General features: G+C 50.1%; 4 protein-coding genes and 1 non-coding gene across 5 annotated transcripts; 2 read left to right on the top strand and 3 right to left on the bottom strand.

Moving 5' to 3' along the window:
• Positions 1 to 2,006: 2,006 nt before the first annotated feature.
• TRNAA-GGC (transfer RNA alanine (anticodon GGC)) lies at positions 2,007 to 2,078 on the bottom strand. Its single transcript has one exon. It is a non-coding gene; the product is annotated as a tRNA-Ala (tRNA).
• A 15,046-nt stretch (positions 2,079 to 17,124) lies between these two features.
• On the top strand, positions 17,125 to 20,219 carry ANTKMT (adenine nucleotide translocase lysine methyltransferase). Its single transcript, XM_056866575.1, has 5 exons — positions 17,125 to 17,286; positions 18,231 to 18,335; positions 19,241 to 19,381; positions 19,739 to 19,789; positions 20,031 to 20,219. Exons 1-5 carry the CDS (start codon positions 17,125 to 17,127, stop codon positions 20,217 to 20,219), a joined length of 648 nt encoding a protein of 215 aa, XP_056722553.1.
• A 1,515-nt stretch (positions 20,220 to 21,734) lies between these two features.
• On the bottom strand, positions 21,735 to 34,418 carry CCDC78 (coiled-coil domain containing 78). Its single transcript, XM_056866419.1, has 15 exons — positions 34,341 to 34,418; positions 33,562 to 33,693; positions 32,941 to 33,027; positions 31,903 to 32,082; positions 31,501 to 31,674; positions 31,089 to 31,139; positions 30,644 to 30,732; positions 30,262 to 30,340; positions 29,210 to 29,335; positions 28,748 to 28,959; positions 28,372 to 28,546; positions 28,030 to 28,070; positions 24,268 to 24,334; positions 23,235 to 23,335; positions 21,735 to 21,861 (listed from the first exon to the last, which is right to left on the bottom strand). The coding sequence occupies exons 1-15, from the start codon at positions 34,416 to 34,418 to the stop codon at positions 21,735 to 21,737; spliced, it is 1,719 nt and encodes a 572-aa protein (XP_056722397.1).
• A 5,563-nt stretch (positions 34,419 to 39,981) lies between these two features.
• Positions 39,982 to 40,833, bottom strand: PERCC1 (proline and glutamate rich with coiled coil 1). Its single transcript, XM_056866483.1, has one exon. The coding sequence runs from the start codon at positions 40,831 to 40,833 to the stop codon at positions 39,982 to 39,984; it is 852 nt and encodes a 283-aa protein (XP_056722461.1).
• Positions 40,834 to 55,122: 14,289 nt separating this feature from the next.
• On the top strand, positions 55,123 to 67,188 carry LUC7L (LUC7 like). Its single transcript, XM_056866197.1, has 10 exons — positions 55,123 to 55,191; positions 58,629 to 58,723; positions 59,476 to 59,574; positions 60,993 to 61,103; positions 61,262 to 61,405; positions 61,915 to 62,091; positions 63,608 to 63,696; positions 64,693 to 64,722; positions 65,885 to 66,043; positions 67,032 to 67,188. The coding sequence occupies exons 1-10, from the start codon at positions 55,131 to 55,133 to the stop codon at positions 67,171 to 67,173; spliced, it is 1,107 nt and encodes a 368-aa protein (XP_056722175.1). The 5' UTR covers positions 55,123 to 55,130; the 3' UTR covers positions 67,174 to 67,188.
• The last annotated feature ends 2,178 nt before the right edge of the window (positions 67,189 to 69,366 follow it).

Below are 69,366 nucleotides of genomic sequence, written 5' to 3'. Positions count from 1 at the left end.
CAGTACTGCAGCTGACCACTCTGCGCCATGGGGCTCCTAACCTCCAGGTAGCAGTAGAAGATCTCCTACTATTACAACTGATTTCCAGCTGATAGAGATCAGTTCACTTGGAGAAAATGGCCACCCTTGGCCATTGGACTCTATGGCATTGAAGTCCCTCCCCTCCCCAAACCCCGCCCTCCTCAGGCTCTGCCCCAAAAACCTCCCACTGGTGGTGATGGACCTGGCAACCCTACTCCCAGGTGGAGACCAGGCCTCAGCAGGGCCCCGCTGATTGAACTAGGAAGGGCCAGAGGCCTCTGGACAGGCTTGAAAGGACTCTATGGACCGGAAGTCCCATCCCGTCCCTTATTCCTGTCCTCCTCAGGCTCCGCCCTCAAAATCTCCAGGTATTTCCCACCCCGGAGTTGGCAACCCTATATGATGCCATAGAGTCCACCTTCCAAAACTGCCATTTTCTCCAGGTGGATTTGATCCCTTTCACCTAGAAATCGGCTGCCATCGCAGGAGATCAGGCCACCGCCTGGAGGTTGGCAACCCTAGCCTGGAGACATCCCAGAATTACAACTGATCTCCAGACTACAGAGATCGGTTCCCCTGGAGAAAATGGCAGCCTGGAGGAGGGTGGGATCTGTGGCATCGCATTAAAATAAACCAGGTTTAACATTGTGTCTGAACGGGAGCTGCAGAAACCAAGTCATATTTATTCTGAAGTTATCGCTGTGGGACAAAGCGGACCATACAGCGGCTACAGCCGTATTGAGTGGCAGTGATGTTGTAAACTTTATTCTTTTCAAACTTGCGGGACACAAAACCCACCGCAAAAACCCACACAAGACTGCGCTGTCGTTTGGGTACTTTTCGGGGAACCAGATCCTCGCCGTGCCTTCGTCCTAGCTTTTCCCTGCCCCCAAACCCTCCTACCCCTCTCCGCCTCATGCATCTGTTTGGGCCCCCACAGCGTTCCCGGGGCAGGCTGAGCCCCCCGACAGCTGGAGGAGACTGAACTTATCCGTGCATAGCGACAAATTCTTTGCATTCACGGCTACTTTGCAGCCTCTGAGAAAAGGACCTGAGATTGGAGAGGAGGGGGGAGCCGGAGCGAAGCGCTCTTCATTGAAAGCTTATTATTAAAACTCTCTCATTAGCACAGGGCCCTTGCCGGCTTCTAATCCCACCTGCTTTGCTAAATGATGCACTCCAATTCTGGGGGCCCCTTAGGGTTGCCAAGTCCCCCCCCCCCCGGCCACTGGCAGGGGGACAGGAGGCGGGTAGGGTTGCCAGATCAAGGTTGGGAAAGTTCTGGAGATTGGGGGACGGAGCCTGGGGAGGGCAGGGACCCCAGTGGGACCTCAATCCCATACAGCCCGCCTTCCAAAGCATCCGTTTTCATCAGGGAAACTGACCTCTGTGGTCTGGAGATAAGCCGCAGGGTTTAGGGAGGGGAGTAGGGTTGCCAGGTCTCTCTTTGCCACCGGCGGGAGGTTTTTGGGGTGGAGCCTGAGGAGGGCAGGGTTTGGGGAGGGACTTCAATGCCATAGAGTCCAATTGCCAAAGCAGCCATTTTCTCCAGGGGAACTGATCTCTATCGGCTGGAGATCAGTTGTGATAGCAGGAGATCTCCAGCTAGTACCTGGCAGTTGGCAATCCCAGAGGGAAGGGAATTCAGTGGGGTACAGTGCCATAGAGTCTGCCTTCCAAAGTGGCTATCTTCTCCTGGTGAACTGAAAAAGCACTCCTGAATAATTCAGTTTTGCATAGTCTGTGGAAAGCCAGAAGGGTGGGGGAGCCTTCCTAACCATCCCAGGTAGCCCATTCCATAAGGTGGGGGCCACTACAGAGGAAGCGTGCATACCGTGCCCACTAGCAGGCGGGCACCTGCAGGAGGTGTACTGAATCAGACCCTCGGTCCATCAAAGTCAGTACTGTCTACTCAGACCAGCAGCAGCTCTCCAGGGTCTCAGGCAGGGGTCTTTCACACCACCTACTTGCCTGGTCCCTTTAACTGGAGATGCCGGGGATTGAACCCGGGACCTTCTGCATGCCAAGCAGATGCTCTACCACTGAGCCACAGCCCCTCCCCATTAGTTGCTGTTGAACAGGCAGGAGAATGCTGCTGCAGTCGTGTTGTTTGCGGGCTTCCTAGAGGCACTGTGGGAACAGACTGCTGGACCTGATGGGCCCTGGTCTGATCCAGCAGGGCTTTTCTTGTGTTCTTATGGGTATCGGAGAAACGGCAGTCCTAGAGTGACACCATATTCCCCAGTGAGCTTCCTCTCCTCCCCAAAATTTGCCCTCCCCCAGTACCGCTCCCCATTCTCCAGGAATTTCCCAAGATGCAGCTGGCAACCCTATTTGTATGTGGTGACCAATGTCTTGGATTGAGCCCAGTGCCTGATGGAGTGACTGCAGAATGGGAGTGATACGTCTGCTCCGCCAGCCCTGTTTTCTCTCTTTCTATGCCTCTGTTCTCTGCTTTTCCTCCTTCTCCCTTCTCCTCCCTCTTTACTCTGAGTTTCCTCCTGCTCCCCCCCCCCCATTTTCTCCTTGCTATTAAACTAATTGGCTGCACCTGCCAGCGAGAACCATAAAATTGGAGAAGTCGCCATGGCTGGCTGAATTGGATATGATTTGGATATGCCCAGCCTCCAGATTGTTTAGATTAGTGTAACCCTTTGTCACGGGTTCTCACATGTTCTCGGCCTGGTATGTCGCTGAATCAGAGGCGATCTTTACACTCAGACCTGGGTTTTTTTAAATCAAAACTGAAGGGGTTTAGTTGGTTTTTATAGATGTCTGAGACCAATAATTGCTTTTTAAGGGTCCTTCAAAGGGCCGGTTCACACACACCCCAACAAAATATCACTGCTCTAACCTAGATGGCGTACATTTTCTCTTCGGTGTGGAAAGCCCACTCCACACTTTCCTAAGGGGCCTCGTAAATTTTTCAGACTTGGTGATCTCTTCCTGCATGTTATCCTCACATCTAGAAGAAGAGAAGAGATGGTTTTTTATATGCCAACTTTCTCTACCACATTAGGGAGAATCAAACCGGCTTACAACCACCTTCCCTTCCTCTCCCTACAACAGACACCCTTTGATGTAGGTGGGTCTGAGAGAGCTCTAAGAGAGCTGTGACTAGCCCAAGGTCACCCAGCTGGCTTAGTGTGTAGGAGTGGGGGAACCAACCTGGCTCATCAGCTTAGCGTCCGCCGCTCATGTGGAAGAGTGGGGAATCAAACCCGGTTCTCCAGATCAGAGTCCACCACTCCAAACCACTACACCATGCTGGCTCTCTACCTTTTGAGGTGGGCTAGGATGAGCTATAGTAACTGGCCTGAGGTTACACTACCTCCCCCTTAGTAAAGTGACCACTGAATTGAGAGCTGCTCACCAGCTGGTACTTCCCTGGGTGGCCATGGACCCTGGGATTTAATCTCCTCCCCCCCAAAGAATCTATGACAAGATTTACATAGGATCTCCCTCTCCTTCTGCCTATTTTATCAAGTCTTCCTTCCCCGGCTTTCAGATGTCATCCACACAGCAGAACAACAGAATTTACAAATAACCCGTCTCTCGTAGATCTTAGATACACACAGGGGCCAGGATGAGATGAGCCATATGTTTCTTTATAGGTTTTTTTTTTTTTGCAAACTGATGTTCCCTATAACCTCCCCTCTCTCTCGAAAATAACATCATAACCGCTAGGGGCCTGAAAACCCGTCTTGATAGCGGTGACTGATTTGTGTGCATGCTTGTGCATGTGTGAGTGTGTGCGAAACTCGGTCCGATTCCAAGGAAGAACCAAATATTTGGTTCCCACGCCATAAGCAAAGGACTAGAAAAGAAACAGACGCTTCGTTTTGGCAGTTGTCTTCTTTTGGGCTCGGGGCTTTTTGGGGAAGCTTCTGGAATCTTTTCATTGGGGCATTTCTTCCCAGGTTTTGGATTTATGAATGGCCTCGACTCCCCCCGCCCCCAGCCCCAAGTGGAATCCTTCAGGGCAGTTCACAAAAACTATAGCTCAAGCCCACTGGCCACCCCAACACCCCACACCGCAGTGGTGCTACCAAGGAGATGGGAAAGAAAACGCTCCTTCCTCCCCTGGCATCTTTAAACACAGGGCGGCAACCTAGGCATGCCCCATAGCGCTTCTCAGGTTCTCGTGGAGGCCAACACAAACAGGGGAAACCGATTTCGTTCACACAGGCCTGCTTAACTATCCCACGGTGGGCCACGGGGGTACACCTAGGGCCGCCGACCCTACAGGTGGTGGCCGGAGATCTCTCATAATTACAGGTGGTCTCCAGAGGACAGAGATCAGTTCCCCCTGGTTCTTTCCTTTATTCCATTCTCCATGCTTGAGGACCGACTGGTCACAAGCAAAACAAATTCAGTACATTCCATAATAAATAGTCCCCCCTGGTTAAAATGGACTGCCAAAAAAACAAATCAGTGGGTTCTAGATCAAATCAAGCCTGAGATGACCCTAGAAGCTAAAATGACTAAACTGAGGCTATCGTATTTTGGTCACTTCATGACACGACAAGAGTCACTGGAAAAGACAGTCATGCTAGGAAAAGTTGAGGGCAGCAGGAAAAGAGGAAGACCCAACAAGAGATGGATTGACTCAATAAAGGAAGCCACAGCCTTCAATTTGCAAAATCTGAGCAAGGCTGTCAAAGACAGGACATTTTGGAGGACTTTCATTCATAGGGTCGCCATGAGTCGGAAGCAACTTGACGGCACTTAACACACACACTGGTTAAAATGGCTGCTTTGGAATTTGGACTCTGCCACATTATACCCTGCGGAGGTCCTTCCCCTCCCCAAACCACACCCTCCCCAGGCTCCACCCCCCCAAAATCTCCAGGAATTTCCCAACCCAGAGCTGGCCACCAGTTCTCCCAGAATGGCAAACCATCTCTGGATTACAGAGATGAGTTCCCCTGGAGCAAATGGCAGCTTCCGATGGGTGTAGGGCTGGCAGCTCCTCGTTGGTCAAATTCTTGGCAATCTGGGTGTGAAGCCCATTTCCTCCAAGGGAACTGCTCTCTGTAGTCTGGGGGCAGTTGTGATTCCGAGAGATCTCCGTACCCCACTTGGAGATTGGCAAACCCTCAACGGTTGACTCTGGGGCTTCTAGTTCCTGCTGAGCGCCTTCCCCTCCCTAAACACCATTCTCCACAGGCTCCGCCCCCCCCCCCAAATTTTCAGGTATCTCCCAACCTGGAGCTGGCAAGCCTAGCCTGGAGGTTGGCAACATGACTTCTTTTGAACTGGGCCTTCCCAGTTCAACCAGCGGGGCCCTGTTGAGGCTAGGTCTCCACCTGGGACCCTGCTTAGCGTCTGAGATTTGAACGACGGGGACTAAGGGGACAAAATGATGGTAGCCCTGGAGATCTACAGAGCTTGGCAAGTCATGGGCTTTGTTTCTATATGATTTTTGGAGTGAGTTAGGCTGGTACCAGGGGAACACCCCCCCCCCAAGGGAGTCTTTGTCCCGGGGTTCGTGCTGGCTCTCTGCTGCTCTGTTGGTGGCCATTAAGGCCAATTATGATCATCATTATTAGAGTCAGACTTGCTGACTTTAAATTGCTCCATCGAGCCAGGAACACGTGGTCGTGTTGAGAGAAACGAAGAGGAGCGATATCCTCCTGGCAAGATCTGTTGGCACGTCATTTTCCCCCCAAAGAGGAAGCGTCTAATGTCCGCCCCTCTGTCCCCAAAATGACAATTTCCGCAACGGACCTTTAGCTGACCCTTTCAGATTTTGCGCAGCTTCCTCTGGGACTTACAGCAGCTCGCGGTAATCCTGTTGCTCCAATTTCCTCAACCTCAGCAGAGCGAGCTCATCTCCCAAAGGGACAGGTCAACTCTAGAAAAGCCACGTGCATATTAAAAACCTTTGGCTGATCGTAGAATTGGCCATTTCCATTATAGCTTTATCAGTCACCCTGCCCTAACTGATGGTTCAGTGTACGGGATCAGGAGGAAAGCTCCGAGTACCAGCCGCACATACAACGCTGGTGAACTTGTTTTCCTAAGGGACTGTGTCAGGCCAGATTGAGAAGACCACTGAATGAGTGATTGGCTCCTTGTCTCTTTAAAGACTGACATTGGCTTCCAGTAAAAGGAGCCATCAGGGACTTCTTGACAGGTCTATATTGTTACTGGGCCCACAAACTTTGCCTGAATGGCCCAAGGCCAGCCAAATCTCATCAGATCTCAGAAGCTAAGCAAGGTTGGTCCTGGTTAGTACCTGGATGGGGGACTGCTGAGGAAATCCAAGGTTGCTATGCAGAAAACAGGCAATGGCAAACCACCTCTGTTCATCTCTGCCTGGCAACTCTATGGAAAAGTGTGTGGCAAAAACATCGGGATGTGACGTCACCCCATGGGTCAGTAATGATCCGGCGCTTGCACAGGGGACTGTGTGTGTGTGTTAAGTGCCGTCAAGTCGCTTCTGACTCATGGCGACCCTATGAATGAAAGTCCTCCAAAACGTCCTTTCATTAACAGCCTTGCTCAGATCTTGCAAACTGAGGGCCGTGGCTTCCTTTATAGAGTCAATCTATCTCTTGTTGGGTCTTCCTCTTTTCCTGCTGCCCTCAACTTTTCCTAGCATGACTGTCTTTTCCAGTGACTCTTGTCGTCTCATGATGTGACCAAAATACGATAGCCTCAGTTTAGTCATTTTAGCTTCTAGGATCAGTTCAGGCTTGATTTGATCTAAAACCCACTGATTTGTTTTTTTGGCGGTCCATGGTATCCGTAACACTCTCCCCCAACACCACATTTCAAAGGAATCTATTTTCTTCCTATCAGCTTTCTTCAATGTCCAGCTTTCACACCCATACATAGTAATAGGAAACACGATGGCATGAATTAACCTGATCTTGGTGGCCAGTGACACATCCTTACACTTCAGAATCTTTTCTAGCTCCTTCATGGCCGCCCTTCCCAGTCTCAATCTCCTCCTGATTTCTTGGCTGCAGTCTCCCTTTCGGTTGATGGTGGAGCCAAGGAATAGAAAGTCTTGAACAATTTCAATTGCACAGGGGACTACCTTTACCTTTAATGTCTCCATCAAGCATGTGGTTTTCACTGGCGTGGCACAACTGTGACCAGGCCAGCGGCCTCCAACCTTTTTGGTCCTGCAAGGACCTTTGCGATTCTGACACAACACGGTGGGCGCAGCCACAAAACGGCTGCTGCAGGAGGTGGAGCCAGCCATAAAATGATGGCCACAGCCTAACTTTAGTATTACACCTAATAGCAGATATGCATACGGTTGTCAATCTCCAGGTGGTGGCTGGAGGTCTCCTGCTATTACAACTGATCTCCAGCCGATAGAGATCAGTTCCCCTGGAGAAAATGGCCCCTTTGGCCATTGGACTCTGTGGCACTGAAGTCCCTCCCCAAACCCCGCCCTCCTCAGGCTCTGCCCCCCAAAATCTCTCGCCGGTGGCGAAGAGGGGCCTGGCAACCCTAGCTATGCAACTGAGCCCGGATTTGAACCCAGATTCCTCCTGGGCCCAATCTGACCTCACCCAACACCATTGGCAAGAAGTCCCTCCCTGCCTGCCTGGCTTTCAGATCATTCATAGCAGCTCTTGTCAGCTTTGGCGCATGTCCTGGGTGCAAAACTTTCCCCCAGCTTTTTGGATCATTTCCTTCCTCCCTCGGCTTGTGACGAAGAGTGATTCACTGCCCCCCCCACTGCTGCTGCACCCCCCCAATCCCTCACTCATCCCACTTGTGTTGATCTCCGTGTGTGTTTGTTTCTTTCTCTCCGCTGACGCTGAAAACCCCACCACCTGTTGCGGGCTCTCCGCACCGTGTTACATTCTCATACACCCCAGCTTAGTTTCCCCTGTTAATGAAAACAGGCTTGGGAAGCCAGAGTAAATCTGTGGGAAAGTTACAGCGTGTGGGAAGACAGTGGGGAGCCGGGGGAAGGGGGGGGAGAGATGGAAGCTGGCTCCCCCCCTGGCCCGCTCTGTATCCCCCCCTCATTTAGGAGACAGAATGCCCACCCACAATAAAGGGGTGGGGGAGAGGAGAGGACAACAATGAGTCAATTAGAGAAGGGAAAGTACATAAAAGATGGCCTTCTTCGTGGCTTTCCTGTGACAGCTCCTGACATATCATATCTGTCTCTGCTGATGCAGCCCTTCTCTTCTCCCGCCTCCCCACATTCCAACGGCAGTGGCTGCGAAATCTGGGCCCCCTGGGGCTTTCCCCATGGGAACCCTTGCCCGGGGGTGGGAGCCGGGAGAGTCATCAGAATTAAAAGGGGCTTCGAGGGTCATCACCTCTGAGAAACTCATAAAACTGGGAGATGGGCAATCTTTTAAACAATAAAATAAAACTCGATGGTGTAGTGCAAGGGTCCCCCAACGTTTTTAAGCCTGTGGGCATCCAAGGAATTCTGGTCCAGTGCATGGGCACAGTCACAAAACGGCTGCTGCACAATGGCTGCTGCAGGAGGCGGAGCCAGGCACGCCATGGCTGCTGCAGGAGGTGGAGCCAGGCAAGCCATGGCTGCTGCAGGAGGCGGAGCCAGGCACGCAAGGGCTGTGGCAACTTACCTTCACTCACGCAGTGAAGGTCCTTGTGCTGTGCTATCCGCCGAACCAACGTTAAAAAAAAAATCTGTACACCCAATCACATGGCCAATAGCCAATCAGAAGCCTTGGTGGGCAAAAGCCCCCTCCCGAGCACTGCCCACTTTCTATAAACACTTGGTGGTCACCAGTGAAAGTGTCAGTGGGGGCCTGGGTGCCCATGGGTACCACGTTGGGGACTGCTTGTGTAGCGATTAGCATGTTGGACAAGAAGAAGAAAAAGAGGAGGAGGAGTTGGTTTTTATATGCTGACTTTCTCTACCACTTAAAGAAGATTCAAACCGGCTTACAATTACCTTCCCTTCCCCTCCCCACAACAGACACCCTGGGAGGTAGGTGGGGCTGAGAGAGCTGTGACTAGCCTGAGGTCACCCAGCTGGCTTCATGCGTAGGAGTGGGGGAACAAATCCAGTTCACCAGATTAGCCTCTGCCGCTCATGTGGAGGAGTGGGGAATCAAACCCGGTTCCCCAGATCAGAGCCCGCTGCTCCAAACCACCGCCCTTATCCACCAACCACGCCCTTATCCACCAACCCTTAACCACGCTGAAGGTGTGAGCCCTCATTCAGTGGCTGGCCTTGAGCCAAGCCTCATCTATCACTGTACCTTACAGGGTTGTTGTGAGGACAATGAGGGGGGAAAGGATTGTGTCTACTACGCTGAGTTCCTTGGAGGAAGGCAACACTGTCACGTTATTAAACTGCTTTGAACACATGTCCCCGTTTACCAAGGACTGTCCCTGTTTTCTGGCCCATGTCAAGGACTGCTATGTTTTTTTTCTGCTGTCTTTGCCAAAATCGCCTTCTTCGTTTTTAAATCGGCGGAGGCGTGATGATTGTGGAGTAATCCGATATAGCCGTGTGGGCTAGAGCCTTTGGTGATGAGTAACAGGGGAGGAATACAGAGAAGCGGACAGGCAGACAGGAGACTTCTGTGTCCAAGACTTATTCGTTTAGAGCAGCGGTTTTCAACCCCTGACTTGGGATCCTCAGGCGGATCCCTGCTGGGTCATGAGCCCCTAGAGAGCTGCCATTTTCTTTTTTAGCTACCTTTTGGAAAGACCTCCTAGGCACAGCCTAGCGTACCTTATGTCCTGCCTCTCTTGGCATGCAGGCTGCAAAGAGCAGCAGGACAGTAAGGCGAGGTACTGTGTGTGGAGTTAGGGTTGCCAGGTCCCTCTTCGACACCGGCGGGAGGTTTTTTGGGGCGGAGCCTGAGGAGGGCGGGGTTTGGGGAGGGACTTCAATGCCATAGAGTCCAATTGCCAAAGTGGCCATTTTCTCCAGGGGAACTGATCTCTGTCGGCTGGAGTTGTTATAGCAGATCTCCAGCTATTACCTGGAGGTTATAAAAAATAGACACTTATGTGCAACAAGAAGCTAAACCCAAAAGTACACAGAAAACCATAAAAGCATATTTCAATCAATCTCTAATGCACCAATGAACATAGAAACATACAAATTACCATATACAATATCAATCACAACAGCAATAAATAACATAATTCCAAAGTACATAATAAGGTAAGTCAGGTAAGTACAACCATAGCAATATATCTAACAGTGTCTTTTCTGTTCCCAGCTTGGGTTAAAAAAGGTTTGAAGCCTCAGATAAGGCACGAACCTTCAAACCTTTTTTAATCCAAGCTGGGAACAGAAAAGACACTGTTAGATATATTGCTATGGTTGTACTTACCTGACTTACCTTATTATGTACATTGGAATGATGTTATTTATTGCTACTGTGATTGATACTGTTTATGGTAATTTGTTTGTTTCTATGCTCATTGGTGCATTAGAGATTGATTGAAATATGCTTATATGGTTTTCTGTGTGCTTTTGGGATTACCGGGAGGTTGGCAACCCTGTCCTCAGGACAGCATAGCTCCCTGGCGCTTGGACTGCCCTTCCTGCCCCTGGCTTTTCAGGCCTGTGGCCCACTGTCTTGGCCGTCACACCGGTGAGGTCATAGCTCAGGTCCCCCTTCTTCCTGTTGCATTACCTCAACGTCATGCGGCTTCCTGTCACGTGTTCGCAGTTCAGCCATGACACCACACCATCAAATTATGCGATTTTCTGTCGGCCAATGATATGACCAATGGACAGGCGGGGGGGTGCACGATGAGAAGGGGTCACCGTGTGGGGTAAGCGACACTACTGTTTATGAGGCAGAAAGGGAGAACTGGATGCAGGGATGCCATTTTCTGCGGCAGCCCTGTGTCTTGCGTCTCACACACGCACATTTTTGCAGGAAGGGCCTGTGAGGAGAAACGGGGGGAAAGCCTAGTCTCCATCCTTTGCTCACAACCCTTCCTCCTTGGAAAAACACCCCCTCACACACACGCACAATTCCACTGGTTTAACATGTACTAGAGAGACCGTGGAAAACGTTAGATCAGAATTGGCCCCAAACATCCTCTCTAATGAGAAATGCCCTCGCTCTCACTAGCTAGGATAACCACAAGAGAGCAGAACGCTCTTCTTCCCGAAGGAGAAAGTGACATTTCAAAGCCTCCTCAGCCCCTTTTCGGAATCTGTTTCGAATAAAAGAGTCAAGCTAGTCTGCCAGTCTAGAGGAGTTTTTTTTTTAAAAAAAAATATATATATATACAGTGGAAAACTGGGGGAGCAAAGTGTTTCATGTGCTTCAAAGCCCAATCTGCTTCCTTTGGAGGAATTGGGCTGGGGGCCAGGGGGGGTGACATTCGGGCCTAGGGGTGGGAGGTGGGGCGACTCTCACATAAAAATAATTAAAAGAGCGGAGGAGCAGCAGCAGCAGCTGAGGAATGTTAATGCCGTGCAGCCTCCATTTCCACAGTCCCGGCTGAAAAATGCACCCCGTGGCAGCGTACCAATGGATTTGCCTGTCAGCTACGCATTCCTGATGGATGCAGAGGCATGAAACCCTCCACTGGTCTGGATGGATCGACTGCGAAAACCGGCGGACAGCAGACTTTCTATAATGGCCAGCTTCCCCCCCCCCCCAAAAAAAAGATTGCAATCTATAGAGCTGATCTACTTGGTTATCTCTCAGTCAAATAAAGCCAACGACCCCATGCCAATCCTGAAGACAGGCTATGCCCAGCAGAAGATTTCAGCATATACCTGTAGAGGCCAGAGTATGCCTCTGTAATTTTAATTCAGTTGAGACAATTATACATATTTTATTACACTGTGGATTGTATCGGGAGGTTACAAATAAGCTGATTCTACCTGTGTTGACCAGAAATTGTAGGAATGTTAGCCACTCAAATTATTTTATTGTGAAGATTTTATTAGAATATGCTTTTATTTCTTATTCAGTGGCAAAGTTCTGTGACGTTGCCAGTATGATACGGAAATCCTCAGCTGGGGTTTTAAAATTGTAATTTTGCACTGATATTTGCTGGTCGAATGGCTGTAAATAAACTGAACTGAATCCTGAAGGCACAGGGTTGCCAAGCTCTGGGTGGCATCCTCCCAAAGATCAGTTCCCCTGGAGAAAATGGCTGCTTTGGAGCACGGACTCTACGCTGCTGAAGTCCCTGCCCTTCCCAAACCTGCCTTCCTAGGCTTTGTCTCCCAACATTTCCCAACCTGGAGTTGGCAGTGCTATTATGGGGCCACCTGCCGACATGGTGGAGGTGGGGATGCCAGCCCCTGGAATTACAGCTCATCTCTAGACTATGGAGATCAGTGCCCCCAGGAGAAAATGGCTGCTTTGGAAAGTGGACTCCATGGCATTTTACTCTACTGAGGTCCTTGTCCTCCCCAGGCTCCACCCCCCAGATCCCTGGGGCGGGGGGGTCCCCATGCCAGCTGCCCTGCATTAGCCCCAATGGATCAGGGCAAGGGGGCTGGTGGCGAAAACTTGGAAGGAAAAACGGAGTCATTGTAAAAAACGAGGCAGATTGGGAACAGATTGCCATGGTCTGGGCTGTTCACAATATCCATAACAATTCTGTGATAGACTCCAGCTGCTCTCTCTTTCCCTGTTTCCCACTCCTACCTTCTTGGCAGGGAGTGCCTCCTTCTAGCTGCCTTCACCGGAAATAGGATGGCTTCTCTTGCTCTGTATATTCAGCCCCGCGGCTTTGTGTGTACTGCAACGACAGATTAAAGAATTATTATTATTACTATTATTATTATTATTTATTGAACATACCCCGCCCGCCCTGGCATAGCCAGGCTCAGGGCAGCTTCCAATCAGATAAATACGATAAGTCATATGAATACGTATCGATATAAGTATAACACATTAAAACACACCAAAAAAAGCTTATAATTAAATCTAGTAACGATAGGGCATCCTGACTACCAACTTGCTCTTATAAAATATCCTCGCCAAGGAGGTTGGCCAAAGATGGAATCATGACGCCCAAACCTCTGAAAGGCCCGCTGGCGCAAATTCCGCAGTAAGATAAGGTGGACTCTGAGATCTCACCGAGCGTTGCTCACGTGTTTGAAAACACATCTTGGCTATCACTGAGAATAACTTTCTCTTTAAAAAAAAAGGAAGGAAGAGGGTAGAGGGAGGGAGATAAGGAGGCAGGTTTTCTGGTGACAAATCTGAAAGGAACTGACAATATGCCAATTATTTTCGCTTTTGCTGAGGCAGGCGGTCACGTTAGAATTGAGAATATAGAGCGATCTGAAGTGCCGTGTGGACCCTATAAAGCCTGAGGTATGAACTGCTGTCAAGTCAGCTCCATCTTTCCCATTCCCTTCAATGCAGGGATAACAATACAGGCCTACCCCTCAGGGCTGTTGTGCAAATGTATATGAACCAGCAATTAGCTGGGGAAATGTTGTGAATTGTTGATCAGCTAGAAATATGCTGCTCATGACGAAGGTGATGGAGAGTTGTGGGGGGAGGGAGGGAGATGATTGCATCCCGCATTAATTCCCAGGAACCTTTTTTTTGGCACAGCCATGTTGCAAACACACACTTCCACACACAAACACCTTGTGTGGGATCCCTGACAGTTAGGGCCCTGGAAGCCAATCTTACCACACGTGGTCTCAGTATCTGGAGGCAGAATCTTCAAGCAGATGCTCTACCACTGAGCCACAGCCCCTCCTCCTAACTCCGACAATCCTTCCCTCCCTCCCACTGTTTATTTGTTGCTGTGTGGGTCTCCAGGGCTGTTTGTTTAAGGAGATGAAGGACAGGGCTCACACTGAGTCAATTTGTTTAGTGGCAGGGAGCATGATGGATGTCCTGCCCTCCCCTCTGCGGTTTCCCTGTCCAGAAGGATCATGTTGCTCTCTGCCTTGCACTCCCTGACACCCAAAGCCACAAGTCCAGTTGCGGCCTGCATTTAGACACACATGAACACATGAAGCTGCCTTCTACTGAGTCAGACCCTTGGTCCATCAAAGTCACTATTGTCTACTCAAACTGGCAGCGGCTCTCCTGGGTCTCAGGCAGGGGTCTTTCCCATCACCTACTTGCCTAGTCCCCTTAACTGGAGATGCCGGGGATTGAACCTGGGACTTTCTGCATGCCAAGCAGATGCTCTACCACTGAGCCACGGCCCCTCCACACTTCCTGTTCCCTTCGGAGACTCCTGTCTTTCTGCCAGTTTTTGCAAGATAGATGGTAAAACGTGGCAATATAGGGGGTTACCGCACTTGTATTCCCAGCGATGTATTAAGAGTTTGAAAACGTTATAAAAAATACTGTTCGCACTTTCTATGTATTCCCACCGATGTATTAAGAGTTTGAAAACATAAAAAATACTGTTCACACTTTGTTTGGCCCCTTTAGCTGTGAAGACGTCTTCCAACCATTTACAAGCCGTGGTATCCAAAAACCCTTTTAAAGCTTCAAACTCTTAATACATCGCTGGGAATACAAAGTGCGGCAACCCCCATAGACTCTGATGTCGTCAGGGCCCCCAGAAAGGATTCTCTGGTGTGAAAAAGGAGGGATTTGTAGGTGCCAGGATTTCCAATGGACAGATCTTTGTGACTCTCTCCCCCGCGTTCACGACATCACAGAGCTGTCTGACATCAGAAACCACAATATTCAAAAACCAGTGGGAGAACATTTCAACCTTCCAGGACATTCTGTTGCAGATTTAAGAGTAGCAGTTCTCTTACAAAGAATTTCAAAGGGAGATTGGAAAGAGAAACTGCTGCATTACAGTTGATATTCAAACTAAAGTCAATGCATTTACCTGGGCTGAATAAAGACCTTGCATTCATGGCTCATTACCAATGCTGATTTCTCCACACCCATCTCTCCCCCGGACATCACAAACTCTTCTGCATACCACACCTAATCCCATCACGCCTGCGATTCACTTTTACATACTGTTAACATTGACATACTAATGCTTGTCTGAATTCACTCTCCTCTACTTAAAGACCGACGGATTCACCTTCTAGCTGTATCTGAAGAAGTGAGCTGTGGCTCACGAAAGCTCAGACCCTACCAGAAAATATTTTTGTTAGTCTTTAAGGTGCTACTGGACTCTGGCCCTTTTCGACTACTGCAGACAGACTAACACGGCTACCCGCTGTGAATTACATTACAGAGGTTTGTTTCCCCTTTTTGCACAGCGGCACTCCAGGAGGGGAGGGCCAGTTTCCACACGGAGCTGAATAAAGGACGGACCGCTGGAGCAGGGAAAGGACCCGAGCTTCCGGGATAGGTAAAGGGGCATTTCTCATGCATTTATTTATTAGCTGCCTCCCGGCAAGGCGTAGCAGCTCAGTGTGGGGTCCCAAGATATAAATAAGCGAGCCCCTTCTGAATGCTGATCTGGGAGCCTCACATTCCCGACCATTAACCCTTCACTTACTTTCTCACCGCCCCCCTATTAAATAGAATCAGAAAACTGGCTTATGGACGTTTATGAATGGGAGGTTTTGCATTGGATTTGCTCTATAAATGCACGTTTCCCCCCCCCCCTCCATCCGAAATCTCAGAACTTTTTATGGGGGCTTGTTTTTGGATTTTAAGAATTTGGATGGGGAAATTGCGCATCCAGAGAGCAGCAAATCCAAGGCAAAACCTCCCATGCATAAATGGTCTATTAAGTGGGGTTTTCTTCTTCTTCTTGCGAATGGGTTGTTGAGACGTAGGCCATTTATGCCTGGGAGGTTTTGCCTTGGATTTGCCGCTTTCTAGATGCACATTTCCCCCATCCAAATTCCCAAAACTCCACAATAAGCCCCCATTCACAGTTTCGAGAATTTGGATGGGGGAGATGTGCATCTAGAGAGCGGCAAATCCAAGGCAAAACCTCCCAGGCATAAATGGCCGTAAACAGGAGTCCTCTGAACCATCTGGGCTCGGACAGGGTTGCCTGCCACGTCTCTATCCCCCTCTCCCATTTTATTCTTACAACAAGCTCTTGAGTCAGATTACACGGGGGGTGGGGGGTGGGATATTGACTAAGAACAGCTCATTTATGCATGGGAAGTTTTGCCTTGGATTTGCTGCTCTTTAGACGCACATTTCCCCATCTGAATTCTCAAAACTCTGCACGGGGTCCTATTGTTGAGTTTGGAGAATTTGGATGGGGGAAATGTGCACCTGGAGAGTGGCAAATCCAAGGCAAAACCTCCCGTGCATAGTTGGCCAGTTAGCTTCTGTTCAGTTGGGATTTTAACCTGCGCCTCCCAGCCCTAGGCCAGCGCTTTGCTGGTGAGATCCTATGCAGCATTACTCTAGTGTAACCTAGGGTTGCCAGCTCTGGGTTAGGAAATTCCTGAAGATTTGGTGGGGGAGGCTGGGGAGAGGCGGGACCTCCCTGGCTCAGTTGTTCCACCAGGCTGATAGTTGATAGGGTTGCCAGCTCCAGATAGGGAAATATCTGGAGATTTTGGGGGCAGAGCCTGAGGAGGGTGGGGTTGTGGGAGGGGAAGGACTTCAATGCCACAGAGTCCAATTGGCGAAGCGGCCCTTTTCTCCAGGTGAACTGATCTCTATCGGCTGGAGATCAGTTGTAATAACAGATCTCCTGCTAGTACCTGGAGGTTGGCAACCCTAGTTTTAGCTGAGGAGGTATGTTTGATCTCCGATTCTAAATGCCATCACTATATTTGTTGTTAGATACGTTTGAATTGTGTTTTTTTTTTTAATCTATTTGAAGTGTGATTGTGTATTTTGCTGTTAGCACTGCTATGCAGGGGGAGGGCAGGATATAAGTGTAAAAAACACACACAAAATAATAAAGTCATTTTGAAAAAACCTTTTTGTAGTTCTGAGCTTGTAGCAAGCTTGTAGCAAGCTCAGACCTTTCTGCGCTTTGGGAAGGGCTTTCGCCGGTGCCTTCTGATACTCTTGCTTCCTCTTGACAGTTATGGTCAACGTTCAAAACAAAAATGAAAGCCCCAGCACCACGCAAAACAGGATTTGGCGAGGAAACGGCAGGCTTTTGACAGCCCTTCCCTGTTAATTCGGCCGCTCTCTGAGACAAGCAGTGAGGCTGGGCAGGTCTCAGCCCTGTCATTTGGGATGCAAGGGCGGCCTTTGACGTGCAGATCCTTTTGCTTTTGCAGACATGGACCCCGAGGATGCGGAAAGGCTGGCGGCTGAGATGCACGGGAAGCCTGTCAAAGGCTGGGACCTTTTGCAGATCGCTACAGGCACTGGTTTGGCCGCCTATGTTGTGTGGGCGGGAATTCTCATGCCTGGATTCCGCAAAGTGCCTTTAAAATTACAGGTAAAGCCACAGGTGGTTTGGCGGAACTTTTTAAAGCGTGGATCGAAAAGTGAATTTGACCGTTGGGAATTTCTGCAGATTGGCGCAGCCAAATACAATGTATACGCCGTACCTAGGATCTAGGGCAGCCAGCCTCCAGGTGGCACCTGGAGATCTTCTTGAATTACAACTGATCTTATAAGAAAGACCATCTTAGATCTTCCTATTTGGTTAACTTCACATCTCAGAACCTTAGGGGGGCTTTCACCTCCCTAAGATTTCAGACCATGCCTTCAGCCTTTCTGACAGGGCGGTATAATAAAATCCCAAAGGAACATCGCACATGTATCTGTGGATCTTTATCACTGGAAGGCATTATTCATTATGTGCTATCATGTCCGTTATATAGTGAGCCTAGAGCCAAATTCTTGGATAGAATTCTGAAAGGAGTAAATTTTTGTTCTGAAATTGATAGTTTTTTTTTAACTCTGATTCGCACGTCACCTTCAGAATGTCTCAATTCGCTATAGCGGCCAGGAAGATTAGAGCTCTTGAAGCTATTAAGAAAAATTTTGTATAGGAAAGCAAATGAGTGCGATCTTTGTTTTAATAGAGATTTTATATGAAATAGTTTTTATCCAGGCAATGTATATTGATGTAATTTTATCCCTTTTTTGGCTTTTTGTACATATGTAAGGATATTTTGGAACGGCCTATGGCTAAACAAATAAATGAATTCTCTCTCTACAACTGATCTCCAGAGGACAGATAGTTTCCCTGGCAAAAATGGCTGCTTTGTGGATGGTGGACTCTATGGCATCAAAACCCTGCTGAGCCCCTCCCCAAACCCCACCCTCTCCAGGCACCACTCCCAAATCTCCAGGAATTTCCAAACTTGGAGTTGGCAACCCTAGCAGGACCTCTTCCAATTCAGCTCTTGCCTCTTTCTCTCTCCTCCAAACCAGGTGCCATACTTCCCAGCAAGTGCCAAACAAGTGGAGAATGTGATGTTGCTGCTGGAAGGCCGCACTGGAAAGATGGTGGATTTAGGGTCAGGAGATGGCAGAATTGTAAGAATCCTTGAACATGATACTTTGTGAGGCTTGCTACAGACCCAGGAGAAGGGTTCTAGAGGTCAGCCTCCCTGAAATGCTAGTTTTCTATATGGAGGATATTTTTTAAAGGAGAGTGTATTTTGTCATGTGGGAAGGCAGTATGGTATACGCTGATACGCTTATCGGATCTCGGAAGCTAAGCAGGGCCAGTACGTGGAAGGGAGACCTCCAAGGAAAAGGAAGGCAATGGCAAACCGCCTCTGCTTCTCACTCACCTTGAAAGCCCCTCGGGCTGGGGGTTGCCTTCAGTGGGCTGCGACTTGACGGCCCTTGACACACACGTTCTGTCATGTGAGCCCACACCTGTGGTCTGAAGTGGTTCAGCCCAGCTACAGGTATACCACTTCAGCAAGGGCCATGCTTAAGGTTGGGTAGACTTGCAGTGCCTTACAAACTGTCTCCCTCCCTGCTAGGGCGCCCAACCCTCCTAGATAGACCAGGAATCTACCAGAATCAGCATCGATCTTCCGGTTGCTGTGAAAAGCAATTCAGGAGATTTTAATAGTATGTTTTAAGAAAATCTGTCCCCCGGCCCAGCTTCTCACTCAGCATTCTTCCTTCATTCCCAGGTGTCCTTAAAGACAGCACAGTAAACACGCATGCGAGTTGGGCCTGCGCAACTTATTGTACTGTCTGGGAATGAGGCGCGGTGGATCCTGGGGTAGGGCAGGGCCGGTGGGACTGGATGGCATGAGGGAGGACTCTTCCAGACAGACTTCAGAGTCGGCCAGCCAGGGTCTCCCAGGGCGCCCTGGAAAATAGCAACGCTGCAGCTAAGGGGTGGCCTCTCTCTCATGGGTCCTGCTACCCCGGGCACTTCGGACAGTCCCCGTGGTGTGACACTCTGGCTGTGCTTCCAGGTCCTGGAGGCCTACAGACAAGGCTTCAGGCCCACTGTCGGATACGAACTTAATCCGTGGCTTCTGCGGCTGTCCGGCTATCACGCCTGGAAGGCCGGGTGCTACGGCAAGGTCTCCTACCTCCGGGAGGATCTGTGGAAGGTAAGAGGCTCCCAGGAAGCCGCACGGAGGATAGGTGCATCGCGACAGGGCGCGAAGTGTGTCGGCTTCAAGGCGGTGACCTTCCCCGGTCAGTCAACATGTAGTGTTTATTTCCTTGATGTATCAAGATATATCAAGACCCATTGGATACAGTCGGCAGAACCAAGTGATAAAAGCTTGGGGGTGGGTGGGAGAGACAGTACCAATTCAGGCTGCAGTAGGGGGAGGGACCGCTTGCATAAATACGATATCTACATGGCAGGGAGAGGGGTTCGGCTTAGCCCAAAGGATTCAAAGGATTCAATCGAGCTTGGCTGTGGGTCATGCTAACTGTTTGTTCTGGCTGTTTCTCTTAAGGTGGATCTGTCAGACTGTACTAATGTAACTGTGTTCTTGGCACCTAGTGTGGTAAGTACAATGTTTCTCCCCGGGACTGGTTTAGGGAGAACCAGGTATTCCTTCATTCCAGACAGATCTCTAGAGGCATGAGGTGGAACTGATTAGTATAGTAGGACATGCTTGAGCAGCAGCAAAAATCCAGGCTTGTAAATAACCGCTCGCCTAGTCACCCTTGGTGAGGAAGAGTGATCCCTAGGTGACCAGAGAGGGAAGCTTTACTGAGCTTGGTTCTGTTTTTTTCCCCCCCCAGCTGCAGCTTCTGGAAAGGAAGCTGCTCACGGAACTTCCGGATGAGGCCCGAGTGATAGCCGGGCGCTTCCCACTTCCCAGCTGGACGCCCACAAGCATGGCTGGGGACGGACTGAACCGAGCCTGGGCCTATGATCTCAAGGCTGTACGGCAACCCAAGCAGGACAATCCAGAAGGAAGACGGGCATGAGAGATGAAGACCAAAGCTGATGGGTGCTGCTTTGCCTATTAAAAAAGACAGGGCCCCCTTTTTCAGCCTAAAACACCATGAAGTGCCAATTGCAAAGGGTACAGAGAGGAATAGCAATGATGGTTTGGCAGGCAAAAATCACATGATCCTGAGCTTCCCTCAATCTGAATCCTGACTAGCTGACGATGCCGATTCTGGAAATTCCCTTGAGCCTCTGCCAAAAAATGGGGCAGGCTGATTGACTGATTTTAATATATGTATTTTGTTTAAATTTCTTTGTTTTGAGCTCTCCCAGAACAGGAGGTATCTTGGGAAGTTTCATTTATCACTGAAGTGGTATCTCTCTGTGTGGCCTGTCCCATTTCAGACTGTGGCAAGTGGGTGGCTCACTTGATCCTTTGTACAAAAAGATCATCCCTGCATCCAGAAAGCAAGCACGTCAGGGATATGGCTAGAACCCTTCTAGCCTGAGAAGCTAGTTTTCTAGGTGCGAGGAGTGTGTGGGTAGAGGCATTCCCAATTGTTCATTCAATCTGATGGGTGGGCTGCCTCTGTTGTCATGGCAGTGGGCCCGTTTTATCACCCTTCCTTGTTTCACTTACCTCCCATTTCTTGGATTGGGGCCCACCTGAGCCCCTCCCCAGGCAATTTTGCTGCATATCCTTTGCAGTGTGCATTTACCAAGCTGAGAATGAGCTTAGGTGGATCAAGTCAGACGCCTCTGTTTTTTTTAAAACCAGATTCTTCTATATGCATTCACTGCGCGCGTCTCATGACATGCGAGCGATTCTGTCAGAGAATTACTGGGCCAGAAATTCATTTTTAAAGGAACAGAAAAGGTTGTTATTCCTGGGATGCTGAGCGGTCCAGCAAAATACTGATTTACTACACTTGAGTAATACACTGTGCAATCCTAAAGAGAGTTACTCCAGTCTAAGCCCATTCATTTCAATGGGCTTAGACTGGAGTAACTCTCCTTAGGTTGCTGAAGCCACACATGTTACCTGCAGGATTGTTTTCAACAGCTACCCTACAAATACCCAACACTTCTTCCGAATCTGCTGCAAGGGCCTAAACTTCAGCAGTAAACGACAGTCATTTGGAGTAAGTTGTGGGGAGGAGGAGATGCAAATAGCATGTGAGAAAACTGCTTGAATGTGGAACTCAAGAGCTGAGGTGGGCTAACATATAGGACGTGATTCTTATACCAGGAAGACCCTGGTTCAAACCCTTACTCACCCTTGGCGCTTACCGGGTGATCTTGGTCCAATCATGGTTTCTCCACCTAACCTCCCTTACAGGGCTGTTGTGAAGATTAAATGGGTGGCGGTGGTGGTTGAACAGCATCCTGAGCTCCTTGGAGGAATGTTTTTGTGTTTTTTAAAATTTAAATCAGTTTCCTTGAGCAACTTTGGCGTCCAAGACCGAAGAGCTGCAGCATCTGGCAGGCTAAGCTGCCCGTCCTCTTGACGGATCCTCTCGGCTGCCCCTTCCCGTAGCTTTGTGTTGCAGACGCTACATTTCGTCGCTCAGATTCCTTTTGGGTTTCAAAATTGGCGGAGAATCGGCAGCTCCGGCACTCAGGGCTCGGGGGCCGTCTGTCCCCAGGAGTTTCCTCAGCCTCACAATTTCTTGTTTGTATCTGCAGCAAAGTGATTTTATTCATTAGCCGAAATAAATTTTACTGTACGACTGAAATGTTGCATTTTCTGTGGCTGAATTGCTGCACGTGTTGGAAGCTGCCCTGAGCCCAGTGAATAAAATAAATAATAAAACCTTTGTGTCAAGGCAGTTAGGCTCACAACCTAGCAGGCTCTGACTTTCACGAGCCCCCCAGACAAATGCAGAGGGGGCACGTCACTAGAGCAGAGGGAGAAACCAGTGAGCAGAAAATCAGTCTGGTGGCACACCTGGGGATTCTCACAGATACGCCGTGCCCGGGTTGAGGGGCATACAATGAAGTTGAACACAGGCGCATTGGACCGAAGAAGAAGAATTGGTTTTTATATGCCGACTTTCTCTCCCACTTAAGGGAGACTCAAACCGGCTTACAATCACCTTCCCGTCCCCTCCCCTCAACAGACACCCTGTGAGGTAGGTGGGGCTGAAAGAGTGGGACTAGCCCAAGGTCACCCAGCTGGTTTCATGTGTAGGAGTGAGGAAACCAACCTGGCTCACCAGATTAGCGTCCGCCGCTCATGTGGAACAGTGGGGAATCAAACCCGGTTCTCCAGATCAGACTCCCCCGCTCCAAACCACCGCTCTTAACCACTACACCATGCTGGTACATCCAAAAGCAAAAAAAAGGGGGGTTGCATGGCTTTTGTTTTTGGAGTGCCCTTCAACCAGCGGTTTAACCCAGGCTCAATTTAAACCTGATGCAGGCGTGGGATAGGGGAGGCTGAGCATCTGGCCATCACACACCCAGCGCTTCGCTTAAAAAGCTTTCAGATGCTACACGTACAACATTGCAATGCCCGCCTGAGCTCTGGATCTCTGCTGTGCTAGCGCGGCGCATTTAGTGGCCAAGGCCTCGCTTTGGATGATGTTGGATGTATGAACATAAGAACATAAGAAAAGCCCTGCTGGATCAGACCAAGGCCCATCAAGTCCAGCAGTCTGCTCACACAGTGGCCAACCAGGTGCTAGGAAGCCCACAAACAAGCCGACTGCAGAAGCATTATCCTGCCTGCGTTCCACAGCACCTAATAGAATAGGCCTGCTCCTCTGATCCTGGAGAGAATAGGTGTGCATCATGACTAGTATCCATTTTGACTAGTAGCCATGAATACCACTTTCCTCCATGCTGCGTCACTCAGATAGGTTCTTGCCTGACAGTGCCAGCGTCACATTTAAAGCGGACCCTCGGAGGCACGAGAGGCAGGGAATTGGTGCCTGGCCCCTTTCAGGCACCTAACAGAGCCTGCTTCCCGAAGCGACAGGAGATGAAGCCAGCAAGGTGGGCAGGCAAGCCTTTGCAGAAGTCTTCAGTGGGGCAGGAAAGAGGGGCCTCACCTCACGAGGTGCTTGTCCACGTAGTCGTGCAGTTCAGCGACCTGCTCTTCTGCTACCATTGCCCGCGCCAGCAGCTGGCTCCTCTCCTTCTCCAGATCTTCCTGTGCAAAGGTAAGCAGGGAGGCAGGAAGAAAAGAAGATTATCGACTCAGTGGGAATCTAGGCCAGTCCATGTTGCACGGAGCAGCCTTGTGGAACGGCTGTAGGACCTGCTGCGTCTGCGCATGGATGGGCTGAGTTGGTAAATGTGTACTAGGCCATATAGGAAAAGATGCCAGCATGAGATTGACAACCTCCAGGTGGGGCCTGGGGATCTCCTGGAATTATGACTGAGCTCAAGACGACATAGACCAGTTCCTCTGAAGAAAATGGCTTCTTTGGGGGGAGGGGGTGGACTCATGGCACTGTACCATGCTGAGGTCCCTCCTCTCCCAAAGCCGCACCCTCCCCAGGCTCCACCCCCAAATTTCCAAGCATTTCCCAATCCGGAGCTGGCAACCCTGTGCAGGCTTCAAAAAGATTCCTCCCCCCTTTTCAAATATCGATCGTTTTCCGCTTCATAATCAGGGGCTAGAATGCGAAACTACATAGGTGGACCCTTGCCGAGTAAAGCTGCTGTGGTCAGACCTCTTCACGGTAAGAGGAGTGGGTGCAACTGCTATTGGCTGGTAGTACGCCGCCTCTGGATTGGGCAGGCCTGGAATAAATATTAGGAGCCCGGCTGTCTGCTTTTTGCCTGGTCAGCAGAGCAGGGGAGTTTGCATATTGGAATCTAGCTCAGCCTCCAGGTCTTCTCGTTTCCAGCCTGGCCACCAACATGTTTGTATATTTTTCAAAGGGATGCTTGAAAAGTGTGCCTTGCATTCACTGACGTGGTCCGTGTGTAATCTGTACGTCAGTAATCTGCAGTTTATCCTTAGTCAAGCCCTTAAATTTGGATGTGCATCTGTGAGCCACACCTGTTTTTTTTTTAAAAAAGAGGTGCGTGCAAAACCGAAACCTCGCGATGACACTCTCAGTCCGAGCGGTTTACCTGTACGGTGTGTGTGAATTCTCGAAGCTGCTTCCTGAGCTCAGCCCAGCCTTCCTCGTTCAGCATGCTAGGGGGGAAAAAAGGAGCCTGGGTTGAGTGAAACCTGGCCTCGGTAATCCCCTCCATCCATCAGCCCCCAAGATGCTTCTGATGAAGAGGCCTTTCAGGCCACAAAAGATTCTGCTGTTGGTTTAAGGTGACCCCAAATCCCTGTTTGCCTTTGGTATTGAATTTCCTTCCGTGCAAGGGACAGGCCCTCTGCATCCCAACTTAACAGCTTTCCTGAGATACGTCAGCCTTTGGAAGGATAGGACTTTGCCATTCCAGAAGAAGGGAGATAACCTTTCCCTTTCTCGCCGTTGCCCCTGTTGGACACATGAAGCCGCCTTCTACTGAATCAGACCCTTGGTCCATCAAAGTCAGTATTGTCTGCTCAGACTGGCAGCGGCTCTCCAGGGTCTCAGGCAGGGGTCTTTCCCATCACTTACTTGCCTAATTTCTTTAACTGGAGATGCCGGAGATTGAACCTGGGACCTTCTGCATGCCAAGCAGATGCTCTACCACTGAGCCACAGCCCCTTTGTTATTCAGAACTCTGTATGTCCCTTATCCTAATTTTCCCACCCATGCACACAGCAGCCCTCCCAAGTTTCCTGCGACCTTTCCTAAATCTTTGGAGCAAAGCAAGTTTGAGAAGTACCGGAGAAAAGCTGGGGAAACCCTGGAGGTGCCCGGATGTACCACGATGCTGTGGGGAAGCAGTGGGGAAAAACCCCACTTCCCAAAAGCACTTCCCAAAAACTTGGGGGCAGATAACCCATGCGGAAATGGCCAAAGTTGCCCTTAAGGAGGGAAAGAGTTGGCCCTCGGTGTATTGTGAAAGCAAATTTTTTGGCATGTATACAAAAGCTTCCTTCTAAGACTCGAGCGGAGTCCAGGCAGCCCACGTGAGTATGTTAACCTGGGGCTGGCATACAACCTAGTGAGATCATTACAGAGGAATGCAAACATTTCAACATCGATCCTACTTTCCTTGGCTTGATAATGGAGGTTTGGTTAATCAGTATGGAGATGGAAACTCCACGCTTAGCGGGGTGGGGAGCCTAGGTGTCCCTCCTGGGAGCTCAAAAGTGAACTGGGACGTTACACAGGCCCATCCCTATGTTCTCAGACACCTTCCTGCTGTGCCACTTCAAGATTTCTGCCGGAGATACGGGGACTGTGCCTGCGTGGCTCGTCTGACAAGAGAGTGGCCATCAGCAAGTGGTCTGTGGGCTTCCCCCAGCCCTGGACTGGCTTTGCAGGCGCAAGCGGCTGTCCTATACTGAGCCATGTCGTTGGGTTGTCACGGTCAATACTGTCTCCTTCCGGGTCTCGGCGACAGGTCTTTCACATCTCCTGCTCCCTTAGGCAGATCATGAGAGGGAGGGCATCTTGGTCATCTTCTGGGCACGGAGTAGGGGTCACTGGGGGTGTGTGGGGGTTAGGTAGTTGTGAATTTCCTGCCTTGTGCAGGGGGTTGGACTAGATGACCCTGGTGATCCCTTCCAACTCTATGATTCTATTCTATGATTCTACCTGATCCTTTTTAACTGGAGATGCTGGGGATGAAATCTGGGCAGGTGCTCTGCCGCTGAGCCACGGCCCAACCTCTGTGATGTCTCTGATCCGTGGGAGCATGCCCCGACCTCCGACCTCATTGCAAACTTAACCGTGAGCATAGGCTTCCGGCAGTCTAGAACTTCGCCTGTCCCTGGGCCGGAGAGGCTGAGAATACTCCACTCAATTTAGTTATTCCCATCTGATGCACCCGGCAAAGAGTTCTTTGCATGGGGCTGCTTTGGCCAGTGAGAAGCGGAGGGAAGCTTTGCCAGAATGTCAACTTTGGCCTTAAAAAAAAAAGGAGAAGATAAAAACCCTTTTCCTTAAAAAAAAAAAAAAGAAGAAGAAGAAGATAAAAACCCTTTTCTGTGCTTCTGGGCAAATCCACTCATTTGCACCGCAGTGTCTCGAACAGTGCGGATAGGTGATTTAATTGCAAGGAAATACGTGCGGCAGCCGTGGGAAAGTTCTTCCTGGTCCGCCTGGGGACTTCTAACGCAAAATATAGGTCACTTCTGAGGTTTGGGGGAATTCTGGCTGTATAGAACGGATGGTATGAATTGAGGAATGCATTGTGCTGTAGCTCGACCTCTGTGGGATGCAGAGGGTGCATTGAGGCTGCAAGGGTGCCCTCTAGGGGTGCATGAGAGCCATGAAACCCTGGAGAAAGGGAGATGTATGCTTCTTAGCTGTGTGTGCGCATGCGGTCAAGTCACAGCCGACTTATGGCGACCCCTTAGGCTTCCAAGGCAAGAGAAGTTGTGGAGGGGCTGTAGCTCAGTGGTAGAGCCTCTGCTTGGCATGCAGAAGGTCCCAGGTTCAATCCCCAGCATCTCCAGTTAAAGGGACCAGGTGAGTAGGTGATGGGAAAGACCCCTGCCTGAGACCCTGGAGAGCCGCTGCTGGCCTGAGTAGACAATACTGACTTTGATGGACCAAGGCAGCTTCATGTGAGGTTCAGAGGTGGTTTGCCATTGCCTGCCTCCATGTGGGCTGAGAGAGTTCCGAGAGAACTGTGATTGGCCCAAGGTCACCCAGCCGGCTTTGTGTGGAGGAGCGGGGCATCGAACCCGGTTCTCCAGATTAGAGTCCGGTGCTGTTAACCACTAAAGCAAGCTGGCTCTCCAGTTTTCTTGTCTACTTAAGGTTTTTCCCCTTTGCTGTCAAGTCGCAGCCAACTTATTGTGACCACGTGGGGTTTTCAAGGCAAGAGACATCCAGAGGTAGCTTGCCATTGCCTGCCTCTACGTCACAACCCTGGACTTCCTTGGAGGTCTCCCTTCCAAATACTGACCAGGGGTGACCCTCCTTAGCTTCCAAAAGCTGACAAGATCAAGCCAGCCTGGGCTTGAGACTACCTGAGGGCTACTGTAAGTAGGGAAATGCGACCTGCCCCATCCACATCTATATATTTTATCCTACTCTTCCGCCAAGGAGTTCAGGGTAATGTACATTGTACATCCCCGCCTCCATTTTATCCCCACAACACCCTTGTGTGGTAGGCTATGCTTGGGGTTGCCAACTTCCAGGTGGGCCTGGAGATCTCCCGGAATGATAACTGATCTCCAGACGATAAAGAGCAGTTCCCCTGTTTGGAGGATGGACTCTATGATGTGATACCCCATGGAGGAGGAGGAAGAGGAAGAAGAAGAGAGTTCGCTTTTATATGCTGACTTCCTCTACCACTTAAGGAAGAATCAAACCAGCTTACAATCAGCTTCCCTTTCCCTCCCCACACCCTGTGAGGCAGGTGGGGATAAGAGTGCTGTGACTCGGCCAAAGTCACCCAGCTAGCTTCATGTGGAGGAATGGGGAATCTGGTTCAACAGATTAGTCTCCTCCGCTGATGTGGAGGAGTGGGGGAATCAAACCCGGTTCTCCAGATTAGAGTCCACCACTCTTACTCAACTACACCACGCTGGCTCCTTCCCCTCCTCAAGTCCCTCCCCTCCCCGATCCATGCTCTCCCCAGGCTCCACCCCGCAAATCTCGAGGAATTGCCCAACCTGGAGCTGGCAACCTAGATCGGCTGGGATAGGGCGACTGATCATCCAGCGCACTTGGTAGCAATGGGGGCCTTTGAACCTCGGGTCTCACAGATCCTAGTCCAACTCTCTGACCACGAGACAGTGTTTCCCATCTGGTAACAGCAAGTACTCACTGTGGAGGTGAAGTCCTTGTGCTGTTTTCACTGAACTTGACCTGCAAGGACAGAAATAAAGGCCTGACATATTTGAACAAAGATGACTGAAAGCCCCTCTGGTAAGGAGATTTAAGATGATAACCCAGTTAAGTTTCCTCCAAGGATCGAAGGACAGATGTATAGCCCCACATACTCAACTGGTCCTCTGTACCCAGCACTACCCCGGTGGGTCCTGCAGCCCCCCACCGGCATGGTTTTGTCTGGAGGACCGACCAATCCTCTTGGCAACATCCCACACCTTCCAGAGGGACCCGCTACCCTGGCGGCCAGAACGCGGGGAAATCCGTCCCCCGTCATCACCTTCATCTGTAGTTCGTGCAGCTCGGCTTCCAGCCTGGCTTTGTCTTCCCGCAGCCGGTTCAGCTCTTGAGAGGTGCTGGTCAGCAGCTCAGCGTCTGAGATGGCGAGGTGGTGTTCTGGAGGGCCGGGGTCCATTCCATCACTGCCCAGTGACCGGATCTGTTCGCGCTGCATCCTGTCGCCAAACGGATAAATTAGCTCACCGGCGGAAGCATTTGCAGGCCAGGATCCACTCCGTCAGAACGGCGTTCAACAAAAACAGGCTCCGTCCTACTTCAGCCTAGATGCAAAAGCCGCCCTTCCCCAAACATCTCAGGCCTAGCCCCCCTCAGCTGTAGAGATCATCTGCTGCACCCTTCCAAGGTTGCCTCCCTACCTGTATGCGATCAACAGGTTCTCATGCGTCTTGACCAGGTTCTGCAGGCGTTTCTTGTAGCCCCGCGCTGCCCCGGCCAGTTGCTCCTCCCGAGACCGATGGGAAGCCCGGATGTCCTTCAGCATGCTGTCCACGAAACGCTTCATGTGAGCTGCTTCCGACGGCACTTTATCGGCCCCCGTCTTCTCCACCGACTCGCTATCGACATATGCCTTGAAATATACAGGGCAAGATCATGTCAGCCCAAAAGGTGGACAGGGGAGGTACATTCTGCGGCCTGAGAAATACATGAATTTAAGATGCTGACCCAGAAGGGAGGCCCTTATTCATTTTCCCTGTGACTGAGAAACTCTAGTGAATTTCACTTGATGGGTGACTGGGGAGTGTGCCAGGGACAAAGGGCATCTTCCATTGGAGGCCCTCAGTGGACTTGGCAGCGGGCCCCAAGAGGAAAACGCTCACCGCCAGATCCGCGATGTACTGCACGAGCCGTGATCGGTACTCTTCGTTCAACTCCTTCAGCTGTGTTTGGAGCCGGGAATTCTCAGCCTCGACTTCTTGGAGCTGGCTTTGGGAGGTGAGGAGAACCTGCAGCCCGAGAAGGTAAAAAGAAAGGGGGGAGCATGGGGGGTTATCGTATGATTGTATGGTTGCACTGTACAATTGCAGCGCTCTAAATTTAAAAAATCAGATGGTACCTTGCTCTTCACTTGTTTGAGAGATTATCTTCCACTAGAAACAGGGCTTTTTTGGTGGTGGCACTTTAACTGTTTTTGTATTCCCAGCGATGTATTAAGAGTTTGAAAATGTTATACAAAACATCGCTTTAAAAGGGTTTTTGGATACCACAGCTTATAAATGGTTGGAAGACGTCTTCACAGCTAAAGGGGCCAAACAAAGTGTGAACAGTATTTTTTATAACAGTTTCAAACTCTTAATACATGAGTGGAAATACATAGAAAGTGCGAACAGTATTTTTTATAACATTTTCAAACTCTTAATACATTGCTGGGAATACCTAGTGCGGTAACAGCCTGTGTCTCTCTTTTCCTAGTGCGATTGACCAGGCCTGCACTCTACTGTGGCTTTTAGAAGATTTCTCAAAAACATCTTTGGCCAGGCCTTACTTTCAAGCTTCTAGTCATACTGGGTTTCTGATTGTGTCTGGTTGCTGCTTTCGCAGCCCTTTAGTACAATTAGAATCATAGAGCTGGAAGAGGCCAGACAGGCCATCTAGCCCAACCCCCTGCTCAACGCAGGATCAGACTAAAGCATCCCTGATGAGTGTTTATCCAGCCGCTGCTTGAAGATTGCCAGTGATGGAGAATGTTTAATTCTTGTTCTTATGACCTTTTTATTATTCTGCTCTAAGCTGCACCTGAGGTCCTTTTGCTGGACAGAAAAGTTGTAAATGAACTATGGCAAACATGTCGTTCAGGACTGTCTTTCTTCACCCTGACTTGCTGTCCCCCCCTTTTTTTTTGCAAACTAAACACCCCTCAAGCTCTCCTTACCGCCGACTGTTCTGCTAGCTTGTGCTGCGTGTTCCGAATCGCTTTCTTGGCTTCCTGCAGCTCTTTGCCCATGGCCACCCTGCCAACAGAAGAAACACCGTTGCTCACAATTATGCCCGTCACGCTGGTTGGTATGCACAGAATACACCGAGACCTCGATGCTGTGTGGTGGGACGCCAGCACTGCCCACCTCCCTCCCACCTGCGTGGGATTATAGGGTTGCTAACTCCAGGTTGGGAAATTCCTGGAGATTTGGGGGTGGAGCCTGATGAGGGCGGGGTTTGGGGAGGGGAGGGATCTCAGTGGGGTATAATGCCATAGAGTCCACCCTCCAAAGCAGCCATTTCCTAGTCACTAGCCGGGGCCTGTTGGCGTCCCTCACATTCTCTCCTCCAGTTTCCGTTGTTGGGAATTGTACATTTCCTTCATCTTTTCCATCTCTGCGATGATGTGATCCTGATTTCCAAAGAGCTGTGGAGTGGGGGAGGGGAAGCAGAAGGCTGTCAGAAAATCATACGGAGGCAAAGGACTTCCTGCACCTAGGTCAGATGGGGGCTACTGAGGTTTCCATACTCTAGCTCTTCGTGCTTGGCTCCCTGGGGGTCTGTGCCAAAGCACAGCCTCTCAGAACCACTTCATTGTGTGACCTACTCAGGCTCACGATGCCATGAAGAAGAGGAAAATACCAAAGCCTATGGAAGCACAACTGAACAATCCTGCCGGCTTAGAGGGCTTTGTGCGGGATGATTTCCTCCCAGCTTGGGCCAGTATTACAGAGCACCATTTTGATCCCCCTCCTGCCACCATGTCAGGGGGGCCACACTCACCGTTTTCTCCAGTTTCCGACGTTCGTGTTCCGAAGCAATCACATCTTCTGGCTAATGGCAGGAAAACACAGAAGACTGAGCTTAGGCACATGAAATTGCCTTCTACCAAGTCAGAAGTTCCTCAGCATACATGAAGCCTTATACTAAATCAGACCGTTAATCCATCAAGGTCAGTATTGTCTACTCAGACTGGCAGTGGCTCTCCAGAGTCTCAGGCAGGGGTCTTTCACATCACCTACTTGCCTAGTCCCTTTAACTGGAGATGCCGGGGATTGAACCTGGGACCTTCTGCATGCCAAGCAGAGGCTCTACCACTGAGCCACAGCTCCTCCTCTTTGGGAGACACCACGGCAATGAAACAAACATCCGATCTACGTCATCTGGCAACCCGGTTTGGCCCAAAGAGTCTTACCTTCACTTTGCGGGCAGAGAGACGGTGCACTAAAGCACGCACCCGTTCCAGTTCGGCAGAAGGCTCGTCGGCTTGGCCTCGGGCCTTGGGGCTGTTGCCCTGCCCTCGGGGATGAGAACTCCTAGTGTTGGCCAGGTTGAGTAACTCTAGGCTCAGCTCTTCGTTCTTGGTGACCTGCAAAACGCGACAGGAGACAGGACAGGTTTGTCAGGGGCTGGATGGATTCGCACCACCAGCCTCAGTTCAGGCTGAACGTCAAGGCCGCCAAGAGAGGATAAAAGTCTGGTGTTCTTGGTCACTACGGAAGACCCTGGAACTGGGCAAGCCATGCCTCTGATTTTCAACTTATATTTGGACCGGGACTAGGTGATGTTAGAGGAGAGCCAGAGGGAAGGTTCGTACTTCCTGCTCATGCTCCCTGCTCAGCGCCAGATAATTGCTCTTCAGGACCAGGTATTCATCTGCCAGCTCCTTGTGGTTCGTCTCTAAGGCACGCAGCCTTTCCCGCAAGGCGTCGCGCTCCCCGGTGGTCTTCTCATCATGGAGTTCGACTTCCAGAATATGATTCTCCAAGGCCAGGATCTGGGAAAGCAAACATCCCGGTTTTCGGGGTGAGGGGAGAAACAGTTCCATCCTAATCGTACCTTGGGTTGGGGGAGAAGGGGAATGTTATTCTAATATTGTGATCTTTGTGCATTATCTATCTGTTAAGGGCTACCTCTGCCACCCCGGTGTGAGTAGTCAAGAAGAAGAAGAGTTGGTTTTTTATATGCCGACTTTCTCTCCCATTTAAGGGAGACTCAAACTGGCTTACAATCACCTTCCCTTCCCCTCCCCACAACAGACACCCTTGTGAGGTAGGTGGGGCTGAGAGTGTGACTAGCCCAAGGTCACCCAGCTGGCTTCATGTGCAGGAGTGGGGGAAACCAATCCAGTTCACCAGATTAGCCTCTGCCGCTCCTGTGGAGGAGTGGGGAATCAAACCCGGTTCTTCAGATCATACTCCACTGCTCCAAACCACCGCTCTTAACCACTACATCACGGTGGCTCCCTGCACAAGGGCCAACCCTGGTGAGGGAATCCTGGGAATTGTAATTTGGTGAAGTGCTGGGGGAGGAGGGTGGGATGCTAGGCTAGCCTTCCCAGGGTTCCTCGGGAAAAGAATATGTCACACATGAAGCTGCCTTATACTGAATCAGACCCTTGGTCCATCAAAGTCAGTATTGTCTGCTCAGACCAGCAGGGTCTCAGGCAGAGGTCTTTCACATCACCTACTTTCCTAGTCCCTTTAACTGGAGATGCCGAGGATTGAACCTGGGACCTTCTCCATGCCAAGCAGATGCTCTACCGCTGAGCCATAGTGTCTACAACGGGGAGGGAGTTTGGAGGTCCAAAAGTGCTCTGTGCACTGCATCGTGGAACCTGCCCAGAGAGACCTACCGTGTTCCTCAGTTCAAAACATTCCTCCTCGTACTGCTCTCTCATCTTGTTGCTCTCGATCTGGAAATCAACCAGGTCCTTGGAAATCTACAAGGAAGACAGAACAAAGTTTCCCTGCTGCTTTTGGGGCACAGAACACCTGCGTTCCGGCCCTCAAAACCCTGAAGGACCCCTTAAGCAGAAGTTCTCAGATAAAAGGAGGAAACAGAACAGCAAGCTTCACACAGCAGGAGAAAAACACACAAATAAAGACAGCAACGTATAAAACCGGCAATTTAAGGCCAAGGAACCATAAAGAAAAGTGACATTAAAGCATAAGCAGACCAAAAAAAAAGGGTATTTCCCAACATTTTGTAGAAACCAAGAATGGTTTGTGACTGATGGCCACCATTTAGTGACTGGTTCTGCCTTTGGGATGGCCGTTTTCAGCCGGGACAGGCATCGGGGAAGTCTCCAAGGGGAGGAAGTTCCAGAACGGGGAGGCCCTGCTAATTGTCGCCGTCGTCCTCCCCTTTAAAAAAGGAGGACACAACAGTATTTCACCTATCTTAACGAGGAGGGGAAAGTAGCGTTGTAGAAGAACGTCTTCTCATCCCCACCCATGCCGCTTGCGTCGGTTACCTTCAGTTTCTCTTCTTCGCTGCAGACCAGCCTCGATGACAGCGCTGTCTTTGACCCGGCAAGCTGCCCTGTTTTCTCCTGCAGCTCTCCCAGTCTGGCGTACAGCCTTTCATTGCGATCTTGCAGCTGAACCTGCCAGTGTCCATCATAGAATCATAGAGTTGGAAGGGACCACCAGGGTCAACTAGTCCAACCCCCTGCACAATGCAGGAAATTCCAAACTACCTCCCCCACACACACACCCAGTGACCCACACTTCATGCCCAGAAGATGGCCAAGGTGCCCTCCCTCTCATCATCTGCCTAAGGTCATAGAATCATCCAGAGCTTCTTGGAGGAAGTGTGGGATAAAAGGAAATAGGCAGACGGATAAGAGCCGACGGGTCTGTTCAGACCCAGCATGGCCCCTGAGCAAAGACTCGAACCTGGTACCTTCTGCTCTTCCCCTGAGCCACAGCCCCTCCCCTAATTGTAATTCCGGGAGATATAGTTGCATATGTATTAGAATTTGTTGAGCCCCATGCTAGTTGTTGTTTGCAGTTCCCACCTGGAGATTGGCAACCCTGCTGGTAGGCCTTACAGTCACCCTGACCACATTGGGCATCCCACCACAACATACCCAATATTTCCCCTTTCACGCGGCAAAGACAGCGTGTAAGAGGGGGTGTCTGAACTGAAACCAGTGTCTGAAGAAATCCATCAACTTTTCTATGGCTCTCAGGACCTAGGTACTTCTGCCAGTATAATCTCCAGGAAAGCAACTTTTAACGGGGCACTTACGTTTTCATTGGTGAGGTGCTGGACCTGTTCTCGGAAGGCACTGATCGTGTTGGTCCCGGAGGCGTTTCTAGAGTCCATGAGTTCCAAAGGGGAAGTGAGTGGGTGATACCAGAGGGCTTGTATGGCGTACGGTCAGAGGCGGAGGAAAAGCTAAACAGAATCCAGACGATTGTATCTGGCAGAGGCCGCTTTTCTGAGCACGGCACAGTCCTGGTTGCTATCAACTCAGGTTGCTAACGGGGCGTGCCCTCCACCTTGTGGATAAGGTGGAACAAAGCGACGGTTTCCGCTGGGAAGTACTTCAGAGAATAAAGGCTGAGATTCCCCACCCCCACCCGTCATTAATTAATGCCATCTTATTCCCTATTAGTATGTATGGGTGTGTAAGCTGGACAACGAAGAAAGGTGATAGGAAGAAAGCAGATTCCTTTGAAATGTGGTGTTGGAGGAGAGGGTTACAGATACCGTGGACAGCCAAAAAAAGCAAATCAGTGGGTTCTAGATCAAATCTAGCCTGAACTGACCCTAGAAGCTAAAATGACTAAACTGAGGCTGTCGTATTTTGGTCACATTATGAGAAGACAAGAGACACTGGAAAAGACAGTCATGCTGGGAAAAGTTGAGGGCAGCAGGAAAAGAGGAAGACCCAACAAGAGATGGACTTACTCAATGAAGCCACGGCCCTCAATTTGCAAGATCTGAGCAAGGCTGTCAAAGACAGGACATTTTGGAGGACACTGATTCATAGGGTCGCCGTGAGTTGGAAGTGATTTGACGGCACTTAACACACGCCACTTGTCATGCTGGGCATGAGACCCATGATTTTTCATTGAAGTGGAAAGGGTAAAAAAAAGAAAACCTGACTTTGAGGGGTCAACGTCAATGACGGAATGGGGGGGGGCGTTCTGGACCAAAACACATCCCTGAACCGCCAGATCTGTTACCCAATTCTGATATTTTCATGCAGCTCATTTTGATCTGGGCCTTTGCAAATTCCGCAGTTTTGAATGGATGGAAATTAGTGTGTGTGTGTGTGTGTTTGTTTATACGCGAGGCTGGATAACTGGAGTAACTAACTTGGCATTGGATAGCGGTGCATCGGGAAAGAGTCCCTGGCCGCACACGTGACCGACACAATATTTCTGCAAATATGGCAAAACATTTAAGATGCCTGACCTTTAAGAGAGCCCTGCCGGATCTACAACCCTGAGCCACCAGGCCCAGCATCCAGTCCTCCACCACCTGTAGTTGGATGCCACTGAAAAGCATACAAAGAGGGATTTGTGGAGCAAGAGCCTTATTTTATTGTTACCCCCCCTGCAACTCTTATTCAGAGGTATACTGCTTCTGAACATGGAGGTTCCCTTTAGCCATCACCACTACAAGCCGTATATTCATCTGCCCACTATGAATTTGACTAATTGCCCCTTCTGAAAGCATCTAAGCCAGCGGCCGTCGTAAAGGTAAAGGTAGTCCCCTGTGCAAGCATCCTATATGTGTACATATGAAGCTGCCTTATACTGAATTAGCTCATAGGTCCATCAAGGTCAGTATTGTCTACTCAGACTGGCAGCACCTCTCCACGGTCTCAGGCCGAGAGAGGTATTTCACATCACCTACTACCTGGGTCTTGACTGCAGATGCTGGGGATCGAACCTGGGACCTCCTGCATGCCAAGCAGAGGCTCTTCCGCTGAGACACAACACCTCCTTATTAATCCTCAAATGTACCCCCAGGAGGCAGCAGGAAATAGTTTGGCGGGGGGTGTGTGTGTGCCAGCAGTCCCTATGTACACCTTTGTAGTCATCCCCAAGAGAGTAAACTCTTTCCTATAGGATCAAGAGTTGCCAAGGGAGGAGTTCATTCATTGGGCAATGACCAGAACTAGTGGATATGCGTTGTCTGAAATAAGGAGCAAGAATGTTATTAATGGTACTGGTACAAATGAAATGATTAGGCAATGAATTAATTAGGTACCCCTGCCACAGCCTCTCGAGATCCTGGCCTCAGGTCCTGTGGCAGTGAGTTCCGTCAGGAAATTCTGCATGGCTGTGGGGGAAGCATAACTTCATGAACGCCCAGCAAACAGAAGATTTGGGGTGCCTTTAAGGATAGCAGAATCGGTCACTGGCAGACCTCAGCCAGGGGACAAAGCTGTCCTGCAAAGAGCGAAGTAGGGGAGGGCTTTTTGCCGTGCTGATTTTCTTTACGTGGGACTTGGTTATTTGTTTTATTATTTATTGGCTTGATTTATACCCCTCCTTTCTCACCGGGACTCGAAGAAGATGACAAAAATATTTTGTTTCTTTTTAAAAGGCAATCACGCTGCATAAAACATCCAATAAACAATGCGCTAGGACTACGCTGTAAACAAGGCAGAAGATAGCGAAATATACTGGTGAGCATTCAAACATCCAAGTCCCTTCACTCGAAGTAGTCCAGTTCACATTTTAATCTTTTGCTCTCTGGCATATGCAGAAATCAGCCCTGCGGGATGTGCCCTCGACTAAAGCTGCAGAGCTTTTGGCAACAGACAGGTTTAGAATCACAGAGCTGGAAGGTACCACCAGGGTCATCTAGTCCAACCCCCTGCACAATGCAGGAATTTCACAACTACCTCCCCCCCACACCCCCAGTGACCCCCACTGAATGCCCAGAAGATGACCTCTCATCATCTGCTTAAGGAGATAGAATCAGCATTGCTGACAGATGGCCATTTAGCCTCTTCTTTAAAACCTCCAGGGAAGGAGAGCTCTACACCTCCCGAGGAAGCCTGTTCCACCGAGGAACCGCTCTAACTTGTTAGAAAATTCTTCCTAATGTCTAGACAGAAACTCTTTTGATTCAATTTCAACCCATTGGTTCTGGTCCGACCTTCTGGGGCAACAGAAAACAACTCGGCCCTCTCCTCCATATGACAGCCCTTCAAGTACTTTTGCGAAGCCCCGAGAGAGCGCTCAGTCTGGTCAGATCTTGGAAGCTAAGCTGGCTCGGCCCTGGCTAGTACTCGGACGGGAGACCACCAAGGAATACCAGGGTCACTACGCAAAGGCAGGCAATGGCAAACCCCCTCTGTTCGCCTTTTGCCTTGAAAACCCTACGGGGTTGCCATAAAATTGGCTGCGGCTTGGTGGCGCTCCCTGCCACCCTGAGATACTGAGTTCTGTTCCGCCAATGAACACAAGAGGGGAGCAACGTGCTATCCGCAAAGAGCCGCAGGCCAACTGTGATAGAGCCGGTTCACACGTGGGAAAAGCAGACAGAGGTAATGTTCTTCCTGTCCCTTTCTCTCACAGTTCATGAGGCTGGTGGGCAGTAGATTCAGGAGCGAGAAAAGAAAGCGGCTCCGTCACAGCAAACGTGATGAACTTGTGGAACTCACTGCCACAAGATGTAGTGATAGCCCTCGGCTCGGCAGGCTTCACTGTGTTGGAAGGGGTTTTAGAGGCCATCTAGCCTAACCCCCCCCCCCATGAATGCAGGCAATCCAAAACTACAGGATTCCCAACAGTCCAGCTTCTGCTTGGGGAGAGAGAGAGACCACCGCTCTCCTAGGTAGATTGGCTGAACATGAAAGTGGTTCCCTAGTGGAAAGGGATCTCTGCCTGCCAAAGATTGATCGATTTGGCATTTATGGGGGTGGATAAGGTGTACCTATACTTTTTTTGGAACATCTGAATTGATCCTAAGGGGCAGCCGCCACAGCAGGCAAGCGGGAGCTTCAGAAGAGTGGGAGGTTTATCCTCTCTCCTCCTCTTAGCACAGGGGGAACTTGCCTGCCACAAGGTTTATCGATTCGGCATCCATGAGGGAAGGAGAGAGAAGATAGGGCTTGCTTTTCCTGCCGATAAGAACGTTTCTGTGCTCAGAGGAGAGGTTTACTTAGCAGAAGACAAATGGCTTTGCTGACTGGGCTCCTCCTGATGTAAAACCCAAGACATTCCAGTCATTGTTACCTTTCCCTTCTGCACACAAACACCCTCTTTCCCCGGCGTTGCTCGGTTTTCCATACCTTGTGGGTACGGACGAAGTGCTCTCCTCCAGGGTCACCTTTGCACTTTACCGACGTTGTCAGTAATCCTCACAGTAGCCTTGTAACACTGTCCTAAGGACGCCCCAACAAACCCTCCAAGCAAAGCAGCATGGCTGGATCTTGGGGAGGAGGGGACAGCTGCCAATTTGGGAGTTGTAAAAGTCGCAATTGGGTGCCGATTGCCAGAATTCTTGTAATTAAGCCAGAATGCTTTTGAGTAAACGTGGACAATTTCATTTTCACTTAGTGCACAGGGTGTGAGCTGATCCACCCATGCGATTGCTTTCAGGAACCAGGCCTGCGCATACCATTTGACACCCCCTGGTGCATCAGAACCTGCAGGGTGCATGTCTGCACCTCCTCTCTCCCCCCACCCCCAGTATCTATTGAACTGAGGCAGGCTTGGGGATGCCAACACCAGCTTGGAGATTCCTGGTGGTTTGAAGGCAGAGGCTGGGGATGGCCGATTTTGGGGTTTGGAGAGAGCTCAGCAGGGATGCAATACAATAGAGACTGTCCGCCAAAGTTGCCGTTTCCTCTGGGGAAACTGATCTCTTTTGATCAGTTGTGGTTCCAGGAGCTCTCCGGGCCTCACCTGGAGGTTGGCAACCCTAGGCAGGCTGGTTGGGTAAATGGTGACAGAGCATCTTGACCTGACAACCAGAATGTTTGAAATGAAACCAATGTTTTGTGACCGATGGCCACCAGTTTGTGACTGGTTCAGCTTTTGTGGTGACCATTTTGTGGCAGCAGCCATTACCCTTTCTCAAGTGCCTGGGATGTAGGGGGGACCCTCACTTTACAATTGGGGCTGCCAACACTGGACTGACAGATTCCTAGAGATTTTGGGGGCAGAGCCTGAGGATGGTGGGGTTTGGAGAGGAGAGAGCCCACTCTCCAAAACAGCCATTCTCTCCAGGGGAACTGATCTCTGCCATCTGGAGATCAGTTATAATTCCAGGAGGTTTCCAGACCCTGCCTGGAACACATTAACACATGAAGCAGCCTTCTACTGAATCAGACCCTCAGTCCATCAAAGTCAGTATTGTCTGCTCAGACCGGCAGCGGGTCTCCAGGGTCTCAGGCAGAGGTCTTTCCCATCACCTACTTGCCTAGTTCCTTTAACTGGTGATACCGGGGATTGAACCTAAGACCTTCTGCAAGCCAAGCAGATGCTCTACCTCTCAGCCACAGCCCCTGGAAGCTGGCAACCCCCCTCCATTGTAAGTTACAATATCCATTTCTTTTGTAAGAGGGAAAGTACCAGAGACATACAGTGTTCTAGTAATACTTATTTACAAACATACAGTTTGAGAAGGGAGACTCCCATAACACAGGAGGGCTCCCCGCAAACATGCGAAGAATAAGACTGACCCTCCCACCCTCATTTTTTAACCTGTTACGTATTGATCCCCCTTTATGTACCCACAGGACAGACTGCAGGGTTCTTTCCTCCTCTGTTTCATCCTCACAGCAACCCTGTGGAGTCGATTAGGCCAAGTGTGAGCACACGGGCTAGAGTCATCCAGTGAGTTTTGGGCAGAATGGGGATTTGAGCCTGGGCCTGCCCGGTCCCTCTTTAACACTTCGCGAGCTCCAGTCGAGCCTTCATACGCCACTGAAATGGTCCATGTCCACCGCCCGCCGGTGGATCTCGCTCGCGAGCTCTCGGCTGGCTAGAAGTCCCTCCTGACTGGTTTCAGACGTCCAGTTGGCCAGAAGGTCGCTGAAATCTGGAGGGTTGCTGTTGAGGATACCTATGGGACTGTGGGACGGCTCCTTCCAAAAGGACTGGGGAAGCTTCCTGCTTTGCATGGGGGTGACGTGGGCGTACTTCCTTTCCACCCGCGGGTTCCTGTCTTCTGAGGAGGCGCAACACTCCATGTACCGGCACAAGCCGTACTCAAAGAGCTCGGCCAGAGGCCCCAGCTTCCTTGTCCCATCTTTGCCACAGAGGCACCTCCACAGCGGTGGATCCAGTTGCGCCGGGGTCTTCAGGGTGTCCGAAAACTCATCCCCTTCCTCCGGCTCCCCGCTCTGAGAAATCCTGACCAGGTCCGTGTAGTACAAGACCCGTCCCGACAGCAGTGGGGCGCCCCGGTCGTCGTAGATGTTGCGTGGGTCCCCGTCTTCGTCTTTGCCCTTCCTGCCAAAATACCTCTGGATGTCGCCGCTGATGCGTTCTGCGAACTGGAGGAGCTGCAGGGTCATGTCCGAGTTGCTCAAACTGGGCTTGTCTGAGGCCACCCATCCCCCTTGACCCGGACTGAGGCTTCGTGGACTGTCCTCTAGTTGCATACCTTCTCTTTCGTCGTCTTCTTCCTCTTCCCCCTCCATTTCTTCCTCCTCGGATGAGTCTTGGAAAACCATCTCATGGCAGGTGGCAGCGGGCAGGAATGAATGCTGGAAGGCCGCAGGCAGCCGAAATTTGCTCAGGTTCTGTATGACGCCGGCTGCCATTTTCCGTTCCGGTACTCGATCTAGACTAAAATAACAGCAGGGAGACTAAAGCATTAGTTGCCTTCCATCTTACCTGGTGTATTTTCATTCAGCTTTTCTGCTGCAGCAGGGACCAGTAACCTTTTACTACGCAAGAGCCAAACTGCATCAAAACTCAGTGCTGGATAGCATTAAAAAAAGGTCAACAGAGAGACAGTATAAGACATCCTCCGGGTGATTCAAAGGAGGATCTGAGATATTGAACAACAAACAATGATTACTGGAGCGAACAAGACCTGTTCACCATGTGCTTTTGGCCTCGCTTACACACAGGTCATGGCCCAATATTTTCAAGTAGTTCTCCCCCAGCAGCGTTCGGCCTTCATGTTGGCCAAGCTGAAATTCATTTCCTTCGGCTATGGTTAGGGGCAGATATAAGAAAGTACCACGTGAGAAAAGGTTTTGTAGTTGTCATCTTAAAGAACCAGACTCTGTCCATCATATCCTCTTGCGCTGTCCATTTTTCATTCAACAGCGTTCACAACTAATTAACCCTCACCTTCAAGTTCCCAAAAAATTCAGCAGACAAGAGAATCAAATTGTTATCGACGGATAAATCCCTGGAAGTCACCGAGCATGTCGCTGAATTTCTAGAAATTGTCATAAAGACAAAGAGAGAGAGAGAATGATGGTATAGGACAAGAATTATGACCATAGAGATGTATTAGTGTATTTGTTATTAATGGGTCCAGATGATTTTATTACCTAGAAATATGAGAAGGAGATCCTTTTTAATGTTAGTTATATACTGATTTTAACCGATTGTCATTTAATGTTGGAACAGGTTGGTTTTTTTCCTTTTAAGGCACCTGTATAAATGCATCTGCCAATACAGTTATTATGCCAATAAAGGTTCATGTATGTGAGGCAGTATAAGAAAGCCCATCTGCACAACCAAAAGAATGCAACTGAACATTACTGATAATTGGCACATTACTGATAATTGATGGGTTGATTAATAATCCACAAAGTTTCCACAGCCCAAACAGTGCCTGTTTGGAGTCCTTTATTAGGAAGTGGTACACATAGTAACCACAGTACTTTATAAATCAATATGTTTGCTCATTTTAGTGCACTGGCATAAATCTGCACACGGTTTGCGCTTGGAATTATTAGCCACTATTCACCTTGATAATTTCCCTTTCTGTAAAGCATCTCTAAGGAGCCCTCTGGTCCAATCGAAATCTTTGCCTACCATCCCCTTTCACGTACTGGCCATTTTAACATCCAGTTCCCGCCTGGCAGAAAGTGCCATCAAGTCACAGCAACTTATGTCGTAGGGGTTTTCAAGGCAAGAGACGGACAGAGGTGGTTTGCCAATGCCTGCTTCTGTGCCGTGACTTTGAACTTCCTTGGTGGTAGGGTTGCCAATCTCCAGGTACCAGCTGGAGATCTCCTGCTATTACAACTGATCTCCCCCTGACAGAGGTCAGTTCCCCTGGAGAAAATGTCCGCTTTGGCAATTGGACTCTATGGCACTGAAGTCCCTCCCCAAACCCCACTCTCCTCAGGCTCCACCCCAAAAAACCTCCCGCCGGTGGCAAAGAGGGACCTGACAACCCTACTTGGTGGTCTCACATCCAAGTACTAACCAGGACATACCCTGCTTAGCCTCCGAGATCTGATGAGACCGTGCTAGCCTGGGTCATTCAGATGCCTACCTACTGTTCCAATATACCTTCTGAACGTTTCGTTTCCTTTGTTAAAGACCGGTATTTGGTTCTTAGCTGCGAGTCCTGTCCTTTTGACCTGGAAAACTTTTTTTCCTTTAATCCCATACATGTGGAACCCATCGCGCCTGCAGGGTGGCGATAGATAGATGGGGGGGGTATTGAGGGCAGGGCTTTGTTGGCAGGCTTGTCTGTCCACCCTGTTGTGCCAATTTTGGACTGTGGCTACAGCTTTTGGACTGTTGCTACGGTCAGTTGCTACCTGTGGCTTTTGGTTTCACCTAAACGCAGGCCCTCAGTGTGGTGTAGTGGTTAAGAGCAGTGGTTTGGAGCGGTGGACTCTGATCTGGAGAACCAGGTTTGATTCCCCACTCCTCCACATGAGCGGCGGATGCTAACCTGGTGAACCGGGTTGGTTTTCCCCGCTCCTCCACATGAAGCCAGTTGGGCAAGTCACAACTCTCTTAGAGCTCTCTCAGCCCCACCTACCTCACAGGGTGTCTGTTGTGGGAAGGGGAAGGAAAAGTGATTGTAAGCCGGTTTGATTCTCCCTTAAGTGGCAGAGAAAGTCGGCATATAAAAACCAACTCTTCTTCTTCTCACATTAGTAAATTAATGCATGCAGAATTACTGGTGCCTCTAAACTCCGTATCTAAAGTATATCATTGCGTCGATAAGCCTGCATTCAAAAGTGGGGGGGAGACAAAATCCACCCTGTTCATTTGTTCTAAGCACCCTGATTCTACAAACAAAGCCGTAGTTAAAAGATGCTAATGGGCAGCCACTGTATTGAACATTGGCATTGTTTTAAAGCATTGGCCTGCTGAGAAATCTACTATGCCCAGATACAAAAGTTGAAATTAATTACTCCATCTCCTTCGTTACTGATAAAAATTGCTCAGAGCCCGGTTCTCTTCCCAAGGATAACATCATAACACCCTTCCCTGTTACATCAAAAATACCTGGCCATACCCTCTATCCATTTATTCTGTGATTGGACTCTTTGAAAGCCTAAAAGGCAGTTATTTGTCCTCATGGTTAAAGATCCACTTGAACAACACCGTCATTCTTCAGTGTGTGATCAACAAGCGAAAAACGTACCTCAGCCTTTGCACGGTGTGGCAATGTGCTACGTGGAGCGTTAGAAGAAGGAGGAGAGGTGGTTTTCATACACCCGCTTTTATGTGCCTATAAGGAGTCTCCAAGTGGCTTACACAATCGCTTTCCCTTCCCCACAACAGACACCTTGTGAGGTAGGTGGGGCTGAGAGATTTCGGGGAGAGCTGTGACTGGCCCAAGGTCACCCATTTGGCTTCATATGGAGGAGCGGGGAAACCAACCCGGTTCACCAGATTAGTGTCCGCCGTTCATGTGGAGGAGTGGGGAATCAAATGGGTTAACCCTGCCTCTCCCCCCCCCCGCTTCTCCACTCTGAATGGACCCCTTCCAAAGCAGCATGTCAGAATTATGTGCTAAGGAGTAGGGAGAATGGGTTCAAATGCCTGCTCGACCATGAAGCTCAGCAGATGATTTGGGGACATTGCCCCTCTTTCAGCCTAGCCTACCCCACAGGGTTGTTGTGGGGATGAAACAGACAGGGAGGACCGTGTACACTGCCAGCAGCACCTTGTAAGAAGGGCAGAATAGAAATGTGGTATGTCCTTCCCTCTTCTAACTCGTGCACATGTGTGTAAAATTCAGTGAGGTTTTCCGCCAGGAAGCGGATTCCATGCTTGGGACCTTCAGGATCATCTAACACTGTCATTAATAGGGTAATCTTATGCAGAGTAACGCCAATCTAATCCAAAGTGTAACTCTGCACAGAACCGCACTGTTAAATACTACCCCAAGTCACAAAGCAGCAGCTCCTAGGCATTTATGGTTTCATTTAAAGGGTCCCTTTGGTTAGTCGCAGGGGTGGCAGACAACAGGGGCATAATTCCAGACTCCAAGTAGGACATGCATCCCATTTTTTATCGCTCCTCCATAAAAAAAAAAAACCAAAACCCTGCATGCAAAAAGCTAGCACCCCAGCTGAAAGGCTACATTTCTCCCTGCAGTGCTGTTCTCTTACAGAAGTAGGGAGCTTTTAAAATGTGGGAGCCATTTGACCATACAGCACTCTCACACACGCAACCGCAGCCCACAGTCCTGCCTCCTGAGCGATGCGTCTCTTAGGGAGATCCCAAAAACCTTGAAACCAGTCCTCTCCTCTCCCGCCTTCCAAGCCTGCGCTGCTTACCTGGACCCCTGTGGTTCGAGCTACTCCTTGGCCATCTCAGCCCTTCCGCCCCGGGGGTCTGAAGTATTTATAGCGGAGCTCCCAAACTGGGCGCTGGCAAATATTTAGTGGCTGTATTGTAATCGTAGACTCGGTAAACAAAACTCTGGTTTGCTTTAGCGCCTGGCAACCGGAGAACACCGCAGACAAGGAGGAGGCGAGGATGGGAAACAGGGCTCACCTTAATGGCTCACTTCCTGGGGGATTCTCGAGTGTTATTCCTGCCGATTCACCTATTAGGTCCACAGGCCCAGCTGCCCAGGGCCCCCCACCTGTGTTGACAGAGGGCTCTTATCTCCCGCGTCGATTTGGAGACTAAATCAAGCCTCGTCAAATAGGCGTAAAATTAAATTTCACGGTATTTTGACTCCAGGAGTAGGCATCATCTTCTGAAGAAAGCGATGCTCATCGAACAGCCTTTGTGCAAATAAAGGATGCCAGGCCACGGCAGAAGAGGGAGAGAGAGAATAGCAACAGAACAGGGTCTTCCAGTTAGAAACCCCTGTGTGAAAATGCTCCATTGTAGTAGTGGCACAACTAGATATTTGGGGGGGTCTTTGTGTACCCCCGCCTTTTTAACCAGCAATTGCAACCCTGTGTGAAATTCCGCAGTCCACTTTGAGCAGGCTTTTAGAGACGAAATAAAGCGCTTCTTCGCCCAATGTACAAAGTCGCTTGCGGAACTCACTGCCGCTAGATGTAGCCATGGCTGCTAGCTTAGGGCTGAACCAGGTAAGTCTCTGGGAGTTGGAGCTCCCAGTTTTTTTAAAAAATGCAGCTACCAGCCATATTAGAAGGGGGACTGATTCGGATTGGGACTGAGACGAGATTTTAAACATCTCCCCTCGTGTCAAACAGCACCCAACCAGGTTTCCCTGTAAGGCTTACAAGCGAGGCATAGAGGCCAAAGCTGTTCCATCTTGTTGTCCCACACACACACACCGGTAGCCACAGGTACACTGCCTCTGAACATGCAGGTTCCATTTAGCCGTCATGGCTTCCAGCTATCGATAGACCTCTCCTCTGTGAATCTGTCTACACCCTTTTCAAAGCCTGCTGAACTAGTGGCCATACTGTGGCAGTGAGTTCCATAAGTCAATCGCTCTTTGAGTGCACTATTTTCTTCCCGTCTGTCCTGGATCTAATGCCCTCAGCTTCACTGGGTGCTCGTGAATTCTAGTGTTACGAGAAAAGAGGGAGGAAAAGGGAGTTCTCTCCCTCTCTCTCCGTTTTCTCCACCCCAGGCGTCATTGCTCCCCTCTTCCATCAGCTTGCCTCTCGTCTCCTTTGTAAGGCTGCCAACTTCTCACCCACCTGACCAGCTTCTCTGTCTTTCGGGTGCAGCTCCGAGATCGGCAGAGATAGGCCAGCGACCATCCTTGTCCCCACCCCACAAAAAAAAGGTTTGCCTGGCAGGCTCTATCGGTCCGTTTTGGGGTCAGCTGGCAACTCTAAACCCATCCCACCATTTCTTGGATTAAACTAATTAGCTCCCCCCCCCCAACAATCCATCTGCACTTCTTCTCTTCTTCCGAGTTTTGGAAATGATCTTCTCTTTGGCCGAGAGAGATGCCAAGAATGTCGGGGGGGGGGGGGGAACAGGTGTAGAGGATTCTTTGCACAGCTGTTGGCCCAGAGAGCGAAAAAGGCCCCAGTGGATCTTGCCCCTCCACCACTGCATTCAGAGCCCCCCTCCCCCCACCCCAATCTTGGGGAACATGTTAAACCTTTGCCACATCTTTTTCTTTTTAAGCTCTCAGTGTGGGTGGGGAGGAGAGCGAAAAGCCCCGGCGTTTTATCTAAAAGGGCAATGGTTAATGAACACCTGAAATCTCTCTCTCTCTCTTTTTTTTAACCTCGATCCATTTCCTGTCCTTCTCTCCGCACTGGGTCCCTAATGGGCTGATAATAACGGTGCTGCTGGTGTGATTCGCCTCCCTTTCTAATTGATTTATTGGAACTCATTTGTATTGTAAATCGCAGGTAGCAACCTAATTATTTTATTTATGGAGCCCTCAGGATGTGTACGCTGCGGAGAAGCTTTGTAGTCATCCTGGGTGTCTGCCCATGTACAGGAAACAGATTTCTGGAGCACAGAATCATAGAGTTGGAAGGGACCACCAGGGTCATCTAGTCCAACCCCCTGCACAATACAGGAAATGCACAACTACCTCCCCCACACACACTCGGTGACCCCTACTCCATGCCCAGAAGATGGCCAAGATTCCCGCCCTCTCATCATCTGCCTAAGATCACAGAATCAGCATTGCTGACAGATGGCCATCTAGCCTCTGCTTAAAAACCTCCAGGGAAGGAGAGCTTGCCACCTCCAGAGGAAAATGTGTGTTGGGGTGGGGTGGGGGGTAGTGTAGTATCTCCTGGAACAAACCAGTGTCCTGGTGCTGGCAATTCAGCTTGTGGGACTGGGAGAGGACATTCCCTGAACCTGCCACTTAATGTGAAGGCTGACATAACATTTTAGAATGGTGGGAGTCAAGGGACAGGCCTGTGTGGTTCTCTTTTCTGCCCTGGGAGTGAACTCTGGTGGTGGTGGGGGGGACAGTTCTGGAGTTTTACTGCTTCATTCAGTTTGAATTGGGGGGAGGACCAGTTGAGGTGGGCACCTACTGGCTATCATCAGTAACATCATCAGTAATTTCTTCCCCCATCCCAATCCTTGCAGCAGTTTGCAGCATCTATCTGTCTGTCTGTCTGGTAATGGATGAATGCAAATATGTGCGATTTTTGAAAAAAGAAAAGCAGATGAAAAAGGCATGCCAAATGAATGAGATGGGAGGCAAGACTAAGGAAGCGGCTGGCTGAGACAGCATTTGACTCGTTGGTATGTATATCTGTAGTATAAATTGAGATGACCATTATGTCACCTCTTAAGACGAAAGTGGATGAGATGCTGCACTTGTCAGTGATCCCATGAACACATGAAAGCGCCCTTATACTGAATCAGCCCATTGGTCCACCAAGGTCAGAGGTCTTTCACATCACCTATTACCTGATCGGCCCAGGCTAGCCCGATCTTGTCAGATCTCGGCAGCTAAGTCAGCCGTTGTTAGTACTTGGATGGGAGACCACCAAGGAAGTCCAGGGTCGCTATGCAGAGGAAGGCACTGGCAAACCACCTCTGTTAGTCTCTTGCCTTGGAAACCCAACAAGGGGTCACCAAAAGTCAGCTGCAACTTGACGGCACTTTACACACGCATGCTACCTGATCCTTTTAACTGGAGATTCTGGGGATTGAACCTGGGACCTTCTGTGTGCAAAGCCAGTGCTCTGTCACTGAGCCATGGCCCTTCAATAGCATCCTAGGGAGGGTGGTAGTTCAAACTGTGGCTGTGGCTTGGAAGGGGGCCCCTCCCAGCTTCTGTGTGGATAAGCGGGGTGGGGGGAACACTTCTTGTGTGTCTTCTGCCGTGAACTCACTGCCCTCTCTCCAGCTACCAGACTTCAATGCGGGGAGAATAATACAGGCCTGTTTTTCACCCACTGCTGTAAGAGACAGGAATTTAACACCTGAAGGGGTGGCATTTTAAAAGCCAGTCTTTTGAGGCCTGGTTGCTCCAGGGACAAGAGAGAGACGCTTCTCCTTCCCCCAATCTTGGGGATTGAGAGCTCAGCCTTGTCCCCGGCACCCTTCTGCCACTTACGCGAGTGACGTGGGGAACCAGCCCCACATGGGAGCACTTAGCCTTCTCCAAACATTCTCACTGGCAACCCTCCCACCTCAACGGAGCCTATCTGGCTCCTTTGCCCGCTGGACAAACAAGTTTTAGATACACAGACAGATCCGAGCAGCAACTGATAAGGCGAGGCCGGTCATCAGCCCTCCAATATGCTGTCCTGACGTCACTGCTGCTTTGCCACCCCCTCTTGGGACATAACAGGGAGGGAACGGGATGCAGATGCGAGATGGGGGGGGGATATGGTGGAAGACATGTAGTTGACACCCAAGTGAGCAGGGGTAGATCACGTCCCTGAAAAAGAGGAGTCCTCCTCGAAGGTCCCTCTTTAATTTAGCTCCTCTTTTGTCAATCCGTACAGCATGGAAGTTACACTGGAAACTGATGTCAGTTTTTATCCCAAAAACCCTGGGGAGTGAAGTTGAGTGAGGGCGCTGAGAATGCTCTGTTAAAAGAGACCTTGTTGGGATGTAGGGTTGCCAACCTCCAGGTACTAGCTGGAGATCTCCTGCTATTACCACTGATCTCCAGCCAACAGAGATCAGTTTACCTGGAGAAAATGGCCTCTTTGGCAATTGGACTCTATGGCACTGAACACATGATTATACTGAGTCAGACCCTTGGTCCATCAAAGTCAGTATTGTCTGCTCAGACCAGCAGCGGCTCTCCAGGGTCTCAGGCAGAGGTCTTTCACATCACCTACTTGCCTGGTCCCTTTAACTGGAGATGCCGGGGATTGAAACTGGGACCTCCTGCATGCCAAGCAGGTGCTCTACCGCTGAGCCACGGTCCCGCCTGAAGTCCCCTCCTGAAGTCCCTCCCCTCCCTGAACCCCGCCCTCCTCAGGCTCTGCCCCAAAAATCGCCAGGTATTTCCCAACCCGGAGCTGGCAACCCTATTAGGCTGGCATCAGGGGGCAGCGTGGTCTGTTGCTGGGGCCTTGGGAGGGCCCGCAACTGCAGAATTTTTGCTGGTGATCATCCCCCAAGGCCACCGGCCACTTCCACCGGTCTCAGCCCGCTGCCTTTAACAGATTCTAAAACTCCAGGGCCTAAATCGACTGTCTGAATGTAGGATCTGCAACTGCAGGTGACGTCAGCAAAAGTCACTTTGTGGTCTTTGGTAAGAAATTAATTTTGCCGCCCTGTCTTTGCGAAGCAAACATGGGGAACTGTACTCCAGATTACTTTCCTTTACTTGTAGCCTCCTTCTGTCCATACTAGTGCGTGGTATAAAAGGTCCACGGATGGAGTAACCGAAAATGGTTTGGGACCCGGATATCTGAAGGATGCACGACTTCCTAACCTTCCCTGGAGATTGTCACCTGAGGTCTCTCTTTGCCTCTCTCCTTTTTTCAAAGGTGAGATGAAATACAGCATTGCCTTTTAAGTTGTGGCCCCTGAATTTCGGAATGCTTGTATGCCAGCCCGGTACTGGTTGTCCCATTCAACGATTGTTTTTGCTTTTTAAGTCTGCTGTTTTTATCGTCTCCCAATTTCCTTTTTATCGTTTGCTTGTTTGCTGTATTTTATTGTCTTTCTGGGCAAAGACTTCTTTATTCTTTCAGACACTGACATGCGTGTCTTGATTTTGTAATCTGCTGGGTTCCCCCCCCCCCCCGCTGCTTCCAAATTGCCAATTTAGTGTTGTTGTTTTGCTCTGGGTATTTGGTGATCTGTCTGGGCAAACACAGGTTTAAGGGGTGTGTGTTTAAAGTGAGCGTTTTGAATTTAAGCCTGCTGTTTTTATTGCTGCGTTTTGAAGAGTCTAGGGAGAGGGGTATCACACTCCTCCTTGAAGGATTTAATAATTAGCTAGAAACCCCTCAGATCCTGTGGTCCCTGGGGGCTGCTTGTACTGCTGGTTGGGTGTGGCCAGCCCCAAATGCCTAGCCTCGCCCTCAAAGAAAAGAGGGTCAGGAGTTGGAGGCTGCCCATCCTGAACCCTCCACTTCTGTCCAGGCCATTTGATTATTTATTTTCGAGATTAAGCCACCACCCGGCCCTTGACGGCACAAGGCAGGGAGATGGAGCATCTGCTGAGGCATCTGCTTCTGTCGGGGCGGCCTGGGGTTTCCTCATAAAAAAAGCACCACTCGTCGATCTGTCAAGCCCGGCTTCGGTCTTATCGCCATCCCGTCGGCTCGGAGGCTGCAAGGGTGCCTCTGGGCAAGGGGCTGTGGCTCTAGCCCCGCGGGAGGACTCTGGGCCCTCTCCTTGGTCTCCGTGCAGTGGGGGAAAAATCAATAGCGGCAATATGTTAGCACTCCAAGCAAGCAGCATAAATATCATGCCAGCCATTAACCTCAGAAGCACCCTGGCTCGCCTCTGCCCATTAGAAAGAGCATTAGACAGGAGCAATTGCATTGTCCATATTCACCAGGATCCGTCTCTGGGCTAGCTAATGGAGGGTCAGATATTTTTGGTCAGGATAGAGCTTGCTTAGAAATATCGGCGCATAGTAGACTGTTGGACCAAGGCCAGCAGGATTTTGGTTCAATCCCCAAGGACCTTAGTCTAGGTGTGCTTTCTCTCTCTCTCACATCCTGACCTACCTTACAGGGCTGTTGTGAGGATAAAACAGAGGAATCTCCAGGAATTTCCCAACCCAGCACTGGCAACTCTACTGCCTGTATAGCCTTACAATGTCCCAACCAATTCATGGCTGAAGTCGAGGAAATATTCCTTGGCTTTTAGCCCTGCCCTTCGTCCAAGGAGCTAAGGGCTGGCATGCCTTTTTCATTTTATCCTCATATGTGCATTTTATTTCCGCAATGTCCCCGTTAGATATGTTAGGCTGACAGTGGGTGACTCACCTACAGTCACCCACTGAGCTTCATGGATGAGTGGGGATTTGAACCGGGGTCTGGCTGGTTGTCTAGCTACTCCACCACCCTGTCTCCCAAAACCCTTATCCTCCACCTGTGCTATGTTGATGAGGCCTTCATCATTTGGACCCCACGAAGGGGAAACTCCTGCAAGAAAGGATATTGGGATTTAACTCGTAGCCTAACAGCAGCTGGAGTTTGGAGCAGTCAGCTTGATTTTCTGGACTATTTCGGCAGACAGAAAACCCCACTTTTCGAGCTCCTAAATGTGTATTTACCAGTAGCCACTCCAGAGTACACCACACAATCAATTGTCTAAAGCCAAGCCATACGATACAACTGCTACATGTATTTACCAATAGCCCCTCCAGAATACACCATGCAATCAATTGTCTAAAGCCAAGCCATACTATACAACTGCCATATGTATTTACCAGTAGCCGCTCCAGAGTACACCACACAATCAGTTGTCTAAAGCCAAGCCACACGACAACTGCCACATGTCCTTTCAACAGGGACACACGTCTAAAGGATTGACCAGACATTCCTACTGAGGCATTACTCAATTAATAGGGGGAAAAACACATTAACAAGACCTTTGGTGGTACTCACTACTTCTTCAGGTGAGGTATTGCAGCCTGAACAGTTGCAGCTTGTTGTAGGTCGTGTTGGGGCCCAGCCTCTTTCGCCCTGACCTGGATGGCCCAGGCTAGCTTGATCTCATCAGATCTCAGAAGCTAAGCAGAGTTGGCCCCGCTTAGTACTTGGATGAGAGACCATAAAGGAAGCACAGGGTCGCTACGCAGAGGAATGCAATGGCAAACCATCTCTGCTAATCTCTTGCTTTGAAAACCCTACTGGGTTGCCATAAGTCAGCTGCATCTTAACAGGACTTTACACACACAGAGAGAGCCCTTTTCACTGCTTATCAAGGAATGGCAGAACTAGGGATGCCAGATTTGGCTTAGGATATGCCTGGGGATTTGGGGTGGTGTCTGGAGGAGGGATTTTGGGGAGGGTTTAATCTAGAATTGACATCAAGGCCCGCTAACCTTTTCGAGCCTGCGCACACCCTTTGGAAGGCGGACACAGCATGGTGGGTACAGCCACAAAAACGATGGCCATAAAATACTGCTGGAGGTGGTGCCAACGGCAAAATAGCTGCCACAGCTTACTTTCAGCCACACAGTGAAGATCCTTCTGCTGCGGAGGCAGTGACCGATGAGAAATAGAATAGCCAATTTCAGCTTGGGAAATTCCTGGAGATTTAAGGGGTAGGGTTTGAGGAGGAGGGAGCTCAGGAAGGATATAATCTCCCTCTAGGACTTCACTTTCTCCTAGACTGTATCGTCTACTATAGAGTCCACCCTTCAAAACTGCCATGTCCTCCATGGGAACTGACCTAGATATTGTAAAGGTCAGTTTTAATTACAGGAGAACCCCAAGCCCCCACCTGGCGGTGGGTAACTAGGCTTTTCTGGGCAAAAGCCTATCTTGCCCCACCCACTTTCCAAACACACTTGGTATGTGCCAGAAAAGATGTCAGCTGGCACCACGGTTCCTATCAGCACCACGTTGGGGACCCCTGATCTATAGTATTCCATAGAGTTTGCCCTCTGAAGCAGCCATCTCCTCCAGGGAACAGATCTCTGTAGATTTGGAGAGGGGTGAGTTATAATTCTGGGATAACTCCAGGCCTCTCTTAGAAGTTGGCAACCCTACACAGAACTCAGGCAATGCTTGTATGTCTGAGAACTGGGATAGTACAGGCACGCCTCTACTTCTGCCTGTGATAGGGTTGCCAATCTCCAGGTACTAGCTGGAGATCTCCTGCTAGTACAACAGATCTCCAGCCAATAGAGATCAGTTCACCTGTAGAAAATGGCCGCTTTGGCCATTGAACTCTATGGTCTTGAAATCCCTCCCCTCCCCAAACCCCGCCCTCCTCAGGTTCCACCTCAAAAACCTCCTGCCGGTGGCAAAAAGGGACCTGGCAACCCTAGTATGTGAGATACTGGCAAAAACATGCCATTGTCCATAAACCGCTTGGAATTACTGTATTTTGATCTTGCGGCGACTGGCTCTAATTGACCTTACTGTGCCTGATTCCCCGCAATCACAGCTCAACTCCAGATGCCAGGAATCAGTTCCCCCGGCCATAACCCGAGCGGAAATTTTTGTTAGTCTTTAAGCTGCTACCAGACTCTTGCTCTTTTCTACCCCTGGTGAACATGGCTGCTTTGGCAGGTGGACCCCGTGGCATCGTACCCGGCTAAGGTCCCTCTCCTGGAATCTGCGAAACAGAAGCTGGCAACCCCGGTCAGCTGAAAGGGGGAAGAAAGCTGGCTTCTTTGAGGACACTCTGCACATGCTCAAAGGCATTCTCCCCGTTATTGTTACCCCACAAGTTCTAGGGCTGATCGTCAAGTGCCGGATTTACCTATAGGCTTGGCAGGCTGAAGCCTAGGGCCTCCAAATAGATTAGATTAGGATAGATTAGATTAGGAGAGATAGAGAGAGAGTCTGGTTTGAGCAACTAGATGAGAGAGAGAGAGTCTGTTTTGAGCTGATATAGTGTTTTGAGCTACAGATAGATAGTCTGTTTTGAGCTGATAGATAGTCTGTTTTGAGCTACATGATAGATAGATAGATAGATAGATAGATAGATAGATAGATAGATAGTCTGTTTTGAGCTAGATAGATAGTCTGTTTTGAGCTGATAGAGAGAGAGATAGTCTGTTTTGAGCTACAGATAGATAGTCTGTTTTGAGCTACATGATAGATAGATAGATAGATAGTCTGTTTTGAGCTAGATAGATAGATAGTTTTGAGTAACAGATAGAGATAAGTCTGTTTTGAGCTACCAGAGAGAGAGAGAGATGCCGTAGGCCTTTCTTATACATGCTGTCATAACTAGAGTTGCCAGCTCTGGGTTGGGAAATACCTGGAGATTTTGGGAGTGGTTCCTGAGGAGGGCGGGGCCTGGGGAGGGGAGAGGCTTCAATGCCATAGAGTCCAATGGCCAAAGCGGCCATTTTTCTCCAGGCGGGCTGATCTCTCTCGGCTGGAGATCAGTTGTAATAGCAGGAGGCCTCCAGCTAGTACCTGGAGGTAGGCAACCCTATCAGTTACACTTCTAGTAGGCCTCCAGGCCCCGCCTGGAAGCTGGCCTGGCCCCTCGCTTGTCGAGCGGGACTCTAAACTCCGGGCGGCGGGAAGAAGGCCGAGGCGGCCCCACGCTGGGTCCTCCCGACCTCAAAAGGGAAGCGCGGGCGGCAGCCTGAGGCGGAGACTACAACTCCCAGGGTGCGTTGCGAAGAGGGGCCCGGCAACCCTACCCCACACTGGTCCTGAAGAAGTGAGCTGTGGCTCACGAAAGCTCCTACCCGACCAGAAAATATTTTTGTTAGTCTTTAAGGCGCTACTGGACTCTGGCCCTTTTCTACTACTGGTCCTCAAGGGAAGCGCGGGCGGCAGCCTGAGGCGGAGACTACGACTCCCAGGGTGCACTGCGTTCCGCCGAACGACGCCGTTCCCGGAGAGTGGGGGTTACAACTTCCGGCGGCAGTGGGAAAAGGAGGGGGGGAAGAGAGGAAGTGATAAGAACGAAGAGGACGACGACAGCAGCTGTCGCCCTTCCCGCCCCCCCCCACCCCGCTTCCCCGTCCCGTCGTGCCTCGGGACAAGAGTCGGGGGCTCGCGCCGCGGCCCTCCCCCCCGGTTGCCAAGGAGACGCGGATTCTCTCCCCCCTCCCCCCAGCTTCTGCCGTTCAACCGCCGCCGTCATGTCGGCCCAGGCCCAGATGCGGGCGCTGCTCGACCAGCTGATGGGCACGGCTCGGGACGGTGAGTAGCGGCCTGCAGGAAGGAAGGAAGGAAGGACGGCAGGCAGGGAGGCAAAAGGCGCTCTCCCGCCGAGGGCGAGTCCGGCCGCGGAGGCCCGGAAGCGACCGCTGCTCTCTGCACCCCCCCCCCGGGCCTCCTCCTCTCCCGATCGCGCCGGGCCTCCCCTGGCTCTGATAGTGGGTCACCCTTGGGGGTGGGGGGCAAGGCCTCGAGCTCGTGGGAACCGAGCGAGGGGGAGGGGCGCTCTGCGCTTGCTCAGGTTCCCGGGGGGGGGGGAGAGGGTGGCCACTTTGCACGTGGGCAGAGGCGCCCCTGCGCCTGGACCCGGGAAGCGGCCTTGTGCTGAACCCAGGCCCCTTGGTCCATCAGGGGTCAGGATTGCCTACTCAGACCGGCAGGGTCTCAGTCTTTCACGTCGCCTACTTTGCCTGGTCCCTTTAACTTGGAGAGGCTGGGGATTGAACCGGGGACCCCTCCTGCGTGCCAAGCAGAGGCTCTGCCACTGAGCCACGGCCCCTCCTCTAAAGTCAGTGTTGTCTACTCAGACTGGCAGCGGCTCTCCAGGGTCTCAGGCGGAGGTCTTTCATGTCACCTACTTTGCCTGGTCCCTTTAACAAGAGATGCCAGGGATTGAACCTGGGGCCTTCTGCATGCAAACCAGAGGCTCTACAAACTGAGCCATGGCCCCTCTCCATGGCTCTCCAGGGTCTCAGGCTGAGGTCTTTCCCATCACCTACTTGCCTGGTCCCTTTAACTGGAGATGCCGGCGATTGAACCTGGGACCTCCTGCCTGCCAAGCAGATGCTCAACCACTGAGCCACGGCCCCCAGCCTGCTGGTTCCTCGGGCTCCAGCGAAGGGTGTGAATCTTCCTTGCTGCTCTGGGACCGCTGCTTTATGGGACTTTTGCTGCTCAGGGGTAAACACCGCGCAGAGAGAGAGAGAAGCCGCTCTGTGTTCTGTTATTTCTTCAGGCTCCTGGGAAGGATCAAACCTCTGCACGTGCTCAGATGCCCGGCTTTGTTCCAAGATCGCTCAGGCTTCTGTGTAGGACGCGCAACCCCTTGCGCAGCTTTGCCGTTTGCCCTCCTTCAGATTAAGACTTGAGAAACCCTGAGTTATTCTGGAGACACTTGATTGGGAATGTTAAAAGAGCCTTGCTGGCCGTGATAAGGCAAGAATCTGGAGGCGCGCGAAAGATTCGCCGATGTGGTCTGTGTTGGTACATTAAAAACACACGTATGGCTTTAAAGCAGCTGCTTTCAGAGCGCGAGCCGTGATCGTTCAAGTGAAGCCTCCATATTCAGAGGCAGTTTACTTCTGAATGCTGGGGAAGGGGGTGAAAGAGCTAGTGCCATCGCCTCCTACTTCTAAGCTTCTCAGAAGTGCCCCTCCGGTCAGCTTCGGACACGCAGTGCTGGACGAAGTGGGCGTTTTGTGTGATCCAGCCTGGCTCTTCCTAAAACATTACGTGTCGTATGTGTGAGTTTTGAGGGCATGGGTGGCGGAGTGTAGCAGAAGTCAAACCAGTCTGGCCAGTTCAAAGTTTGGCCGTGCGGCAGGTTGGCTAGCCTGGCATTTGGCCGGTGAGAGTCTCCCGGCCCAGCCCTCAGTGGCAGGTGCCCAAGCAGGATGGCCAAGTCCCCTGCCACCTGCGTCAACCTAGCCTTGAGGTGTGCCAACCCCAACCGCCCACCAAAGTAGGTGAGACTGTTGTTGGCACAACAGTTGATCCCCTGGAAACATCTGCTCGGTAGGTTAAAGCGCTGGTACAGGTGGCAGAAGGGGAACAATCTGGCCTTTTCAAAAATAACGCCGTGCTTTCAGTACATTTCTGGGGCTGTTTGGGAAGCGAGGGAGAAATACTACATTAATTTCTGCCACTTGGGCAGTCAAAGCTGCCAGAGCATGGAGTTTTTAAGTGCCGGATTCGTCGGCTGTAGCTCTACACTGTGAGCTGGAAGTGTCTCTGCAGGGCCTTTCTTCAATAGGCTCACGTATAGCATCGATGCTTCATGTTATTAAAAAAACACAAAGGCAGACCTGTTCTGTGTACAGACAGGATCTTAGTGTTTTGCTCCAGGAGAACATTACATCCCTTCCAAAAGCTGTGCATTCCTGACAAGGTTTGTATCTGCTTCTTTCCTCAAATCGGCAACTTAAAAAGTCGAGAGCGTTTGCAGAGCTCTGCAAGATAACTTATTTTTTTTTGCACTTGGTTTCGTAAGTGAATAAGTGCTTGTTCTTTTCTTTGTGTACTTGAGTTGCTTTTGAATTGCTTCCCATATTTTTATTTCATACAAACTGAACAATTGTGGCCCCTCTATTTTATTTATAAAGGTTCAGTGTATCTTTGCCTGCCTACATCAATCTGCAAGGGAGTTGCAGAAAAGCCTCATGTTCATCGAGCCGTGAGTCACAAACCAATTTTTAAAGCTGTTATAACAAAAACAAAAGTGTTTGCTTTTTTTTCCTCCACGAATAACTTTAAAGTGTAGTTTAGAAAGAAGAAAAGGGGAAAAAAATAAAAATACATTTTCAGTAGACACGACATTAATCCTGGATGCTTGCAAATCCTGAATATACACAGACTAGCTTTCTTTAAATAAAAAAAAGAAATTGTCACATACCATTACCACTTTGCCTTTACTTTTTATGTATCATTCCCCTGACTTCCTTACTGCAGGTGTGGGCAAGAAAACTTTTCCTTTAAAACTTTTCAACAGCGGGCATAAAATTCTGCAGCTGAGGTCTTGAAGAATGCAGATGGGTATAGTATGTGTTGGAGCTCGCAGTGTGTATTAACCAACATATTTTTTTTTTGGTTTTGCTTGTTTTAAGTGGCTCGCAAATGTAAAATGTTTTTAGGGGGTGGGATGGGGGAGGGATAAGACAAGAGACCACTTTCCGGGACACCCCTTAAATGCCCCTGTGGCGTTGGGAGTCCATTACATGAAAATCTTTTATGGTCAACGTAGCAGTGTTTAGCCTTCCCATTACTGGATTCAGAAATAGCTGCTGGCCAAAATTCCCAGGTGCGGATACAGTGATACATGGCCTACAGACAGCGTGGGTTTTGGAATCTCCGGACCCATGCTCTCCATATAGAAAGTCTGGGCGGTCTCCATCCAGACTGCCTTTTGTTGACGCCGCCGTTTCTTTACTTAGCTGTTATGGACAACGTTACGATCTGCGCCACATTTAGTCAGTGGTGCGTGTCATGTTTAAATCTGACCTAGCGTGATTCTCGGCCATGGAGGGGGGGAAAGGAAATTCTGTTGACTTACGCTTCTTGTAGTCTTCTAAGCGGTTCTGGGGTTCATGAAGTATTTTAATCTGCGTAATGAAGCAAACATAAAAACATACCTCAGCTTGCCTTGTTTGATCAGCACTTTAAAAAAAATGCTTTTCATATTTATAACCAAACATGAATTTCAGGAGACGAAACCAGACAAAGGGTGAAGTTTATGGACGACCGAGTGTGCAAGAGCCATCTTCTGGACTGTTGCCCTCATGATATTCTGGCAGGAACGGTAGGTGCTTTGGGTCGGGCAGACAAAAGCGGGCCCAGCAGAATTCAGTGAAATTGCTCGCTGCCTGGTGGCCAGCCCCGATTTCCTAATTTCCCCACTCATAGTCAAGGGCAATCACACTTGGGGTGCTTTATAGTAATGCTGACCCCTGACCTGGATAGCCCAGGCTAGAAGAAGAAGAGTTGGTTTTTATATGCCGACTTTCTCTACCACTTAAGGAAGAATCAAACCAGCTTACAATCACCTTCCCCTCCCCACAGCAGACACCTTGTGAGGTAGGTGGGGCTGAGAGAGCTCTAAGAGAGCTGTGACTAGCCTAAGGTCACCCAGCTGGCTTCATGTATAGGAGTGGGGAAACCAACCCGGTTCACCAGATTAGCGTCCACCGCTCACATGGAGTGGGGAATCAAACCCAGTTCTCCAGATTAAAGTCCACCGCTCCAAACCACAGCTCTTAACCACTACACCACTCTGGCTAGCCCGATCTCCTCAGATCTCAGAAGCTAAGCAGGGTCAGCCCTGGTTAGTATTTGGATGGGAGACCACTAATGGCGTCCAGGGTCGCTGTGCAGAGGCAGGCGATGGTAAACCACCTCCGAACATCTCTTGCCTTGAAAACCCTACAGGGTCGCCACAAGTTAGCTTTGATCTGACAGCACTTTCCACCACCTCCGGTTATGGGTTGTTGTGCTTGTAACAGTACATAATTTTTTCCCCACTGATTCCCCACTCTTTTTTGTTGTTGTCAACAGCGCATGGACCTGGGAGTATGCACAAAAATCCATGATCTGGCGCTCAGAGCAGATTACGAGATTGCAAGCAAAGAGAAAGACCTGTTCTTCGAGATGAATGTAAGTTCTTGTGTTTCCTGGCAGTGATGCATGGATGTCAGGTCGAGCGACACCAAGTCTTGACGTTCCCAGCAGTCTCACATAAGTGATTCCTTCTTCAGGAAAGCTCCTTGTTGCCAAGGTCAGCACAGGAGTACTGCTTTAGCAAACATGGAAGCATTTCCTCGGATATGCAGAACTGCAGGTGGTGATGTTCGGATAGGGACTTAGTATTCTGCAATGGTGTTCACTGAACAAGCCAGCCTGCTGCAGTTCTGCGAGGTGAATATCATTGATCTAAGCCTTCCCTGCTCACGACCTGAGTTCGATCCTGACAGGAGTTGGTTTCAGGTAGCCGGCTCAAGGTTGACTCAGCCTTCTATCCTTCCCAGGTCGGTAAAATGAGTACCCAGCTTGCTGGGGGTAAAGTGTAGATGACTGGGGAAGGCAGTGGCAAACCACCCCATAAAGATAGTCTGCCTAGTAAACTTCAGGATGTGACGTCACCCCATGGGTCAGGAATAACCCAGTGCTTGCACAGGGGGACTACCTTTACCTTATTTTAAGCCTTCCCTGGTGGGTTTTCTTAAGACGAGTTCTTTGCTTTGGAAGAAAGAAACCTTTCCCTGCTAACCTAAATTTGTTGAGCTCATCCTGAGGCCCACATTGAGGGTGGACTCCAGCGCGTGGGCTGTCTACACACCACGTCTGACCTATTTCTATCTCTTTAATTAAAAAAAAATTGAATCATTTGGATGGTGAATTGCATTAAACGCAAATTCAGCATCTGTTACATGCATACAGTAAACAACACTTGTAAATACTGGTATGGGTACTGAATGCAACGTTAACAAGTGAGATCTATAAATGTGTCATCTTGGTTGTTCCTGGTGCTAAGTTTGCACCTTTGGGACACTGTTTGCATCTTTTGTTCTTGAGGTTCCGCCTCAGCATTTCACAGAATTGTCTCTAAACAGGCCAGCTTTATTTCAAGACCTCTCTAAGATGTCTAATGTTGTTAGGGTTGTTGTTCTGCTTTATTGGTCCCGTTTCACTGAGCTTTGCATAAACAAGGAAGTGAGTACCGCTGTTCAGTTGAACCGTTTAATTATACCACTGTGAATAAGATTCCGCTAGTCCTGCAAGCTCTGAGAAAATGGCTGCACTGTCCCTTTTTGACAGGAAGAAACCTGTTACCGTCTCACTTGGTGCACTCATCCCTTTCATTGTCCATTTTGATCTATGATGTCCCACACTGGGTAATAAGAAATAACAGCCATCTTGGTAATGTCCTTCTCTGTCCAAGCTGAATACTTTTGTATGGGTTACGTTCATTACAGTTTTCTGGAGCTTTTTTTTTTTCAGGAAAAGGCGCCGTTAAAGCAACATCTTACGAATGTCCAGATTTTCACCTTTGTCTCTTTTTGGGACGTGCCCAGGCGATGGATCACTTGGAGTCCTTCATTGCGGAGTGTGACCGAAGGACGGAGTTGGCCAAAAAACGCCTTGCGGAAACACAAGAGGAGATCAGCGCTGAGGTGGCGGCAAAGGTATCTGGCTCGGGCAAAACCATTATGTCAGGAAGACGCTTTTTAATGTCACTGCATCTGTGGAGTCTTTAGGCAGTTCCTTTTCTCCCTTCTCCGGAATAAAGACTGAAGGTGTAGATCCTGCATTCAGTCACTAAAAAAATTGTCCTCCCCTTTAGGCTGAAAAGGTGCACGAGCTCAACGAAGACATTGGCAAACTCCTGGCTAAAGCTGAGCAGCTGGGTGCCGAAGGGAACGTGGATGAATCCCAGAAGATACTGATGGAAGTCGAGAAAGTTCGCGCGAAAAAGAAAGAAGCAGAGGTTTGCTTGGTTTTCCTCTGACGTTTGTTTGTTTGTGTGTGTGTGCTTCAGCCTCAGTCCATAACAAAGCAAGATACAGAATTACCCTAAAGCAAATCTTGGTTCTGGGTGGGCTGATTCTCTTAAGCTCTCTTCCTGCCTCAAATTAAAACTCTCCGTTTACTCACAGTGAACTCCTTTGATGCCGCTTTCCAAAACTTGCTTTTGTGGTATTTTTTAGCGGACACTTTTTCCAGAATTTTTTTTTAATCGATAGCCTTCCTATCCCCAGAATATTGGGATGGGGCCAGATTCCGTAGGAGCTATCACATTTCTTCTAATGAAATGGGTTGCTGTCCAAACAGCCCAGCCTTTACACTGTAAATCAGACAAAGGTATCAAGATAATTGGGGTGTGTGTAAAGGCTGTGCTTGCAATATGCAAACAGTTGCAGGAGAAGAGGCAGAAACTGGTTGGAATGGAGGGGAGAGCGCTTTGGAAGGCCTGACCCCCAGTGCCTCTCCCCGCAGGAAGAATACCGCAATTCCATGCCCGCGTCCAGTTTCCAGCAGCAGAAGCTGCGGGTGTGCGAGGTCTGTTCAGCGTACCTGGGCCTCCACGACAATGACCGCCGTCTCGCCGACCACTTCGGAGGCAAGCTGCACCTGGGCTTCATCCAGATCCGCGAGAAGCTGGACCAGTTGCGGGTAAGGCTTCTTTGGCCCCCCTTTTCCCTCGCTGTGGCGAGTGAGCAGCCGCGTGTTTTCTCCCATGCCTTGTTGTCCTGTACGCTGCGGGTGGTTTTAGCTTAGCGTAGTCGTTGCCCTGCGTCATGTCTGGTTTGACAGTTGTGCACTGGAGTACTGTGTACTCGAAGGTGATCCTCCTCTGGTGGTTACCCTTCAGCTGCTCCTTTTTTCTCCCAAAATCGTGTTGCCAGGTAGTGTTGATTTATGTGTTGGTTAGGGGCGTTTGTCAGGGGAGGGGCTGTGGCTCAGTGGTAGAGCATCTGCTTGCATGCAGGAGGTCCCGGGTTCAATCCCCGGCATCTCCAGTTAAAGGGATTAGGCAGGTAGGTGATGTGAAAGACCTCCGCCTGAGATCCTGGAGAGCCATGGAGAGGGGCTGTGGCTCAGTTTGTAGAGCCACTGGTTTGCATGCAGAAGGTCCCAGGTTCAATCCCCAGCATTCCAGTTAAAGGGACCAGGCAAGTAGGTGACGGAAAAGACCTCAGCCTGAGACCCCGGAGAGCTGCTGCCGGTCTGAGTAGACAATACTGACTCTGATGGACCAAGGGTCTGGTTCAGTATCAGACAGCTTTATGGGAGGGGCTGTAGCTCAGTGGAAGAGCATCTGCTTGGCATGCAGGAGGTCCCAGGTTCAATCCCCGGCATCTCCAGTTAAAGGGACCAGGCAAGTAGGTGATGGGAAAGACCTCAGCCTGAGACCCTGGAGAGCCGCTGCCGGTCTGTGTAGACAGTACTGACTTGGATGGACCAAGGGGGTCTAGTCAGTTTAAGGCAGCTTCATGTGTTCATGTGTCACAGCCATGGAGGGAACGCCAATATTTCTACATTGAGATCTCACACCTATCGGTTTTTAATCACATCCTTCAAGGAGCTCAGAGCTTTGTCCATGGTTCTCTCCAGCAACCCCGGAAGAGAGGTGAGGCTGAGAGAATGACTTGCCTGCAGTTATCCAACGAGTTCAGTGGATCAGTGGGTATTTGAACATGGACCATTCTGGTCCTAGTCCTCTGAACTGTTAACACTGGCTGTGCGTGCAGATCTTATTTGCGTGTTGATTGAACCGCTTGTACTCCCCCCTTTCCCTTCTGGCTCTAGGCAGCTTACGGTTCCACAAATTAAAAAAAACACCAGCAATAGAGCAAGACCCCGTTGTCTGACCGCCCCAAGAAAATGCAGCTTTTAACCCAGTTTAAAAACTCTCCCAAAGAAAATGGCTCTACAGTGCCCCCGATTTGGTCAGGAAGCCGGTTCCATAAAGGTGGGTGCCACTATTGGGGAGAGAGCAGGTTGTATTACATGACGAGCAGGCCCCTTTAAGTGGGAGAACAAGAGGATGGCAACCAGAAGACACTATTTAGTGCACGGGGATATATGGGGAGTGACGGCCCTTCAGATTTAGTCGCTAGCCACTTAAGCTCCTTACGTGGTCTGTTGGCGCGAATGCATTCAGCGACACTGTGTTTTCTGACCCTAGAAAACCGTGGCAGAAAAACAGGAGAAGAGAAATCTGGATCGGATGAAGCGGAGGGAAGAAAGAGAGCGAGACGAGCACGTGGGGCCGCGGTGAGTGAACGGGAAGCGCCACCCCCCCAGGGGCGTGGCAGGCCGGCAGCACCGGCGCTCAAAGAGCTGGCGGCTTCAGAAGCGTTTCGCCCAGGGGTGGCTTGCGTCGTATCAGGCAAACGTTCTCGCGGTGGTCGTAGGTCTTTCAAGTAGGCGCAGAGAAAATGAGGGGCCTCAGAGTCCAAAGCGCTTTCCGTCGGCAGATGTCCCTCTGGGCATCCAGCTGACCAGTCCTTGCTTGGCTCCCTTCCTAGAACTGCCTCTCCCAGTGCCCACTCTATCTGGCGGCCATTATGAGGACAGCTACATTTGGTCACCGAAGAGTTTAGTGTCTGGGTTTGCTTGTTTTCCTCTTCTCTTTTAGTCCCCTTTCTTTTTTGAAGGTGTTATTCTGTATTCAGTGTGATTGGAACGTTCAGCGGCAAAAAGGCAGTATATAAACGGACAAATAACATTCTTTACGCTGCTTTTTCTGCCCCAAATTGAAGCAGGGGGAGTTTCGTGGTCTTTCTTTCCCACCTGTCAGGGGAGAGTCGTGGGTGACGTTGTTGGAAGGGTTGGGGTTTGAGTGGGGGGTGGGGACAAAAATAATCTGCAGGGTACCACACGGCCGGCCACCTAAGTTGGTGGGCATGGCAGGCAAGCAGCAGGTCGTATAACTGGTCCAGCGGCTGGTGTCCTGGACTAGAAGATCTGGAGTTAAGACTGCTTTATTTTACCGTGTATGGAATGGGTAACCTAATCCACGTGACCGAATGAGAGAAAGGGGGTCATGAACCATCCTCGGCAGTGTTTTAGAAGCGACCGTTTGTTGCTTTCACTTCTGCTGCTGGGCCAAGGAATGTTTTCTCGGGGTGCCGTAGCCTCCTTTGAGAGTCAGTTTTGAGTTTGCTCCTCCCAGTGATCCCAGTTAAATTCAAAACCCTCCCTCCACCGTGTTGCAAATGACTGTTATCATCTTCCATGAAAACCAACGTGGCTTCTCTTCTCCCGCAGGTCTGGGTCAAGGAACAGAGATCGCAAGAGGTGGGTCATCCTTGGTTTGGGGGGACGTTCTATGGCTGCTTGGTCCCGCGTGGCCACTTCATGCACCTCCTCTTTTCTTTGCTGCCTGCGCAAACTTTATTCTAACCCCTGTTGATCGCAGTAGCCTGCAGTAACCCGTTAGAAAGACTTGTCCTATCTCTGTAGCATAATGTAGTGCAAAATAAAAACTTGTAGGAAGGGGACCCCTCTTCAAAGCTGCTTACTTGATTGGGAAAGGCCGCACTGGCCTTGGCAGGAAGTACTCTGGGCAGTTTTGCACATGAGTCGGTGACACTTGGTGGCCGGGCCTATGATGAATCAAAGAATTGGAAGGGGCCATCTAGTCCAACCCACTGCACATGCAGGAAACTCACAACTATCTCCCCCACACACACACCAGTGACCACTACTCCATGCCCAGAAGATGGCCAAGATGCCCTCCCTCCCATCATCTGCTTAAGGTCATAGAATCAGCATTGCTGACAGATGGCCATCTAGCTTCTGCTTAAAAACCTCCAGAGAAGGAGCACTTACCACCTCTCGAGGAAGCCTGTTCCACTGATTTCCTGCCAAGGCCTGCAGATGCAGTGAAATTGGGTGGTGGCAGCGGGCCGGACGGACTGTCCCAGACCGCAGGTGGGCAGCGCCACTTTTGAACACCCCGCCAGTCTTCTCTCTGCTGCGTTAGTTCTGTGTTCGGGTGGGGTTATTACACGAGGGAGGATCCAGAAACGTGATCGCGCCGCCGCACATTGGGTGGGTGCAGTTTGCTCTGCCGCTTTCTTCCGCTGCGGGTGTCAGACAAGTCCTGAAAGTGTTTGAATTGCCTCAGTCAGAAAGGGGTTTTGAGGTAAGACAAAGGACCCCTCTGTGGTGTTAGATCCGTGAGGGCTTTTTTGATGTATGTTGAGTCATTGCTTGAAGTTGTCATTAAGAGACAAAAATGTTCATGTGACTAGAGCCTCGGGCTTGTCCTTCTGTCAGACCTCCGGAGCAGGTCGTTCTCTCGATGTTCGTTCTTCCAACAGGGAGGGAACTGTTAGGCAGCAGTGCTTGGCAGATCATAGAGGAAGGCAGCTCCACAGCTCTGTAGGACCAAAGGTGGCCGAAGCCACCACTGTACTGCCGGTTTTCAGTGTGTCTGTGTGCTCACGCGCTGCAGGTCCCGATCCCGAGAGCGGAGGCGAAGACGCTCCAGGTCGGCTTCACGGGAGAAGCGGAAGTCCCGCTCCAAGTCCCGGGAGAGGCACAGGCGCCACCGCAGCCGTTCCGGCAGCCGCAGTCACCGGCGGGGATCCAGGGACAGGAGTACAAAGCACAAGTATGCCTAGTCGTTATCATTGTCCTCCCTTGGGGGGGCGGGGCAGCCTTTCGTCTCCAAAATCCAGAGCTGGAAGCTGTGGGAGAAATCAGGGTTGGTTTCAAAGTTAGCAAACTGCGTGTAGACGGGGTGTGTATGTGTGTGGGTTTCAAGATCTAGGTTAAACCTTACGAATCAGCCCATGATCCTGGTTAAATCAGCCAGCGCAATTTAAATGAGACCTGTTGATCTCATCCACGAGCTCCAAAAAAGCCATCTAGGGCTGATGGATGGGATCACGGCAGGGACTTACCAGTCTAGCTTTGAACCCTGCCAGGGGAGGCGTCACTTTCTTGCAGCACTTGGCATTTGCTGTACATGACATGCCCCTTGTGCCTCATACAGAGAACCTGGGTTCAGGAGAGGGCCCACCCCATGAATTTCACAGAGGTTTTTAGGAGCTACGGTGGCGGGGTATCCGATACGCTCCTTAGCTCCTTTGGCCTCTCAAATCAAGGGCAGTTCAGCTTCCACTGCCACTCGTGCCTTCCTGTCAGGACGGCACTGTGGTGTCCATGTTATCTGGGGCAACTTAACATTAAAAAAAAACCTTGAAGCTAGTAAACCATTGCTAGAGGATGAGTAGTTATGTTGGGTAGCTGTGATAATTAGACAACGGGAGCCAGCTTCACCTGCCTGTGGGAATGGCTAGGCGCTTGGTTCTGGGCACCACGTAGAGAGGCAGCTGGAGAACCCAGCCCTGCAGTTCTTAGCTTTCAGTCCAGAGAGGCCCAGATCTTTCATCTACCTTGCCGGCCAACCCAGGAGGACGCTTCCCCCTCTGCCCAGCCTGGCCTAGCCTCCTGCCTAGGGAGGGTGCCGAAAGGCGAAGCGTCAGAGTAGGTTCACCGTTAACCTTTCCCCAGCTAACATGTTGTTTTTGTGCCCTGCTCGGCTGCCTCCCGTTGTGGAGCCCCTTCTTTAACAGCCGGTTTGGCTTGTGCTTCAGATCCTCGCGAGATCGGTTTTCGAGGGAGAAGTCGCGGGAAAGGGAGAAGAAAGAGAAGAGCTCTTCCGAAAGGAGGCCCGAGAGCACCAACGGCAAATCTCACTCGAAGAGGTCGGAGGAGAGGGAAGCCGGCGAGATTTGAACTCCGGCCGGACCACTTTGTTGTCCTGTATATAGTCCCCAAGAAATGTTTTGACGCAGCCCAAACGTCCCATTTATATTAACCGAATACAGCACATCTTTTGTAGTTCTGAATTTTTATTTCTGCAGGCAGCAGAGCTGGCATCGTAACCGTTCTTCAGTTCTTTTATCATCGTCCAAGACATTTTTTAAAAAAAGAAGGAATGAGCGGATAACAGCCACCCGTCTTCAATGCAGACAGGAGATTTAAGGAAATTAGGCTGCTGGAAGCTAGTTTGGTGGGGTGGGGAGTCATAGCTTGCTGTCTACAGACCTCTGCTCCCCCCGTCCCCGCCTTAGTTTAAAAATGCCTTTCTGTTGCAGGCAAAGTTAATGAAATGCGAAAGGTTCTCACTCGGCATGGGCGCTTCTCTTCCTTTTCCGAGTATGGCAAGTCCAGATTATGTTTCCTGTCTTTAACAGCTAAATGTAAACCAGCCAGATTTGGTCAACATTTCATAACGTTGCCTCAACTCCGCTACTTCTCTGTCCTCGGAAATACGTTTTTTTGGGGGACAGCTTGTACCCCATGGCACAGTCTCCTTTTCCTATTTATAGAGGCCCAGTGAAATAGTTCTGCATCCAATGAAATTAATTTTGGTGCCTAGTTCGTTCCCCCTCCATCATTGCCTGCTTTTGAGCTTGTGTGTTCCTACACTCCTGAACTTTCTTTTTCCGAAGCTGGCTCATGTGTCCAAAATGGAAGAATCCACATATATGTGCGTCATGGGGGGGGGGTTGTGATTCAGGTGGATTCTACATCCTGCCATCCGTGGACACCCTTGGAGCGCTCTCCAAAGCGGGGTCGCAAGAGCCGTTCCTAGCTGTTAGAGCAGCTGGAATCGTTCTACCCTTTTGTGGGTGAATTGGTCAAAACCTGGCACGCGTGACACCTGAGCATCATTTTTTCTGGTCATGATACGATGACGCCTCTTTCATTTGCTCGGTTAGCCAATTCCATACCCAATTAATGCGTCGAGGGGTGAAACCCAACCTGTGTGGGGTTTGGAAGCTGACGCTGCAAGCGGTGGTTTGTTTGGGGCCATGGGTACTTTGGACTTGGTTTTGGGAATTTCATCTCATACAGTGAAACATTTCTGTCCATGCTACACCTTTGTGTGTGTGTGGGTGGGGAGGGATCGTTTGCTGTTTTGCCCAGGTCAATCGTGGTATGTTCATCTTAATGCCCATCTAGAAATTCCTTTTGCTTTCTTCCCCACCCCCTTCTCTGTTGCAGCAGCTAGGAAATGTTCTCTAGGCCTTTTTTTAAAGAGGTGGCAGCCAGCTACATGAGAAATTCCCAGCAGGTGCACTTGGTCCAGGGGCATAGCTCCCAGTTCCTACACAGGCCAACAAATTATCTCGCTCACGTGCGCACACACACACATGGAGCTTGGAGGGGATGAGCCGCGGCTAAGGGCGTATCCTGCTTTCAGAAAGGCTGTAGCCCAGTAAAGGAAACCAGCAAGGACCGGTCACATGAAGTGAGCCAAGTAATAGGTCTCCATCCTTCAGTGGGATTTGGGTATTTGATTCCTTTTCCTTTGCTTTTGATGCATTTTTGGTCTAAAAGATGTGAGTAAAATGCTCTCCTGTTGCCTGTCTGATTCACATTAAAAGCTTATCTTTGTGGCTTGGAGTGGACTGTGCTCTCTTAATGCCTGGGTCTCTCTTGACTGCACTGCTCTTTGCCAACCCCGTCTCACGAATTCCAGCCCTCCGTGCTGTTTTGACTGCCTGTGTATAGTTTGGAGCTGGTTGTTTGGGCCCTGCTTTTACAGAAAAAACAACACATATTGCCAAAGGAACCAGGGACGGGAAACCCTTGCTGTGGAACAAAGCAATAAAGGTCTTGTACACGTTTTAAAAAAAACACCTAGCATTTATTTGGCTTTTAAAAAGTGCTTAAATCGTGCTGCCTTCATCTTCCCCCATATTATAGATTGGAGAGGAAGGGATAACGGAGGAGAAGGGATAGCTGCCCATCCAGTAAAGTGGCGGTTGAGGTTAGATTTGAGTTAGGGGATTACCAGGCTTACACTGCAGCCTTCCCTGCGTGAGGCGACTTATTTAACACAGTGGAGGTGGCACATGTCAACCACAACGATAGGTTGCATTCTACTGCTCAGCTTAAGGGCGCAGCCTGGCACCAGAG

The sequence above is a fragment of the Euleptes europaea genome, chromosome 21, assembly GCF_029931775.1.
Source record: "Euleptes europaea isolate rEulEur1 chromosome 21, rEulEur1.hap1, whole genome shotgun sequence".
NCBI classification, from domain to species: Eukaryota; Metazoa; Chordata; class Lepidosauria; order Squamata; family Sphaerodactylidae; genus Euleptes; species Euleptes europaea.
This window is presented reverse-complemented; position numbering and strand designations above follow the sequence as displayed.

Coding starts and splice junctions, on each gene's coding strand:
- ANTKMT (XM_056866575.1), top strand. CDS start 17,125: ATGGACCCCGAGGATGCGGAAAGGCTGGCGGCTGAGATGCACGGGAAG. Junction 17,287..18,230: donor AAGTGCCTTTAAAATTACAG/GTAAAGCCACAG, acceptor CCTCCAAACCAG/GTGCCATACTTCCCAGCAAG. Junction 19,790..20,030: donor TGTTCTTGGCACCTAGTGTG/GTAAGTACAATG, acceptor TTCCCCCCCCAG/CTGCAGCTTCTGGAAAGGAA.
- CCDC78 (XM_056866419.1), bottom strand. CDS start 34,418: ATGGACTCTAGAAACGCCTCCGGGACCAACACGATCAGTGCCTTCCGA. Junction 30,341..30,643: donor CGGAAACTGGAGGAGAGAAT/GTGAGGGACGCC, acceptor TTCTGTTGGCAG/GGTGGCCATGGGCAAAGAGC. Junction 29,336..30,261: donor AGCTAGCAGAACAGTCGGCG/GTAAGGAGAGCT, acceptor CTCGGGCTGCAG/GTTCTCCTCACCTCCCAAAG.
- PERCC1 (XM_056866483.1), bottom strand. CDS start 40,833: ATGGCAGCCGGCGTCATACAGAACCTGAGCAAATTTCGGCTGCCTGCG.
- LUC7L (XM_056866197.1), top strand. CDS start 55,131: ATGTCGGCCCAGGCCCAGATGCGGGCGCTGCTCGACCAGCTGATGGGC. Junction 61,406..61,914: donor CGAAAAAGAAAGAAGCAGAG/GTTTGCTTGGTT, acceptor CTCTCCCCGCAG/GAAGAATACCGCAATTCCAT. Junction 63,697..64,692: donor GACGAGCACGTGGGGCCGCG/GTGAGTGAACGG, acceptor CTTCTCCCGCAG/GTCTGGGTCAAGGAACAGAG.